The following is a 69,990-nucleotide window of genomic DNA, read 5'->3' as shown; positions in this document are numbered from 1 at the left end:
TCATTTTTCAAACGTTTTGATCGTTCAAAATGGACAGTTTTGACACCCTTTCATACTCTCAACGTATGGAATTTTTTAACTATAAATATAAGTGCATTTTACACTAAAAAATACAGAGAAACAACAAGAATTCAATCGATTTGAATCATTTACTTCTTGCTTTTCACTCCTATTCATTCAAGTATTTGTTTTCTCACTCACGTGATATTTTCACTTCAGTTTTTCACTCAAATCACTTTGAGAGATAGTGAATTCGTGAGTAGAGTGTTTCAACAACCTCAAAAGCCAATTGCATCACATTTGCATTCAAAAGGAAGGCTCATAGGTTGTATTGTAAGTTGTTATTTATTTTCTGTAAAAAGAAGGACTCCTTGGTGTAAAGGAGTTGTTTGCTTTCAGTGGGATTGTTACTGAAAGTGGGACCGGTTATGGTCTGTGTGATCTTGTAGTTTACAAGGTTGATAGTGGAAAATCTCAAGCCGGTTTTGCTTGGGGACTGGATGTAGGTCGGGTTTGACCGAACCAGGATAAAATCTCGTGTTCTTTGTGTGTTTGCTTTGAGATTTGCAAAATCATTCAATATTCCGCAGAAAGTTTTAAAAGCACTATTCACCCCCCCTCTAGTGCTCGTTGCCTCGATCCTAGTGCACTTTCATTTGGTATCAGAGCACAGGTTTGCTATTACTTTGATTTGACCATCATCTAGCATGGCAACTACAACATCTCAGCACAAAGAAGGAAGTTCCTTTGTTCGTCCTCCTCTCTTCGACGGAACAAACTATGGATACTGGAAAGTAAGAATGACAATATTCCTGCAATCCATGTATCTCGATATTTGGAGAGTTGTTTCAGAAAAGTACCAAACTCCACCAACTGATTTCAGCCGATGGACCGATGATGAAAAGAAGACTGCTTCACTTAATGCCAAGGCAATGAATGCATTATATTGTGGCGTTGACAAGGTAGAATTCAATCGCATCTCTCAATGCTCTACAGCAAATGAAATCTGGCATACTCTTCTCATGACACACGAAGGTACGTCAAAGGTAGAAGAATATAATGAAGAAGTCGTCAACATGTGTTTTGTAGCACAAGAGAATTCGGTAAGTCAATTTGACTATGATGAGTTATTTGAAGCATTTAATGATTTATATGCTAAATTTAAGAGTCTTAGTTCTAAAAATAAAGAGTTAAAAAATGAAAATTTAACTCTTGACTCTCAAAATAAAGTGTTACTTCAAGAAATAGAAGATCTCAAGAAGGAAAATTCTTGTCAAGCAATTGAGATAAAAGAAATTGGAGTTAGAACCAATCTCTTACAAAAGGAAATATCTAGTCTTAAAGAAAAGTCAAATGATCTTCTTTCTATAGTGACCAAATTCACAAATGGTCAAGAGAATCTAGAAAAACTTCTTGGTTCTCAAAGATGCTCGGTTAATAAAACCGGATTGGGATATAGCTTCTTTGATACTCAAAATAGACCAAACTATGTGGTGAAAAATCAAAGACATTATTCTCAACCTTTCGTTCATAAAACTAAATTTTCTAGTTCTAATATAAATGCATCTAGAAATGTTTATTCTAAATCCTTTTATAGAAAGAATACTTATTATCAAAGGAAACCAAAATCCAAATGGATATGGGTTCCTAAGACTAACTCTCATGGATCCGAAAATAGAAAGGGGTCAAATGCTCTGTTTTCTGATTTTGTTGTAGGTACACAACATAAGGAGCAAATGGATATTGGACAGCGGCTGTTCCAAACATATGACTGGAAGGTCGGAGTTATTTTCCACCCTCCAAAATAAGGATGGAGGAACCGTCACCTTTGGTGACAATAACAAGGGAAAAGTGATAGGTATTGGTAATATTGGTAATCCAAAATTTTCCTTGATAGAAAATGTTCTTTTAGTGGATGGTTTAATGCATAATTTAATATCTATTAGTCAATTATGTGATAAAGGTTTTCATGTTTCTTTTGAAAATGATTTATGCTTAATTTCTGATTTTCAATCTAAAAATATCATTTTTAAAGGTAAAAGAAGAAACAATGTGTATGAACTATATCTAGATGAATTATCCTCTTTTAATGAAAAATGTCTTATTGTTTCAAATGAAATTCAATGGTTATGGCACAAGAGACTTGGACATGTTAATTTTAAAATTATTTCAAAATTATCCAAGAATGATCTTGTAAGAGGCCTACCTAGAATACCATATAAAAAGGATCACTTATGTGATGCTTGTCAAAGGGGTAAACAAATCAAGAGTTCTTTTAAAGCAAAAGATATAGTTTCAACAAAACGTTCTCTTGAACTTTTACATTTAGATCTATTTGGACCATCTAGAATTCAAAGTTTGAATGGTAGCAAGTATGCTTTTGTTATAGTAGATGATTATTCTCGGTTTACATGGGTGATTTTTCTAAAAAGCAAAAATGATGCTTTTTTAGAATTTTCTAAACTTTGTAGAAGAATTACAAATGAAAAATCTACATCTATTATTAAAATTCGTAGTGATCATGGTGGTGAATTTGAAAATGAATCTTTTCTAAAGTTTTGTGATTTACATGGTATATCTCACAACTTTGCTTTTCCTAGAGCGGCTCCACAAAATGGAGTTGTTGAAAGAAAGAATAGAACCTTGCAAGAATGTGCTAGAACCATGCTTCAAGATAAAAATTTACCAAAATATTTTTGGGCTGAAGCAATTAATACAGCATGTTATGTCTTAAATCGTGTTCTTATTTTACATAAAACATGTTTTGAATTGTATTATGATCGTATACCAAAGATCTCATATTTCAAAATTTTTGGTAGTAAATGTTTCTTGTTAAATACCAAAGATAATCTTGATAAGTTTGATTCAAAATAAGATGAATCAATATTTCTTGGATATTCTTCTAGAAGTAAAGCATATCGTATTTTCAATAAAAGAACATCTTGTATTGAAGAATCTTTACATGTTGCATTTGATGAGAATTGTGAGCAGGTTATTCCTCTAAGCGAAGAAGAAGAAGCAATACTTCAAGAAGAACCCTTGATAGAGAGTACTTCTCAAGAAAATATTCCTCTTCAACCGGTTTGGAAAGAAGTTCCTAATCATCCACATGAACAAGTTATTGGTGAAATAAAGAGTGATGTCCAAACTAGAAGGCAGTTAGAAAAATATATTGCAAATGTTGCTTTCATATCTAAATTAGAACCAAAGAATATCAATGAGGCATGTGATGATGAATTTGGGCTTTTGGCCATGTCTGAAGAACTTAACCAATTTATTAGGAATGATGTTTGGGATCTAGTTGATAGACCAAAGGATCATCCAGTAATTGGAACAAGATGGGTCTTCCGAAATAAGCTGGATGAAAATGGTGAAGTCATTCGTAACAAAGCAAGGCTAGTGGCACAATGCTATAATCAAGAAGAAGGCATAGATTTTGATGAAACCTATGCACCAGTGGCTCGATTAGAGTCAATTCGTATGATGCTTGCTTTTGCTAGTTACATGAACTTCAAGTTATATCAAATTGATGTTAAGAGTGCATTCTTAAATGGACACATCAATGAAGAAGTTTATGTAGAGCAACCTCCAGGCTTTGAAAATGAAAAATATCCAGAAAAGGTCTACAAATTGAAAAGAGCTCTGTATGGACTCAAACAAGCACCAAGAGCGTGGTATGAAAGACTACAAAATTTTCTAGAACAATCTGGTTTTTCCATTGGTCGGGTAGACTCCACTTTATTTATTAAACATTTTAATTCAGATATTCTTATTGTGCAAATTTATGTTGATGACATAATATTTGGTTCTACTAATGATTCTCTTTGTAAAGAATTTGCTAAGGCTATGTAGGAAGAGTTTGAAATGAGCTTGATGGGCGAATTAAACTACTTCCTTGGACTTCAAATAAAGCAAAATGAAGAAGGAATCTTCATCAATTAGGGTAAGTATACAAAAGAACTTCTCAAGAGATTTGGGATGGACTCATCGAAATCAAGAAGGAATCCTATGAGTACAACTACTTCTCTTGATAAAGATGAAAATGGTAAGAGTGTAGATACTAAGCTCTACAGAGGTATGATCGGATCTCTATTATACTTAACTGCTAGTCGACCTGATATTATGTTTAGTGTTTGTATGTGTGCAAGATTTCAAGCTTATCCAAAGGAATCTCATTTAACTGCAGTAAAACAAATTCTTCGTTATTTGAAAGATACTTCAGATTTCGGTTTGTTTTACCCAAAATCATCTTCCTTTGATTTAGTTTCATATAGTGATGCAGATTTTGCAGGAAGTAAATCTGATCGCAAGAGTACTAGTGGAACTTGTCATTTCTTGGGAAATTCCTTAGTCTCTTGGTTTAGTAAAAAGCAAAATTCAGTATCACTCTCAACAACTGAAGCTGAATATATAGCGGCTAGTTTAGCATGTTCACAAGTACTTTGGATGAAACAGACCTTAAAAGATTTTGGTTTAAACTACTCCACAACAACTATTTATTGTGATAACACTAGTGCTATAAATCTTTCGAAAAATCCTATTCAGCACTCAAGAACTAAGCATATTGAAGTCAAACATCATTTTTTAAGAGATCATGTGTTAAAAGGAGATATTTCGTTAAATTTTATTTCCACTAAAGAACAACATGCCGATATCTTCACTAAACCTCTTAAAAATGAAGATTTTATGATAATTAGGAGAGAACTAGGTATTTGCTCATTTTTGGATTTATAAAAATGCTGATTTTTGAATAAAATCTCAAAATCGCACTATATTAGTCGACCGATAAAATTCTAGTCGACTGATGTTTTATATTTTGGAATGTATCGCATCATATTAGTCGACCGATATAGTTCTAGTCGACTGATGATATTTTTAGAATAAGTCGCACTTTTTTAGTCGACCGATAAAGTTTTAGTCGACTAAATTTTTTTTTAAAAAAAAATTTAAGTGAAGGGACCCGACACCCCTTGGATTTGTTTTAAAACCCGTTTTTTTTAAAAACAAAAGAGGCATCGTTTCACTTCGTACCTTTTCGTTTTTTTAAAAAAAACGAAACCCTTAAACCAAAAACCCCTCTTTCTCTTTTGCCTCTCTCTCTTCCGAAAAACCCTCGGAGTGTCGTTCTACTCCATCATCGCCGGGATTTTCTTACCGTAACAGGGAGACGCCGGAATCTTGTGGCCGTAATCTTCAAAAGCCGGAATCCTCTTACAGTGACTGGCGCATCTTCAAAACACGTCGAAACTCTCTTGCCGTGTTTTAAAATAGAGATACGAGTTAAAAGTCTATTTTGCTTATGCTATTTTTGCCCTTACTCTTTTTTATTCTGACAAAGGGGGAGAAAAAGATAAATATAGCATTACATTGAAATTGCAGGAGATCTTGAGAAAAAGATGATAGCAATTACATTACAGGAGATCTTGCATGAGAAAATCAAAATTAAGAGAAAAAGAAAGCTTTGAATAAATGTATTTCTAAATACATGAATACATGATGAATGGAAATGCAAACCAATCAATATGTGATATATGTGCTTTAAATATGCTAACTTTTAATGTTTTGCAGCATATTGATAGGGGGAGTAAAATCTCCATCTATGCATCTAAATGCTTCATCTTTGATTAAGTTTGTCATCATAAAAAAGGGGGAGATTGTTACGACAATGAAGCCATACATGATACTTCAAGTACAAGGTTTTGATGATGAGCAAGTGGAATCAACTGCATTTCAGCTAAGGCTATGAAGAAATTGAAGAATTCAGTGAAGAATCCTTGAAGACTAGTGTGCAAATGTTTAATTCATTAAAAGTCTTAGATTCTTGTAAGAGCCTTACTTAGAATGCATATTTAGGTTGCATTTTACCTTAAAAGTCTTTAGAAAAACTTTTCTAACAGAAACTCTTTTGAAAATCTTTTTAGAAAACTCTTTTCTTAAATTTTCATGTTTATTAGTCGACCAATAGACATATCAGTCGACTAATCCTTTCGCGCCATATTTTCTAAAAAGTCATTCTTGTCAAATTAGTCGACCGAAGGTTTTATCAGTCGACTGAACAGAATGTCTGTTTTCTGGAAAATTAGCAGGAGTCGACTAATGGTTTTATCAGTCGACTGAACAGAACATGTGTTTTCTGAAAATTTAGCAGCAGTCGACTAATGCTTTTTATCAGTCGACCGAACAAAATGTTTGTTTTTCAGAAATTTTTAGCAGCAGTTGACTAAAAGGTTTTTCAGTCTACTGATGATATTATCAGTCGACTAACTTTTCTTAAGTCGACTAAGTTTCAAAAGTTCAGATTTTCAAACGGCTCGATTAACAGATCAGTCGACCAACGATAACTGTCAGTCTACTAATAACTAACTATTAGTCGACTAACTGATGTTTCAGTCGACTAATTTTGCCGTTTTCCTGAAACTTCAAAAAGGCGTGTCTTTTCATTTTTCAAACGTTTTGATCGTTAAAAATGGACAGTTTTGACACCCTTTCATACTCTCAACGTATGGAATTTTTTAACTATAAATATGAGTGCATTTTACACTCAAAAATACAGAGAAACAACAAGAATTCAATCGATTTGAATCATTTACTTCTTGCTTTTCACTCCTATTCATTCAAGTATTTGTTTTCTCACTCACATGATATTTTCACTTCAGTTTTTCACTCAAATCACTTTGAGAGATAGTGAATTCGTGAGTAGAGTGTTTCAACAACCTCAAAAGCCAATTGCATCACATTTGCATTCAAAAGGAAGGCTCATAGGTTGTATTGTAAGTTGTTATTTATTTTCTGTAAAAAGAAGGACTCCTTGGTGTAAAGGAGTTGTTTGTTTTCAGTGGGATTGTTACTGAAAGTGGGACCGATTATGGTCTGTGTGATCTTGTAGTTTACAAGGTTGATAGTGGAAAATCTCAAGCGGGTTTTGCTTGGGGACTGGATGTAGATCGGGTTTGACCGAACCAGGATAAAATCTCGTGTTCTTTGTGTGTTTGCTTTGAGATTTGCAAAATCATTCAATATTCCGCAGAAAGTTTTAAAAACACTATTCACCCCCCCTCTAGTGCTCGTTGCCTCGATCCTAGTGCACTTTCATCAACGGCCTTGTTTACTCGGATCCTACCCGAACCAAACCCTATAGGGTTCGAGTATTGTGATAAATAAGAAGACCCGGGTCCAGACCCAAAGGTCCAATTAATATATGGGTTGGGGTCTAGTTTGTGAAATTTTATATGAGACCAAGACCCAACCCAAGTTCTGATTAAGACCCATAATTTTTCAACATAAAAATGATAAAAATATGGTTTTACATGGTTTGGTTCATGTAGTTCTTATCGGGTCTAGGTATGTTTTTTCTTATAGTGGACCCGATTAGACTTGGGTCTGAATACGATACCATACCCGAAAATCTGATCCAAGTTTGGTTCCACCTGAGTCCAAACCAAACCCGACATAGGATTGAACTTGCAACATCTCATTGCATGGTGACATTCACAAACCACTCCTACCAAAGAGAGCTCTCATGGTGGGGGAGGGGGTTAAGCTTCTTAAAATGATCGTATTGTATGGTAAAAATGATGTGTTTCTTTAAAAACCCCATAATTTGCCAAAATTCACCTCATGATCAAAACCTCAAATAGCCAACTTTGTTAGGACCTTTTTACCCTTCGCATGTGTGGCACTCACAAAGTTTGTGTGATATATTGCTTCGCTCATCGGGTATCGCAAACTTTCACTTAAAATAAGGTCCACATATTTTTTTTGTAAACCTCAAGAACTGCACAAAATATTATGTTATTTATTTGGTCTTCTCTGTTTAATCATAAAATCGCAAATACCTTGGTAAAATCATATATTTTATACCAAATTTGTGGAAAACTGTGCAAACCTCCTTTCTCCTTTTTCTAATACTCAGTCAAATGTATGGTCGTACATATTCTTTTGTGGTCTTTAAAAAGCGCACAAAAACAAATTTTGTGAACTTCCTTATAATCATAACTTCGCAAATGCCTTAGTAAAATTGCATATATCTGATACTTATAAAATGTGATTTTCATGAGAAAAAATGCTTATTTTGTGTTGTGAACATAAAAAAAATTTGGTACGTGACATATTTGTGTCTCTTCGCATAATTAGATATGTGGTCTTTTTATAAAATATGTGGATTTCTATATGAGCATAGTATAAAAGCAAATTTATGGTTTCACATAAACTGGGGTTTTTGTGTTCTTCAACCAGTGAAAAATTATATCCATTTTTTAGGGCTAAGCATCAGTGGTGAGATCAGTGGCACTTCATCGACAATGAGTTTTTCGATAAGCGCATTTTATGGTATGGGTGGGATAGAAAATGAAAAGTCCATAAGTTGTTTGTGAGTGTTTCATTTGATAATCTAATAACTCGTTCTTATCATAGAAAATGTGAATGATGATGATGTAAAATCAATGGAATACTGTATTTTCTCTCTATCAATACAAAGTTGATGTATCTCACAATCAGTTTTCGATCACATGATATAGGTGTGATAAGAAAAAACAAGAGAACAACACATAGTGTAGAATCAATGTTGGCATATTGTGTTTTCTCTTCATTAAAGATGCGGTGATATGCAGCATTCTTGAAGCACAAGAGATGGAGGTACCTCTACACATACTTGATTTTCTCTCCATCAAAGAGGCAGTGAAAAACAACATTCTTGTGAAATAATGAAATGAATGCAATATATGAACGACTTCATTTCGTGAAATAATAAAATGAATGCAATGTATTATCATTAATTCATTTTGTGAAGGAATAACATAAATACAATATATGAGCAATTTCATTTTATGAAAGAATGAAATGAATGCAATCTATGAGCAACTTCATTTTATGAAAGAATAGAATTATTCAAAAAAATGAATTTTCTCATACATTATATTCGTTTAAAAAAATAAACATTCTCATACATTGCATCCATTCAATTTATTCAAAAAAATAAATTACTCATACATTGCATTCATTTCATTTATTAAAAAAAACAAACTTGCTCATAAATTGCATTCATTTCATTCATTCAAAAAATAATCATGCTCATACATTGCATTCATTATATTCATTCAAAAAAATGAATCTGCTCATAAATTGCATTCATTTTATTTATTAAAAAAAATAAACATGCTCATACATTGCATTCATTTTATTCATTTAAAAAAATAAACTTTCAGATATATTGTACTTGTTGAAAAAAATGAATATGCTCATACATTGCATTCATTCAAAAAAATAAACTTGCTTATATATTGCATTTATTTCATTCACTCAAAAAATGAATATACGCATACATTGCATTCGTTCAAAAAAATGAGTTTACCCATACATTGCATTCATTTTATTCATTCAAAAAAATGAACATGCTCGTACATTAAATTCATTCAAAAAAACAAACATGCTCATACATTGTATTCATTCCATCATTTAGGAATTTTGCTTTATAGTTATTTCTGATCACATGATCTTTCAAAAACTTATGACAATGCTAGAGATCATTAAACCTTTGGACAAAAATAATTTATCGATCATTTGAGTCTGTTGTTAGCTACTGGAATTGTTCACAATCATTAAGTTATTTCTTATAGAAGTGGTCATACAAACAAGATGCCTCTATTATGTGCAGGCAATGAAGAATGAACAATTGATGCAATAAATAATCAAAAGATCATTGCAGAGGATGCAAACAAGTGTTAGCGATCTTTATCGTAATAATTTGAATGACATCCAACCTTCAAAAGCAAATGACAAAGCTAAGTACAAGTTGCTGGACTTTGTAATTTACGGTTGTAATTTATTATGGATGTGAAGTTTTTAATGTTAATCATGAATGCTGAAAATGTAAGAATGTTGAATGCATGTAAGCAACAGAAGCAAGGGATACAATGAATTTTGATTTAGTTGGTGCAATTAAACAATCAATTAGTGATAGCAGTTATCACATCCATAATGGGGAATCAAATGATATCAATGATAACTATACCAAGTTAGTGGGAGAGGAGAAAGACAGTAATGATATAGGATAAATGGCATTTGAAAAGTTGAACTCTTGGTATGTTATATATCCTATATAAACATTTGTTGGACAATATAATTATTTTATGTTATATCTCTAATCGGTTCAAGCAATTGCATGCCCTTAGTGTGGCTGAGCTAAATGTTTGAAACGTTAATTTTGTTCAATGTTTGAGATAGTTGAATGATTTCCAAAGGATCGAGTTAGATAGATGGTGCCTTGGATAGATCGAGGCACATTTTTCACTTTTTCTTTAGCTTTGTGAGCAACTAAATTCAGGTCATCATGAAATAACATTGATTCTATATTATTATTGTCCAACACATTCATTCATATATGTAATGCCCCAAAAATTTCAAACTTATAAACCTTTTCAAAAGGGTCAAAAGACTAGATTTTTTTTTCTTTTTAGAGTTTTTAACAAATCAGCGAAAACGTTTTTCTTTGAATAAAAGAGGCAAGTTGACAACCTTGAGCGCGTTAGTGTAAAAATCTACATTCACCAAACAGAAATAACTTGCAACCATTTTAATAAGCCATTTATATTAGAAATACTTTAAGTTGTGCAAAATTAAGATTTCCTGAGGAAACCATTGCCCAAAAACTCAAAAGCTCAGAACACGAGTTGCTAACAGAAACAGTGAGTGTAACGCCCTAAAATTTGAACCTAAATTTTCAGGATTTTTTTTTTATAATAGCGGAAACAACTAATACTATGAGGTTAAGCAATCCGAAACATTACAGTAAAGAGCAACTAAAACGTTTATTACATTTCACTATCAATGAATAATAACATCAGAGTCTTAATAAAATAAAAATGAACTCAAACTATCCTGAGAACATTAAATCTAAAATCTCGATCAAAGCCTCATCCCGCAGCCGCTCATAAACTCTACTCTTCACTTGAAAAGTGATAAATTTATAGAAATTAGATTACAGTCAGTCTAAGTAGGAAATACTGTAATTTTTTTTACCGATATATCATGTGTCAATTATGTAATGTGGGTGTCGTATGTGATCTTTAGCATATACAAGAACAAGTAAAGAATCTACACTATGACAACAACGGTTTATGAACAATACTAACTAATAGGTAACATCATTAGCAGAATTTAAACATCTCATAACCACATATTCTATTGCATGCTAAAAGTAAATGCCCACATGTCAAAAATAATTGTTTATGTGCACAATGGTAAATCTGTCACTACCTACTCAAATGTGATACCTAAACTGATCTAATTCAAATGTTTATCTTTAATTATCTTGCGGGTATATATGGTCCAAAGCAACTGTAACAGAAGAGAACATTCGAGGGTTTATTATTCATTAGTATTTTATTAACCTGAATATTCTAACTGAAACTGTAAATCCTAAGAGAGCGGCCAATGACCGAGAGAACCTTCCAAAGGCCCAAAACTAAAACATGATGCATTCCTAACTTCTTTAGAAGAACAAAGAGCTACCACCTATGACACATTGGTAGTCCGGGTCCCCCAACTCTGAGGACTGGGAACCAATGAACCATTGTCGCTTGAAACAATAAATACATGTTTTTGAAATTTTGTACCAACTACCCTCTCCTAGGTAAGCGCAAAAACTGAGTATGATGATCATTTCATTTAATTAAATTTCCCCATGTACAAGGGCATTTCTTCAAAATTTACTACCATAGTAGTAGATCCTCACCCTTTGTGATCTTACAAGGGTATATAAATCAATTTTGTTCTATTTCTTTGCACATACCCACTTAGAGTGCTCTGATACCTTTAAACCAGTCAGGCTCACAAAATTTAAATTTAAGTTTCTCATTAGTGTTATTGACATTGAGTGCAAGCTCATCAACCCAAGTACCCGCATAAGGTACCCAACCCATATTGCCCATTAGGCATGATTTCCCAAACCACTCACTCACGGGATATGATATAATGGCTAACTTGCTCATTTACCTTTTTAGGGTACCATAGCAGATTATTTTTTTGCAATTATGTTCATCACAGACCTTTCAATATCAAGCAACATGGACATATGCAGATTCAGAACTGATTAAAATTTTACAACCATGAGCAAGACTAAAGCACATTTCATGGAATACATTCTGTCTTTTGATATCAAGATAGTGAATAAAAATGAACATTTCCATTCTGCATCAAGATGGAAAATTAGTATGTAGTCACATAACCGAAATTAATAAAATGCAGGCATCTATGCTTGAGGTTCAGTATAACATAGTATGAACACTAAATATGAATTAACCATTTGTAGACTGATTTCGTGTTTGACAGGCCATATTGGATATTCAGGATGAAAGCAAATACCCTACCCACACCTATGTTCTTACACAGGTTGATTACCCAAGTACTAACTACATATTCAGAATGAAAGTGGAATACACTACACACACCTATGCACAAATCATAGGAACATGAGGGTTGCTATATGCTAACACCATGAATCTCAAATTTCACAGAATCTCACAAGGATCACTTGAATATAAGTGGAATATGGCAAAGAGCTCCCAACCAAAAAATACATTAAACTGTTGTTACAAGCCAACCACTAATCCAATCCTATTGTGACTGTATGTAGTTTTTTTTTCTAAGTGCAGATATCCAATTAATAGTCCACGACATCACCTAGAGATAAAAATAAACATGTCTATGAGGTTTCAGTCTACCATGGATGTAGATTTTAACAGTCAGTCTTCAATCATTGCATAAAAATAAAAAATAAGCATCTCTACAGGGTTCATTTTAAACTATCTGTCAACGGTCTCATCTAAAGATGTAGAATCAACTCTAATACTCGAAGTCTGACTATGCGAAACACTGAAAATTCTGTATTACATGCTTGAACAGATTCCATAAAAAATGATAAGATCCTATCAAAAGAAATAAAAAGAACAAAAGGAATCTCAGCAAGAAGGGTTCAAGAGTGCACGCAAACATAAAGGAACCCCTCCCCTGTTAACCGGAATCCGAAACCCCTTTAATCTGAAAACAAAAGTCCATGCATAATAAAAATCTGAAACCACGCTCCAATCATAACACAAAATCCGAAACTTCCCGTAACCCGAAACCAAAACCCTTTTTCTTCTTTTTTTTTTATTCTTGGCACTCAGAATCCCAGAATCGAGCGATTTGGGGTTTTCGACAGCCCTCGCAATACTCCCCTAGTGAACAATAATTTGAAAAAAAAAACAGTCCCTCCCTCTTATTTTTGTTTCAATTTGGGGTTCCCTTCACAACAACCGAAATCCTCAAATTGATTGATTTGTGGTTTTCGGACAACCCACACCATAGGCTCAACCCGTGATGTACCCAACAAGGAGAACACAGAAAATTCTTACCTCTTCCGGCGCTTTTTCGGTGATCGAAGACTATTGTCGCAAGAGGGTCGGCCAACATTGATTGCTCCGTTGTCGAGCTCGGGTCGAGAGGGACAGGGAGACAGAGCGGGAGAGGAGAGGAGAGTGGGAGGAAGAGACTCGGGGACCCCCTTTTGTAGGAGGGTGATCGAAAAGGGAGAAGTCTCCTCCCAGCGGCTGCGCACGCACACCCCCTCTCTGCATCGCTATCGACTCCCACTAGGGTTCTGAAAGAACCCTAGCGGGCTTTATCGTGCAGCCCTCTTATCAGGCTTCCCTTTGTTTTGTTTTGTTTTTCTTGATACATAACATGGGGCGCGGCCCGGGTCCAGGTCTGAGACCCACGAACCTGCCGCAGTTTGGATCAGCGTATCCTCTGTGGTTCCTGGATCCAAAATGCGAATCCCATACCCAATTTAGAAAAAAGAAAAAAAATACCTATTATTTTTTGATAAATTTAAGCAATTAAATAGAAAAATCAAGGTTATTACAGTGAGATCCTGAGATCATCTTGCAATCACACCATCGCATGTCTCACAACTTATTCATTATCTGTGTCCATAAAATGGGTCAGTTTCACAAATAATTGGTAGATGCACAAGTGAGATAACAGGAAACTGAATTAAGTATATTTGATTCAGCATGTTAAGCAGTTTAAAGCAGATAAGCAATGTAACTGTCAAATACATCCTAACGATTCATTCAATCGTAAGTTGTGAACTACCAAGCAACTACCAAGTCTTATGACCCATCAACTAATGTGAACAAACTTATGTTTCAATATTAATTGACCAGCGGGTACGCGCAGATGCGAATCGTAGAAACAACTGAGACTAGTTTGGGTGTCTGTTTTTTTATGTATTTTCAATAACCAGAATAGCTAGTTGAGTCCGCTCTTAAGAGAATGACTTTTGGCCAAGAGAGGATTCTCCAAAGGCAGCTACTTGACAATAGATGCATCCAACTTTTGCAGAAGTCCATGGGATCTACCACCTATGATAATGTATGGTACTCTCATCCCCTAACTCCAATGACTGGGGATGTCAGATCTTTGTCCATGGGGGTGGTTGTTAACAACCTGTTCATTGGCGTTTTTGTACTGATCCATCCTCTCCCTTGACAGAAATAAAAGGCGAATGGGTGCATCAGGCATTGCTTAACTGATGACCTATTCTACATGCTTTGGTCTTTCAACCATTCAAGCATCTTACCTGTGAAGGCGATCAATCATCATTTTGTGTGATTATAATATTGTGCATTTAACACTTGTTCGAGGTCACATGATTGTCTCATTCGATCATTGTAGTACTAATGAGCATTGCATGTCTATAAGTACTCTATGATAAAAGGGATATAATTCCTTAACAGGAGCCTCAACAGAAGTGTTTTGCATAGCTGTAATGTTTCTCAAACTTTACTTTTGACATTCTTTATTTTTCGAAACAGTCAACAACTCGTGCCAACATATGACATGAATTTTTCTAGAGTCTTGAAACGTTATAATAGTATCTGCATGTCTCACATGGCCCGATACTGGCCTTAATGAATGGGATACAGGTTTTCAACAGAATCCCTGCCAAGAAGTTGGTTCGAGCCTCAATTCGGGGTTACCCAAGATGTGTGGGATGCACGAACTAAAATATACAAACACCCCATTTCCAAATATGTAGATTTGGGTAGTCTTTGATATTTTAGCGTAACTCCAAAAAATCCTCAAGTCTACTTTGTAGGACTGCTCACTCAAAAAGCCAGGATCCTTGCTAGGGATCTCTCTCCTTAGTCGAGGATGTATCGTTTAAGCCCCCGACTCATCTCATATTATAAGAGGGAGAGTGGTAAATACATGTGTACTCCACGAGGATGTATCTAATAATACATGCGATAAGCAAAAACTTGAGCGTCATGTGCAATGACAAGGCGATAATGAAACATTTGAAAAAGCAGGAGCCTAGGAGTAAAGCACAACGACAAAGTAAAGACTGAAAGTAGGAGTGCAAACATAAAGCCCATGCGCAAAGTATGATGGCAAAGGAAAGACTAAAAGCAGAAATGTATAAGCAAAGCCTAGGCGCAATGCGCGGTGGTAAAGGAAAGACTGAAAGCAGGAGTGCATAAGCAAAGCCTAGGCGCAAAGCATGATGGCAAAGTAAAGACTGAAAGCAGGCATGCGTAAGCAAAGCCTAGGCGCAAAGCGCGATGACAAAGGAAAGACCCAAAGTAGAAATGCGTAAGCAAAGCTAAGGCACAAAGTGTGACAGCAAAAAAAAGACATGACAGAAAGTAAAGAACAAGGATCGTGAAATCACGTTCTTAAGTTAAATGTGTACTCATATAAATATCTATATCTATCTATATATATATTTTAATTATTTTGTTAATTAATTGAACTTAATTCAATTGTCCAAGTCCTCCATGCAATCTTCCCCTACCTTGGGGAGTTGCGAGCTTGTAGTCGTCGGCGGGCGTATGTGATCGACGGTTCAGGCCACGAGGTGCGAGCAGGATCCGTTGCGCAACTGTGAAAGCGACACTTGTTAGCATGCTATCTAAAACAGAAAAGAGCAGGCTGACTATAAAAGAAGCAGAGGCAGTATGGCCCTACCGACCTGCTGTTGGCAAAAAGGGGAGAGAGAAGGGGCCCTGCCCCCATTTGTCAGAAAACTCAGAGGCAATGGCACAGCCCCTGCCTATCGAGGGGGAGGCAGTGGGCTTCGCCCCTGCCTGCCAAATAAGTAAACAGGTAGAGGTGAAGCCCTGCCTGACACCACAAAGGAGGGAGGCAGAGGTCTTTGCCCCTGTCTGCCGAAAAAACAAACAGGCAGGGCAAGACCCCTGCTACGTACTTGAGAACAGAGAGGTAGGGAGCTTCTCCTCTGTCTGTCGGATACTAGCGAAGGCAGGGGCGATGCCCCTGCCTAAAAGGAAGAGGGCGCACTGAGGAGGCTCAACCCCTCACTGCATGTGTTTTTGGTAGGGGAGGGGTTAAGCCCCTCTATGCACCCTCTAGCAACAAAGGGCGATGCCCCTCCCTCATATACACAGTAGCAGGGAGGAGGCTCGACCTCTCTCTTGAAATCAGAGAGAGTAGGGAGGGTCGAGCCCCTCCCCTTTCAAATAAAAGGGAGCAGAGAGGAGGTTGGGCCCCTCCCCTGCTAATAGTGGTGTAGGGAGGAGGTTTGACCCCTCCCTTGGCCAAAGGGAGCGAAGGGAGGGCTCGGCCTCTTCCATGCAAAAAAAGGTGCACAGGGAGGGAGCTTGACCCCTCTTCGGCACGAAGGAAGCATTGAGAGGGAGGGGGAAAGCACAACAGGGGCCCATCGACCTCCTATCGGCTCTCCGTCGCACACAGAGGAAAAGGGGGGAGAAGAGGAAGACCACAGAAGGGAAAAAAAAGAAAAAGATAAAGGTGAAGAGGAGGCGACACGTACCTGGAGGGGGTCACTTATGCTGATATGCACAACAGGATAGAGTCGGGAAAGATGTAGGGAGGAAACGGGAAGGAGGCAATGGCTAGGGTCACCGGGATGGCCTTCGGCGAGCATAAGAGAGAGGGTCGGGGGAGAGAGAGAGGAGTGAGAGAGCGAGAGCGGAAGGGTTTTGAATGTGTAACCCCTCCCCTCCTCGCTGCCTTAAATAGGCACGAGGAAGGGTGGCCTGGGTATGGATTTGGATCCAACCCGGGTCCGACTATTCTTTTTTTTTTTGCATTGGATTTTACATCCTACCCTTCTTAAAATAATTTTATCAGCAAAATTTCTATTAGATTCATTGATCAAGGTACAAGTCAGAGTATTTTTCCTTGATATCGAACTCCGGCTCCCAAGTACAATCCTCTATTTTATGGTGCTACCAACGCACCTTTACAAGAGAAATTGTTTTTTATCTGAGCACTTGGTCTCGATGATTGCCACTAGTCTTTCTTTGAATGTCAAGTCCTTTTAAATGTCCACATCATCGTAATGAATGATATACGATGGGTCATGAACGTATCTTCTCAACATAGATATATAAAAAACGTTGTGGATCTGAGCATACTGAGGAGGCATCGCTACACGGTAAACTGCCTCACCTATCTGATATAAGATCTTGAAAAGTCCGACAAATTTGGGACTTAGCTTTCCCTTTTTCCTAAACTTAAAGACGCTCTTAGTTGGAGATACTTTTACAGAAACCATATCTTCTGTCGAGAAAGTAAGTTCTCGATGACGTTGATTAGTGTAACACTTCTGCCGACTCTGAGTAGAACAAAGACATTCCCTAATCATCTGTACTTGCTAAGTATAGTGCTGTAGCACTATCGGCGAATCCAACTTTCATTTACCAACCTCATCCCAATAGACTGGTGGTCGACAAGGTCTCTCATACAAGGCCTCGTAAGGGGTCATCCCAATGCTAGCATAATAACTGTTATTGTACGCGAATTCTGCAAGGCTGGTATAAGAATCTCATTCTCCTTTCTAATCCATTATGCAAGCTCGCAGCATGTTCTCCAAAGTCTGAATCATGCATTCAGATTGTCTGTCGATCTGAGGGTGGAAGGCAATGATAAATTTTAACTTCGTGCCTAAGGCCAACTGCCTGCTCCCAAAACCTTGAGGTGAACCTTGGGTCGCGATCAAAGATGATTGACACTGGAACACTATAAAATCTCACAATCTCTCAAACATAAAGGTCCACCAAACTGTCCAATGATTGACTGAGGCAAATAGGGAGAAAATGCACCGATTTGGTGAGTCGTTCTACGATCATTCAAATCACATTGTGTTTCCTTTGTATCCTCGACAACCTGACGATGAAGTTCATTGTGATGTCCTCCTATTTCCATTATAGAATCTTGATCTGCTGCATCACTCTGCCTGATTGCTGGTGCTCGATCTTAATCTTTTGGCAAGTCAAGCACTTTAAGACGTACTCGGCTATGTCTTGCTTCATCCCTCTCCACCAATATTTATGTTGCAAGTCCTTGAACATCTTTATGTTGCCTGGGTGAATCGTGTATCTTGACTTGTGAGCCTCTACGAGTATTTCCTCTCTCAAAACTGAATCGTTTGGAACCTAAAGGTGATCTTTTAGCCATACGCTTTCTTCCTCTTTCAAAGGAAATTGGGTATCGACCAGTTGTGCTAGAGCCTTCAACTTCTCATAATACGGATCAATCTTCTGCCCGACAAAGATCTAGGCCAATAGCTCAGGTTGAGCTACCATGCTTGATAGACTAATCGAATTTTGAGTGACCGCAAACGGTTCCCACGATACCAAATCTTTGATCAACTTCTAACCAGTGAATAACAAATTAATAGAAACACTAGGAGTCTTGCGGTTGAAACCGTCAGCCACAACGTTCGCCTTTCCTGGGTGGTAGGACAAGGTAAAGTAATCTTTGAAGAATTCCAGCCAACGCCGTTGTCTTATATTTAACTCCCTCAGTGAGAACAAGTACTTGAGGCTTTTGTGATCTGTAAATGCCTCGAACTATTCTTCGTACAAGTAGTGTCGTCATATCTTCAACATGAAGACCACTACTGCTAACTCCAAATCATAATTCGAATAATTCTTCTCATGAATTTTAAGTTGGCGCGATGTATAGACGATCACTCTATCATTCTGCATCAGGACACAACCTAAGCTTGTCCCGAAAGCATCAGTGTAGATCATAAAGCCACCTTGACCCGAAGGTAAGGTCAGAATAAGAGCAGTCGTAAGATGCTACTTCAATATCTGGAAACTGCTTTCGCACTTATCGTCCCACACAAACTTAGCCTCTTTCTTTAGGAGCTTTGTCATGGGTAAAGAGATCTTAAAAAAGTCCAGGATAAACCTTCAGTAATACTTAGTTAATCCAAGAAAACTCTTGATATCACGAACGTTCCTTGACTACTGCCAGCTTAGTACAACCTCCACCTTCATCGGATCCATGGACACTCCTTTCTTGGAGATGACATGTCCCAAAAACATAATCTCCTCAAGCCAGAACTCATACTAAGAGTACTTAGCGAACAAGCGCTCCTTTCGCAAAGTTTCTAAAATAATGCTTAAGTGCTCACGATGTTGCTCCCGGCTTTCAGAATAAACCAAGATGTCATTGATGAATACTATCATAAAGGTGTCCAAAAAGGGTTTGAACACTCTGTTCATGAGATCCATGAAGGCTGCAGGTGTGTTAGTGAGTTCGAAGGGTATGATCGTAAACTTGTAATGCTTGTATCTGGTCTGGAAGGCCATCTTGGAGATATCATCTCCCTTAATTCTGAGTTGATGGAACCCAGATCTAAGGTCGATCTTTGAAAAGATCTTGGCTTTCTGCAGCTAATCAAACAGATCTTTGATGCGCGTCAACATGTACTTATTCTTTATTGTGGCCTGGTTGAGCATCCGGTAGTCGATGCACAATCGTAACGATCTATCCTTCTTTTTTACGAATAAAATAGGGGCTCCTCAAGGTGAAACGCTAGGGAGAATGAATCCCTAATCCATTAACTCCTACAACTGCTTCTTAAGCTCCTCGAGCTTGGCTGATGCCATCCAGTAGAGTGCCTTGGAAATCAGTGTGATATTTGGTAGCAATTCAATGTTGTATTCTACCTCTCAGGACGGGGAAAGTCCTAACAACTCCTCCGGAAAAACATTTGAAAACTCATGAACCACGTCCAGATCTCTAATAGAGACTCGCACCAATTCAGACTAGATGACACTAACCAAGAAGGCAGTGCATCCCTTTCTTAAGTAGTTTTGTGCCTCTGCTCGGTCCACTTCTCGCACCGTCGGAAGAGTCCATATGGTTAGGCATAAAACTTCAATAAAACATGCAAGGTTCATTTAGCCTAATGATGTAATCAAATTACAACCATGAAAAAGTGTTTACTTACAATGCGATGTGGATGCTAGATGGTCAAGAACCATTGTTTTTTCAACCTGGCTCTGATACCAAGTTGTAACACCCCAAAATTTTAAACTTATAAACATTTTCAAAAGGGTCAAAAGACTAGAAAATTCTCTTTTCTTTTCAGAGTTTTTAACAAATCAGCAGAAATGTTTTTCTTTGAATAAAAGAGGTAAGTTGACAACCTTGGGCTTGTTAGTGTAAAAATTTACATTCACCAAACAGAAATAACTTGCAACCATTTTAATAAGCCATTTGTATTAGAAATACTTTAAGTTGTACAAAATTAGGATTTTCTGAGGAAACACTTGCCCCAAAACCCAAAAGTCCAGAATGCAAGCTGCTAACAGAAACAGTGGGATCCTGAGATCATCTTGCAATCATGTCATCACCTATCTCGCAACCTATTCATCACCTGTGCCCATAAAATGAGTCAGTTTTGCAAAAAACTGGTAGGTGCACAAGTGAGATGTCAGAAAACTGAATTAAGTATATTTGAGTCAACATGTTAAGCAGTTTAAAACAAATAAGCAGTTAAAGTAGATAAGCAGTGTAACTGTCAAATACATCATAACGATTCATTCAATTGTAAGTTGTGAACTACCAAGCAACTAGCAAGTCTTATGACCCATCAACTAGTGTGAACAAACTTATGTTTCGATATTAACTGACATGTCGGTATGCGCATACGCAAATTGTAGAAACAACTGAGACTAGTTCGGAAGTCTGTTATTCTATGTATTTTCAATAACCCGAATAGCTAGTTGAGTTCGCTCCTAAGGGGATGACTTTTGGCCAAAAGAGAATTCCCCAAAGGCAGTTACTTGGCAACGGATGCATCCAACTTCTACAAAAATCTATGAGATCTACCACCTAAGATAATGTCTGTTAATCCTATCCCCTTACTCCAATGACTAAGGAGGCTAGATCTTTGCTCGTGGGGTGGTTGTTAACAACCTGTCCATTGAAGTTTTTGTACCGATCAATCATCTCCCTTGACAGAAACAAAAGGCGAATGGGTGCATCAGGCGTTGCTTAACTGACGACCTACTCTACATACTTTGGTCTTTCAACCGTTCGAGCATCTTGCCTGTGAAAGCGATCAATCACCATTTTGTGTGATTACAACATTGCGCATTTAGCACTTGTATGAGGTCACATGACCGTCTCATCTGATCATCGTAGTACTAACGAGCAATGCACGTCTACAAGTACTCTATGATGAAAGATATATAGTTTCTTAACAGGAGCCTCAACAGAAGTGTTTCACAAAGATGTAATGTTTCTCAAACTTTACTTTTGACATTCTTTATCTTCCAAAATAGTCAACAACTCATGCCAACATATGGCATGCGATTTTCTAGAATCTCTCATCTGTTATCATAGTATTTGTATGCCTCACATGGCTTGATACTGGCCTTGATGAACGAGATACGAGTTTCTCAACAGAACCCCCGCCAAGAAGTTCGCTCGAGCTCCAATTCGGGGTTACCCGAGATGTGTCAGATGCATGAACTAAAATAGACAAACGCCCCCTTTCAAAATACGTAGATTTGGGTAGTCTTTGATGTTTAAGCATAACTCCCAAAAATCCTCAAGTCTACTTTGCATAACTGCTCACTCAAAAAGCCAGAATCCTTGCTAGAGACCCATCTCCTTAGTCGAGGATGTATCATTTAAGCCTTCGACTCATCTCTTATCGTAAGAGGGAGAGTGGTAAATGCATGTGCATATTCTACAAGGATGTATCTAATAATAATGTGATTAACGAAAATATGAGCGTCATGTGCAATGGCAAAGCAGTAACAAAACATTTGCAAAAGCAGAAGCCTAAGCATAAAGCGTGACGACAAAGTAAAGACTGAAAGCAGGAGTGCAAACACAAAGCCTATGCGCAAAACGCGATGACAAAGAAAAGACTGAAAGCAGGAGTGCGTAAGTAAAGCCTAGGAGCAATGCACGGTGGCAAAGGAAAGACTAAAAGTAGAAGTATGTAAGCAAAGCCTAGGTGCAAAGCGCGACGGTAAAGTAAAGACTGGAAGAAAGAATGCGTAAGCAAAGCCTAGGCGCAAAGCGCGACGACAAAAGAAAGACTGAAAGCAGGAATACGTAAGCAAAGTCTAGACGCAAAGCGCGATGACAAAAAAAAGACATGACATAAAGTAAATGACAAGGATCACGCAACTGCATCCTTGAGCTAAATGTGTACTCATATAAATATATATATATATATATATATATACATATATATATATATATAATTATCTTGCTAATTAATTAAACTTAATTCAATTGTCCAAGTCCTCCATGCAATCTTTCCTTACCTTGAGGAGTTGCGAGCTTGCAGTCATTGACGGGCGTATGTTATCGACAGTTCAAGCCTGGGGCACGAGCAAGATCCATTACGCAACTGCGAAAGTGACACTTGTTAGCATGCTATCCAAAACAAAAAAGAGCAGGTTGGCTGTGAAAGAAGCAGAGGCAGAGGCAGAGGCAGTATGCCCCTGGCGACTTGCTGTCAGCAAAAAAGGGGAGGGAGCAGGGGCCCTGCCCCTGTTTGTCAGAAAACTCAGAGGTAGGGGCGCAACCCCTATTTGTCGAGGGGGAGGCAGGGGTCTTCGCCCCTGCCTGCCAAATAAGTAATCAAGCAGAGGTGAAGCCTCTGTCTGACACCACAAAGGAGGGAGGTAGGGGGCTTCGCCCCTGCCTGCCAGAAAAACAACCAGGCAGGGGGCAAGGCCCCTGCCTTTTACTTGAGAACAGGGAGGCAGGGAGCTTCTCCCCTGCCCGCTGGATACTAGAGAAGGCAGAGGCGATGCCCTTGCCTAAAAGGAAGAGGGCGCAGGGAAGAAGCTCAGCCCCTCCCCTGCCCAAACCAAGAATGGAAAGGGGTCTCAACCCCTTCCCTGTTGCTAGAGGGTGCAGGGAAGGGACTCAACCCCTCCCCTGCCAAAAACACACGCAGGGAGGGGCTCAACCCCTCCCTCACATACAAAGTAGCAGTAAGGGGGCTCGACCCCTCCCCTGGAAACAGACGGAGCAGGGAGGGTCGAGCCCCTCCCCTTTTAAATAAAAGGGAGCAGGGAGGAGGCTGGGTCCCTCCCCTGCTAATAGTGGCATAGGGAGGGCTCTACCCCTTCCTTGCAAAAAAAGGTGCATTGAGAGGGGTCTTAACCCTTCCCCGACATGAAGAAAGCACCGAGAGGGAGGGGGAAAGCACGATAGGTGGCCATCAACCTTCTGTCGGCTCTCCAGTGCACCCAGAGGAAAAAAGGTGAAGAGGAAGACCACTGAAGGGAAAAAAGAAAAAGACGAAGACAAAGGTGAAGAGGAGACGACATGTACCTAGAGTGGGTCGCCTGCGCTGATCTCGACAGCAGGAGAGAGCCGAGAGAGATGTAGGGAGTAAACAGGAAGGAGGCGGTGGTGAGGGTCACCAGAGTGGCCTCTGGCGAGCAGAAGAGAGAGGGTCGGGGAGAGAGAGAAGGTGGGGGACTGAGAGAGGAACGAGAGAGCGAGAGGTGAAAGGTTTCGAATATGAAACCCCTCCCCTCCTCACTGCCTTAAATAGGCACGAGGAAGGGTGGCTCAGGTATGGATTTGGGTTGGGTTCAGATCCGACCCGGGTCCGACTATTCTTTTTTTTTTGCATTGGATTTTACAATATATGTTGACTATCTAGGTTTAGAAAAGAATTGTATCGAAAGATCATTGACTCTTTCACATATCTAGTTTTACGAAATATCAAAGCCATAAATTCCTTACAGGTACTATTTTAGGAGATGAATATAGATCTCCAAGTAAGGTGATAAGTGTTACGATAGTGTACTCTAAATATTTCAGAGTCCATCGCTAACTGCCTACACCAACCCGAGATTTAGTTGCGCCAACAAAACTCTTTTTTTTCTGTAGTGTGGTGGGCTTTGTAAGGGCTTGGGTGTAGGTGATCCCACCTGAGGTTTACCTTGTAGGAGGCAGGTACATTAAGTGACCCGGCCCTTCACAAGGGTTCCTCATCATAAACAACAAAAAGCAAAAAGCAAAAAGCAAAAAACAAACTTTAAGATATTATATAAAAGGCTCGATGGTTTACACTAGAATAAATAGTGTAATTTTCAAGTGACTGCCAAACTTTAGTCTTGATTAACGTATCCACAAATAAAAATCACTCCATTAACATGGGTTAAGCAAATAACCCCATGAGGTAAGTGCCATTAAACTTGTATATTGAAATGACCAATGTTCCCTGTTTTTAAGAATATGACTGATAGTTTCATTCTTTTTACACATCCTTCTCTTGGCTTCTTTGTCTCTAGGCAGGCCTTCTCTTGCTTTGGTACTCTTCAATGTTCGACAATAATGAATATTTGATATGTCCAAAGGATAGAAAAGCATTCAAGAATCATGGGGTTTATACTTGGGTATAAAATGTATGGTGCCAAGCCATTCAACCTTATATATCTTTGATGTGTACTAATGTGCGTATGAGAGAGAGAGCATAGTCAACATCAATAAACTAAATCCTAAGCAAAAACAACGAAAGGCAACACAATACAATACATAATCAGAAACTTTGTATGCACTGATCCCATCAAATTCCTCAATCAGATTCACAAAAAATTGCAAGTTGAACAATTAACATCTTAACTATCAAGGTACAAGTACACATCCCTAAGGCCATAACTTGATCATCAACATAACCAGCTCACTTGATTTCTCATATACCCAGCTCTTGCTAGCGCTGCCCAGTTGCCATTGGCCGGAGTTATAACATCCCTAGCCCGTAAAACCATCATGGCACATACAACACATTGTCATGCATCATGGCCAGTAGAAAGATGCCATAGTATTGGTTCCTTTCATGCCCATGGCCCACATGTAAGGTCAGAGGGTTTGGATGATTTATGAGTGACCTATGGTGCTCCTCTCAAGTGCTGAAGAATTTCACAGAGCTCTCCAGTAGCTGCTGGTTTGCTCCAGCAATGCCTTTCACTTTGTTGCCATCCTTGTATATCTTGAATGCTGGCAATGTCTCTGAGCTAACACATTCCCACTTTGCTAGGAGTTGAGCGTCCTCAATGTCCACCTAGAGAAAAAAAACAATACCAATCTTATGATGAAGCTTGGTCTGTGTATCTGTTTGTCATGTCTTTAGTACTATATTAGCTGTCTAGTGGGACCCAAATAATAGGTATAAGTCTTTCTTTTTTTATTTGATCCCTTACATACATTCAGCATGGTCCATTAGGTACAACTCTTTTATTGATTTGACCCCCTAGATACATTCAGCATGGTCCATTTAGTAGGAACAAACTTTGGATCGTATCTTTTCCATCTAAAACACCATTTTTTTATGAAGTGCATTTGGAGCTATGCCGCAAAGACAAACATACTGGGACTCGATACGAGTATGAGATGAAAATATATATTTTAAATTTATTAAAAATTATAAAATAATACCCATATGTGTCATAATGTGTCATATGTCATGTCCCAGCCTAGACACAGGACCGTAAATGCCATGTCCCTTGACGAAGATTGTAAGCTATTAATGTTTGGAGCTCATGAAAATCCTATCTAAACAAACCTGACCTAATTCAAGTTGGGCTTGGTTCTCTCTGGGGCCTAATGGACCAGACACTTGTGCTCGAGTGGGGTCAGGCTGGCCCAATAACTAACCCTGTATGGAAGAAGGGATTTTAGTGAGCTCCTTGTGAGGTGATATTAATGCATAATCTATTGCTCCTATTTGAGGCTGGTTTGTGCAAAGAAGCAAGAGAAAGAAAATAAGATTACTAGCATCTACGTACCTTGAGAAAATGAACGGATGGATTCCTCTTGGAAAGTTCTTGCTCACATCTCGAGGTCACTTTTACCCCTGCTCTAACACCAATTGTAATGTCTCTAAAAAATCTGACATTTTTAAACTTTTTTTCAAAACCTGACTCCCGAGAGTAATGTTTTACATGACTCCCGAGAGTAATATGTCAATGAGTTCTTCTATGGATATGTTCCAACCGTTCTAAATACTGGACGACCTGCCTGAGCACAAGTGCAAGCATATATTAACTTTCCAATATTAGATACAGTACAAAACCAACCTTAGACACAACCCGATTGAGGTTATTACTCTAGAAAAAAGCATATATAAAAATGCGAAAGATGAAATTGTATTTAAAGATTAAACAGTTGAGGAGATATGTAAAAGTTGAGATTTACAATGATATCTTAATTATTGCATAAAAGAAATGACAATATCCACGAGTCTTTCTCATTCCAAAATATTTACAAGTCATTAAAATAGAAATAATCCAGAACAAAAATTAATGTTTACAAGTCTGAAAAAAAATCAAGTCTGGATCCCCAAGGGATTGTAGTGAGTAAGAGAGTCCCTCGGAGTGCGCAACAACCTGTCTTTCGCTCTAATCTTTCAAGATGATATTTGTAATATGGTGGAGCATTAATAACATACCCGTAAAAAATCCAAAACCAAACTTGAAGAATACAAATCAAGTTTGTAATTGTACAATCAAAGTGTAATTCCTATTATTTATAGAAAGAGGTTCAAGGGAATCCACATCAACATTCATTTATTAACATCCATGGCATTCATTCATTCATTGATTCACATCTATGACTTTCATTCACTTATTCATATTCATGGCAGTAATTTACATAAATGAATAAGCAATCAAGCAACTCCACGTATAATTGCATATAGTACATAGATCAAATCCTATTCACCATATCCAACATGAAATAGAAACACATGCTTTTCAAATAATTCAGGACATAAGAGTCTCTCTCAAACATAACATATGCATTTATAAAGGCGCATATGATAAACATGTCAAAATTCTATTTGACCATTTCAGCATACTTTATACACATATGATTTACAAGTAAATAAAACACACAAGTCAATGAAAAATGAAGGCATTCACATTCTTTTTTTCAAACAAGCATAAACATATTCATCTCATGACTATGACGTGCATTCTTATATTTATGTAATCATTAGGTCTGTTCTTAGGACCATTTATGCACTTTTGCATTTTAATCATATGAAAAATAGGTCATTTCTCTCGACCTTTCCCGTGTGTCTCATGCACACATGCACCTCACGTGCATTCTATCAAGTCTGTGACTTGAATCATTAGGTCAATCACATGACCTATACATATCTTTTTCATTCAAATACACACACACACACATATATATATATATTCATATGTAATGATATATGTAAACATTAAAAAATTCTATATGTCTACTTCTATATATTTATGCACATGATAAAAGTGATTTTATGAATCTAATGCATTATTTCTCTTGATTATTTTAAACCCATCTAGTATAATAAAGGGTATAGCCGCCCAGAAACAATAATATGAGTATTTATTATTCTATGTATTTTATTTTTCTCTCTTATGCCTTAATTGAGTCTATTCTTGATAGTCAATTCTGCAATATAATAATTGAAAGATAGACACAGAGTCCTTGTACCGGCCTATGACCGCGTACGCTGCCCGAGCTAAAAACAAAAATGAATGTCTTCCCTTACTTTGTAGAGTTTTTGGTTGTACCATGTGAATCCCTGAGTAGGCCTTCTCCATAACCTTCGTGGGGTGAGAACAAGGCACACATAGTCCTCTAACATCATAATAGCCCATGAGGTTTGTACCGCCTATCTCTCTCCAAGGAAGACATGAGATCGGGACAGACCTACACATGTTTGAGAGCCCGATTTCACCGGTGCCTTATTTGGATTCGTGGTCTCATGGTTATGTTTTATTAAAGTCATAGGTCACATTCTAGTGTCATTATCTTACAATTTAACCCTTTCATGCCTTTATGCATGATTCATGTCATATTTAATTCATGCCCTCATGCATGATACATGACTTATTCAAATATATCTTGATGCATGATACATGATTTATTTAAATATATCTTGATGTATGATACATGTCATGATTCATTCATGCCCCTACACATGAATCATTAATTCAAAATTATATGCATGATACATTCATTGCATACATGACACGCTTCACATGCAAATATTTGCACAATCATTCAATTCAGCCATGCATTCATATCAATCACACAATATTTAATTCAATCGTACATATGTACCTACAAAAGTACTTCGTATTCTGCTATCTAAAATCATGCTAAGCATGATCTCCTGAACTATGACAAAAGAACACTTATAATCTCATACATTCAAATCATGCTTTACATGATCTTTGAACTACATTTCAAGCTTTGCACAATGCTTTTGCATTACACATACTCACCACAGGTAGTTTACCCAATTTTCATAAATATTGCATTCATTTTTTTTAATGTGCATTGGTTAATGGCCATTTTGCGATACTTAATATTAAGTATCATTTTATTTGCGATACCTGCATGACAATTCATATATTTGCAAGGTGCATACATTTAAGCATTCATATAAATTGACACGTGCCTCTATGCACTTTTAATTGCGAATATAAACAATGCATGAGCACGTGCACAAAGCTGCATTGGCGGTGTGCATGTTAACATAGTTAACTACACACATTTGTGTTTGCTCACATGCATTTTTATGATATATTTCATACATAATTGTAACCATGACACAATTATGTATAAAACCTCTTCACAATTGAGTTTTAAATACACATGATTTATATTTTAAAACTGATTTTAAATCTCGTTTAAAACCATTTCAAAATTTAAAAATTTTGCTCTCTCAAGCATTTTACCGAACACTCAGTGTGCGACACAATTCACAAGGCGTAAACTAAATTTCCAAAATTATAAACATGTATTACAAAATTAAATAAACTAATTTAATCATTATAATTACATGCTTACTATACTAAACAATTAGATTATAGCATAATCACTTAATTAGACATCTAAAAAAAACCTAATTCACTAACATGATATTATGCTACACGAATCAATCAACATAATGCTAAAACACACTAGATTGTGACCAAACAACCTAATTAAGCATTCAACAAGTTTAATTTAGGGATCTTACCCTCGTAGATCCGGAATATAAGTATGGCAAAACCCGAAAAACCAAGGGTTTCGCGAAATCTACAATGAATTGCCTCTTTGGTAATTAACTAAACGCTTGGTGTGCACATGCAACACCAAAGAGAAACAACAATATGCATTCAGCTAAGGTGCTCCTCCATTGTCAGAGGGTGTTGCAGGGCTTCACGCAAAATGAGAAGGTGCCAAAAAGTATATTCACACCAAAATCAACCCGCAATGAGATCAAGTATGGTGATTTCTCAAGAAGTTGAGCCAAACAAAACCAATAGTAGCAAGGATTGGGCAAGATGTCTGGTTCTACCTAGCTAGATTACCTCCATAGTCTGCATGCATCCCAAGATGTCTTCGGCTCAACACGGATTCCAAGGAGCTTGATTCCCAAGGTAGAATCTAGTTCTTTTAGAGAAAATTGGTTTAAAAGAGGTGGGAATCGAACAAAGAGATGGAGACAAAATCCAAGCTACTGCTGCTAACGAAGATGGAGCCAATTTGTTGGGACATGGTTCCCAAGGCTGAAAATGACATGTATTCCAAGAACAACCGATTTAGGTGAAATCGATTAGAAGAAAACCCAAAAAAAGAAAGGAAAAGGGTGAAGAAGATGGAAATGGGAAAGAAGAGACCCACCTTTGAGTCAATGGCAATGTGAATGGCACAAATCCCAAGAAGAAATGGTGGCATAGATCCCAATGTGAGGGTTGGCTAGGGTGAGAGAAGAAGAAGATGACTTTCTCTCAAAAACCCAAAAGATAAAAGGGTAAAAAGAGGGTGTCGATTTTGTGGGAATGAAAAGAAAAGAGGATAAAGGGATTGGGGTGTCCTAGTGGGCCCCACATGACCACGTTTAAGTCCCCCTTGTGCGCATATTCCAAACTGGGTCCAATTCATATCCGGCTTGGATCCAATTTGACTCAAAATTCTAAATCAGTTTATGAGTTTAATCCAAAAAATAAAAATAAAATTTTTATATCTTACGTATTTCATTTCTAGATTAAAAATAGAATGATATAATTCTCTTTAATTATTAAAAACACAAATTTTGGGTCAACCCGTTGAGTATAAACCCATATGAACTTCGCATCCATTTAAAAAAAAATCTATTTCTTTTCTAAAACAAAATCTTACTGTTTGCTAAAACAAAATAAACTATTCTAACTCTAGATAGTCTATTGTTTTAGTACTTTTTAAATTAATAAGTATATTGATTAAAATATTCTACTTAAATTATTTATGGCCAAAATACCCTTTTGATCAAAATCCTTTTGCAAGCTTGCAAAATACGTCTAGTTAAGCTTAAAACACTTTGAAAACATCATGAAAAGTCATAACTCACTGAAGTATATGGTTTTAATTATAAATTGAATATTTTAAATAGTGAATTATTTGAAATAATTCTAAAAATACCAATTATGCTCTTATTGGCTAAAAATGAGCAATTGAACATGTAAAATACCAATAAATGAAATTTAAAAGACAGAAACACATTCCTAACTTGAGGATAAAGATGATTTCTTTATTTATTGAAACCCTTTTTAATGTTCCTCATATTCTCTCCCTGCTTTGAATGGTTTTTGGATATCAATGCTAAATTAGCTATTCTGGTGGATTGGGACCCAAGGCCAAATCAGGGTTAGGTTCAATCCATGAATGTATTTGGGTACTCTCCTATAGCCCGCTCAAGATTGTCTAACCCAAATGCAAAAGAAAGATTTTTGCTGCCTATATTACTTATATTTTTTAAAAAAATGGTCTTAAATTTTTGAGTTATAAATTTATTTAACTAAATGGGTTGAAAGTCTTGGGGCATTACAGTGAGAGACCCATAGTGGATATAAGTCAAATTAGACCGAACCACTCTTGCTCGTGTTTTCCTTTTGTGTGTGTGTGTGTGTGTGAAAATCCCAAGCATTCATGTTTTATAATGTTTTACAGAGCTAAGGGATGATCACCTAAAGGGCACCACACACTTGGCTGGGCAGGTCTGCTTAAGGTTCTCATATTGAAGGATGTCAAGAGTTTGATACTCATGGTGTTCTTTCCTTGCAGCAAAGCCAAAGCTATATCCCGTGGCAGGGAGAAATACTCGTGGAGTAATACATCGTGAACATCAAACATGGTCACGGTCAACACTACACCACATCCAAACCATAACAATGGTTCAAATTCGAGAACCCTTGTTTATGATAGTGTAACCTAGCCATCTAGCTACTTCATTCAACTTTATTCAAGAACCCTTGTTTATGATAGTGTAACCTAGCCGTCTAGCTACTTCATTCAACTTTATTCAAATATACTTCTTGAGTTCAGAAAGAATTGTTAAGGGGCTAGACCTGACTGAAACTAGATCGGGCATTGATAAGCTAGATCCAATCGGACTTGACAAGACATACTTGGATCCATATTTAGAGTCTGGGTTTAATCAAGATTGAATTTGACTTGTTCAAAGCATGTTCGAGGTCAACTTGTTAAGCTAAGAGTACAAGTTAATTTTAAGTTAAAAAAAATCAAACCAAACTCAAGCAATGGTAAGTTTGACTTAATTCCATAAGTCTCTTAAACACCCACCCACCTGCTCTCTCTCCCTCTCATTGATTTATCATCTTTACTTCATTAAGATACCATTTAGATGACAACACCCAATTTAAACCTGAACCAATATCTGACTAAATGAAAAAAAGGCCACCCCTCTCCCCGAGGTTTTCAACTTGGTTTATCTAAAGGGAAGGCTTCTCCAACCCAGTGTGACAAATATAGCGAGAAATTGCCTGAAAGTTAAAAGCTGTAATTTCTCATGAGATTTTCAAAATAACACGAGATTTATGAAAAAACATAAATACCGTGATTCAAACACGATATTTACATTTTAAACGGCTATTTATCACGAAAAAATCCTATATTTTTATTTTTAAATAAATTTTATTAATATTTCCTTATAAAAATAATTTTTATATTTTTTAATTACTTTTTTATCGCAAAGATTTTGCCAAAAAACACACATGAGATTTATGGATTTTTTTTAATTTCTCGTGAGTTTTTGAAAAACGAGAAATTGCCGATAACAGTACCCGTTTGGCCATTTTCATCTGCTTGCCGGCTAGATATTTTTTTTTTCAATCCATGATTATCAAGTCATTTTCTGGTTAGCCACCGATCACTTGCATAGGGTGACACCATCTCAACGATTTTTCGGTTGGTGGCTCATCAGAAAAGGGCCGATGATTTTTTATATTTTTATTTTAGGTTGTTCGGCCTTTTTTCGGCGACCAATCAGCCGGGAAACTGCCGAACTTCTTTTTTTCTTTTTCTTTTAGTTTTTGATATTTCGTTCATTTTCTAGCTAGCCACCAGTCCCAAAATGACTGCCCTTGTTTGGCGACACCATCTTGGCCATTTTTCGGTTGGCGGATGGTGAGAAAATGGTAAGTCTTGAAATTTATGTTTTTAGTTCACCCAAACAAGTTAAAACCAGCTTTTATCAAAACCAAGTTTTGCCCCTATCATCCAATCAGGGTTTAAAAATAAGTGATATTAAATGACAATAAAAGGGTAAATATGTGATACCAGGCATAGAATTGTTAAGTGAAAATCACTTTTTTTTTTCTGATTTTTTTTGAATCTAATCCTCTACATAGTTTCTTTAGTAGGGAATGAATTTTGAATCATGTAATTAAAACATGTAAGCAAGTTTCTTAATAACTAAAAAAATCAATGGTTTATATCGTATCAAAACCACAGTTAGCAAGAAAAAATGGATGGGAGAAGCGATTGTAAAGCCATTATGCAAGCACATTAAAAGAATACATAGAAAACAATATGAAGCAAAACTGTATAACATGAATGAACAAGGTTATAAAATGATATAAAACCAACATGCAAGCTTGTTACAATGTAAAAAAAATATTACTTTTTAATATAAGAAACATATAAAGTGAAAGAGAAACTAGTGAAAAATAACAAGAAACCAGAGGAAAACATTAAGCAAGCAAAAGAGAATCCATTTGAGAAACGAGAAGGAAACGAATTTCTCACTAAAGGGAATAAAGTTTCTCAAAGCTTTTCCAACTTTTAGAGAAGCAAAAGTTTCTCACTTTAGAAGCGAGCTTCTAAGAAAGTGAGTTTCTTCATTTAGCAAGAAACTTTGGGTAACTATAATCAAAACTTCACGACTCAACAAATCATGTTCTAATGTGAGGAAAAAATACGATCCAAAGTCTGATGCTGCGCACAATTATGAGACCAATTGAGTCAATACAATTTGGACAGCGCTATTTTGGGCCCAGTAGTTTCGTACCCTCGTTAGTACCAAATATTTACCACAATAAGGAGGACGAATTTGTCGAAGAGGTGAGCCTGAAATTTTGTTAGTTAACCAAGCCTGAGCAATTTATTGACTAGAGTTTACTACGGTACTTAACTTTGAGTTTAGCAGTTTACTCTTGCGTCAAAAGTTAAAACCTCTCTCTCTCTCTATATATATACCCACCGTCCCGGCAATTAACAACTCATCAGTCGGTGAAACATAGCTTTTCATCTCTCTCTCGCGCGCGCCTTTCATAAGGGGGCGGAGGGCAATCATCTTCGTCCTTCTTCCGTACTTTTGCGCTAAGAGGAAAGGAGGCAATCCGCGAGATCTGACGAGCCCTTTTCTCGCTACAGGTAGATCTCATCTCCTTCTGCACGAACTCGGGTTCTTTTAGACGGATCTTTGGCAGAGAGATCGATTTCGATGGGTTTATGCCGTGACGCTTTGGATTTCTCCTTTTTCTATTCTCTTTTGTTTTTGTTGAAAATTAGGGCTTTGAGTTTTCTGTTCTTCTCCTGAGGATCGGCGATTGATCGTGCTTCTCCGCCGATGCGGGTGATATGTTTTTGAGAAGGATAGTTAGGATTTCCGGTTTGTTGGATCAATATTTTTTTCGGGGTTTTTTGGACGAGTTTCTTCGTTTTCTTCATTAATGTGGTCAGATTTTAGGTGTTCTCTCTACCAGGATTCTGATTCGAATTTTCTGTACGGAAGATTGATCTCCGACGTCTTAGTTTGCTAACGCTCTAAACTTCGAAAATTTTCGATGATCTTGGTAATCGCGTTTCTGTTTTTGCAAAAATTTGGTTTTTAATCCATGTTTAAGGGTTTTTGATTTAGCATTTCGTTTTAGTTAATCGATTCCAGTTGTGTTCATCACCATGCGATAATTTTCAAGTTTTTCCGGATAGCTCGCGTCGTCGCGTTTCATCAGATCCATGAGAGCCTCGTCTTCTCTAATATTTAAAATTTAGTTTCTTTTTCTGTGAATTAGAGTTTTGATGTTGAATTCTTGTGATATAAAGGCCAACTTATGTCTTTTTTCTTTGTTAAAGCGGTTAATTTTGAGTTCCTTGCTAATTTAGGCTTTCGTCTTCTCGATAATGTGGATACGAGTAACTTTCTGATTATGTAATTTCTGTTTTAACTACCTACAGTTATCGACGTGGAGACCAATCTATTTCTAAGAAACATTTCAGATAGCATCTGCTTTACCCCCCTATTTTTTATGATTAGGATGTTCTTCTTATGGAATACGAACTTAGATGATATCATACAGAATTTGATTCTTTTGGGTCCCTTTTTAAATAGATGGTGGAATGCGTGATATCTTCAGATTGGGATTTATGGAATCATTTATAAGTTATATTTTGAGGGACTCATGTTTGTTTCTTTATTATTCAAATTGCTTGCTAAATGTAAATCTAAATGATCTTTCTGGTCTTTCGGTTGGATACTTTCTTTTTTTTGTCTTTGAATGGTTCCAAAAATTTGGCGGAGGTGTACCTCTATCTCATTTCCTTTTATCTGGACTTGTTGCTGATTAGGTGATTCTTTCAGATTATTGGAGAATATCTCTCGGCCAAAGGGGAGGAGGAGGAAGTGGCAGTCGTAGACAGGAATAGGACTGCCTGGAAAAAAGTTTGTTAAAGGGAGAGAAGATAGTTCCTTGGTGCAGGGTAAACTTGTGGATCTAACGTTTGGAATATAACTTTTTTTCTTTTGTCTCTTATAGGTCTCTGCCAATGTCTTCTGTCTGTGTATTCTTTGCTTTCTTCTATTTTCTGAGGGTTTTATGATCTTTCCCTGAATTCTTTGCTTTGACCATGCAAGGCGCTTATGGGTTTTTATTTTTAACACCATGGTTTGGTCAATTTGTTGAACCAACATGCGAGTCATTTTTTTCTTATTGTCAAGGTGGCAGCTTTTGTAATTGTTTCTTCATCGTGATACCTGTGTTACCAATAATAGCTTTCATGACTTCTGAATGACGGTTGTTGGTACAAATATTTTTTTCATATCGAGTCTAGGGCATTGATTGCACTATTGCAGTGTACAGGAGTAAGTTCCTTTTCAAAATTGAAAATGTTAGGTCACTTTAGCAAATGAATTTTTTCCGGGTGAAAGGGCTTATCTATCAATATCTGCTCTGTTTCATTTTGTATCTTTCATTAAAGTCCATCTTCTCAGTCATAATTTGGTTGAAATATTGAAAAGTTCCTGGTTTCCGCTATGCCAATGGCCCTTTAATAGTGTGCTTCACCAATTCATCCAGGTTTTATATCGCGGTTTTATTTTCCATAGTTCTATGGTGGACTGATAAGATTTGGATGAACTGTTTTAGGAGCTGAAATTCTTGCTTCTATTTCTCTGTATCTTCGGTGTTTCATTTCCAACCAACTCCCTAATAAGGACCACATAGTTCAGCTGCTGTTTTTGCCTTGATGGCTTGGTAAAAGTATGTTTGTAACAATTGAAAACAATTCGCCACTACTGTAAGCCAATTTATTTGATATCTTAATGGAGTTGGTTGAGATATTGTGCTGCTATCTACTATAGTTATTTAAAGAGTCTTATCAAGCCCTGCACATTATTTGTTTTTAAAACAATTATAAGCCCTGTCCATGTCAATGTTATTCAGGTACAAATTTATCTAAACAAAATCATCTTTGATATTAAATTAATATTACAACATTCATATTCAGTCTGGAGGGCCTTGATTAATGATGTTCAATGGAGTTCTTGTTCCTGAGTGTCTCCTCTGGCATAGCTGCCCACCTGTGCAGTCATAACTTTGAATTACTTCATTCTTTAAATTGATATATGTCCACTTCATGACATGTTGAAATTTAATACACTGATGACAAAAGTATGTCTCTCATTGAGCTAGGATTTTACTTTTTGGCTTCTGATTTTCTGATAACATTCACTATATCATGAGTTCTGATCTTTTATTGAAGATAGGATGCTTATTGAGCAATTTTGGAACAATATATCTTCTTCCAAATGGATATTTGTTCCTTTTTTGGGTCTTCAAACTTTGTAGTATGGTTTTTCTCTTTGGACTTGTGAAATTAGTGAATTTTCATGACATGCCTCTTTAAACTGAAGAAATCCAGTTTAAATGCTGACAGTATTAATCTTCAAATTCTTGATGTTCTTTAGCTAGTTCTCTATGGCCTTGCATGTCTGCATTCGTGCTTGCGTGTGCGTATGTGTCTAACTTATAAGCGCTTTGTATTAATTTTAGGAGTTTTCAATTAACATAATTGCCTAACTTGCCCCAAGGTGATGACATTTTTGAAATATACATCATAGTTGTTGGGCTTGACCTAAACAATTCCTCATTGACTGAAATCTTCAGAAAATTGTGATTAATTAAAATTAAAGAAATTGGCCAAACTCGGTCAGATGACTCCAAATGCTTTGGAATTGATAAATCGGGATTAATCGACCAATTCACAATTCACATTTTTTGGCAATTTGAAGTTGCTAAAAATTAAGAATAAATAAACTAATTTATGATTGCTCTTAAAATTGGAGGTGTGTTAGGATCTCAATTGTGCAACAAAATTGTTGGGATATTAGTATTTTCAACTTTTCCACATTTGCAATGCATGTCAATAAGAGCAATTGTATCAGAAAATTCCAAAATAAGAGACACGACAGAAGTATATAAGGCAAAATTTTCCATTTGCATACGGAAAATTCCTTTTGGAGATGGGTTCTAAATAGAAATTATCATCTTGAACAAAATTGACAATCTTTTTGAAATCTTGCCATTTCCAGTTTCCATTATTATCTATTAATCACGATTTGGTAAGGTACTATTGAGTGCAGAGCTGAGGGACTGATTTCTACGAAACATCTCAGTTCCTCAACTCCTTGGTCAATTTGGATTAATCAGCAATTTTTCTTATTAATTGATGAGGACAGCTAGAATGATGTGCGATATTACTTTCAAAGGTAGTCTAGGTCCTTCTTTTGCAGGAAAAGTTAAAGGACCTACAAGCCTACAAGGGTAGTCTGGATTTGAATATTTGTTTTTCAGAAATATATATATATATATATATATATATATATATATATATTAAAATGAAGAAATGAAAATGAGATGCGGGGTGGGTATGTCTGGTTTTGGGTTGTGGTCAATAGTTCATTAATAGCATTATATCTATGTCACAGGGACCCGGCTAACAGGGTGCCGCACCTGCATTGACACGATGCAGGTGCAGGTGCGGCACCCAGTGCAGTCAACATAACCTTGGGTGCGGTCAACCACACTCAGGGTTATATTTGTCCTATCTGGACTCGATCAACTCTAACCAGTCCATTTTGGACCTAAAAAAAATTAAGAAGGGGGGGGGGGGTGTAGGGCACAAAACCATCTCCCTCCTCCCCGACCCCTCCTCTCCTCCTCTTCCGATGGCGGCGACGGCCACAACCCGCAAAGGTACCTCTCTCTCTCTCTCTTATTCTTCTTCTTATTTCTCCTCCTCTTCCGATGGCGGCGACGGCCACAACCCGCAAAGGTACCTCTCTCTCTCTCTCTTATTCTTCTTCTTATTTCTCCTCCTCCCTTCCGCATCTGGGTTTGAAGGAACCCCGATGGCCTGGGCTGGGGCTCAATTGAACTCACCCAGGTTGGATGGGTCTCTCTCTCGTTTTGTTACTAAAGCCTGGCTCTGTAGGGCCAGGTGCCTCTTTGGTTTGACTTAATAGAAACACTTGGCTCTGCAGGGCCAAGTGCCGGTCTGATTCATGTCTCTTGCTTAATGAAACGAGACCTAGGTTTGAACCCAAGTCTCATTCAATGATCTGGATTTGGGTTCAGGTCTGATTCGATTAAATCAGAGCTCAATCTGGGTTCAGGTTCAGGTCTGATTCGATTAAATCAGATCTAGATCTGGGCTCAGATATGATTCCAAGTCCTAAACTATTAATATATATATATATATATATATATATATATATATATATATATATAGAGAGAGAGAGAGAGAGAGAGAGAGAGAGAGAGAGAGAGAGAGAGAGAGAGAGAGAGAGAGAGAGAGAGAGAGAGAGAGAGGTGTCTGACGCTTTTTGTGCCTACCGAGCTTGGATAGGGATTTTCAGGTTGTTAAAAACCTGACCCTACAAATGTGTTATGTATGATCGATTTACTAGGAAATCACACTTGGATCATGTTTTTTTGAGAAAAAATTGATTTTTAAGCATTGAATATTTTTTAAAATTGTAGACCGTTGATTTTTGAATCTTATAAAAACCTAACTTGGTGCTGGAATCGGACGAACCAAAAGTCAAATCAAGCATGTAGATCACATCTGTATGGTCAGATTTTAGAAAAAATAGAAACAATCTTTCCAAAGCTCGGTAGGTACGTGGTAGACACAAAAAAGCGTCAGGCATCTACCTTGTACTCTCTCTCTCTCTCTCTCTATATATATATATATACCCTCCTACACCCTGCACCCTAGTTTTTTTAAAGTGCCGCATCGCTGCACCCACACCTATGTGACATAGCATTAGATTAGGTTAGCTTGACCATACTTCTGCCACTTATAAGTTACAGACCAGATGTATTAACAAACCAAAGATCCAGGCTGCTTATTTGTGAATAGTATGGTGGATGAGTAGTGTAGGTATCTTTCCAGTTAGGGAAGATGAGAAAGAGCGACACATATCCTCAAAAAAAAGGTCCATTCCATGTGAAACTTCTCATGGCCATTAATGTAAAAACTAAAAAGTTCAGATGCAACTTGGGCATGCTTGATATGATATGGATTTTGTAAAACTGAGACATGGGGACATGGTGTGTGTGTGTGCGCTCTTGTGCATGAGTGTGTGCGTGCATGTGTGTTTGTTCGTTTCCTGGCTAGAGAAGTGACTGCATGACATTGACAATGTAAAGCAATAAGGCATGCACATCATCTTAAAAGTGCAAATTTTGGAACAACAATTGTAAGACATTATCTAATAAATATTGACTATTGGGTCCAAGTTGAAAATTAAAAGGTACATAATCAATGAGAAATTGAAAAGAAAAAAAACTGTAAAATGGTGGAACAAGGTCATAAAAACTTATAGATGAAGTTAAAAGCATGGTTTATTGTGGTGCCTCTAATGGCGTGTTCAAATCATTGTTTTATCATGCTGACACAAGAAGTGGATTTAAAGTGAAGCATCCATTTGACATTGCATCTATGTCACATGGGTGCGGGTGCGGGGGTGTGGCAGGGGCAAAAATGTAATATATATATATATATATATATATATATATATATATAGAGAGAGAGAGAGAGAGAGAGAGAGAGAGAGAGAGAGAGAGAGAGAGAGAGGGTCCAGGGGTTCCCCCCGGAGCGGGTCCCGCATCCATGATTGCTCATTAGTGATATACCAAACATATTTATAAATGTTGGTATTTGACTACCTATCATATGGGTCCCGCGCCAGTAGGATCGATCGCTGCTTCGTTAATGACCATTGGATGTTCAGATCATCCAAACTCTTCCACCTTATGACAAACCACAATACGTAGCGTAAACAGATGAACTGACTTTAGAGGGAAGACGAATCCTATGTGGTGGGAAGAGGGTATTTTTTGAGAGGCCTCAAATTATTTCTTCAAGTTATTTGTAAGGGGCTACATCAATCGTAACCCTTTTAAAGGTTGTCCAGATCCATGGGGTTGGAAGAGGAGGTGGTTAAGGTGGTCTTTATTCTTGATGGAGATAGCGCCCCAAGCTTAGATGGGTACCCAGATAGCTTCTTTACTTCATTCTGGTCTATTGTATCTAAAGACATTTCTGAGGCGGTCAGAGATTTCTTTCTCAAAGAGAAGATCATGCCCATGATGAGTTGTGGAGCCTGATTCATAGTTTTTGCCCTTGCAGGAAGGGGGTCCGAGGGCTCCCCCCGGCGCGGTCAGCGGGCGGGGGTCCAGGGGGGCACCCCCCCCCCCAGTTTTTTTTTTAAATTCCGCAGCCCATTTCATAGGGCAAATTTAAAAAAAAATCCAAAAAATGGACCGAAATGACCCTGGGTGCGGTCAACGCACCCAGGGTCAAGTTGACCGCACCCGGTGCCGCACCCTGCTAGCCAAATCCCTGTGACTTAGCATTGCATGTGGCAATTGTAAATTTCTGACAATATATATATATATAGGGAATGGGGACCGTCCAATCAAAGGAAGGTCCAAAATCTACAACCGATGATAATCAACAATGTTCCTTCTCTAACGATCGAGTTTTTTATTGATCGGAGTTTACATATTAGATTTTTATCATTCATTTAGTGAGCGATATGTTTTGGATTATGAATTTTTTATGTTTAGATGCATTTTTTAAAATGCTAAAAATCAACGGCCCACAATACTTTGTATTGTAAAGTTTTAAATGCATTGTGAGCCATCGATTTCTCATGATTTAAAAAACATCCCTGTATGTCGTAAAGTCTGTGTAAAGCATATTTCTTACTAATTAAATTATAACGAACAAATATATGAGATCCGATCAATGAGATGCTCAAGCATTGGAGAAGGGGAGTCGTCTGATCGGTGTTGATTGTTGATTTTGGACCTTCCTTTGGTTGGATGGTCCTCCTTCCATATATATATATATCAACACCTGCATATATGAAAGATTAAAAAAAAAGAGCCTTCATATCCATTTACAATGTGACTTTGTACAATGTTGATGCCTTCCTATCTTTGATACCTTCCTTTGGTTGGATATCTCAACACCTGCATATCTGAAAGATTAAAAAAAAAAGAACCTTCATATCCATTTACAATGTGACTTTGTACAATGTTGATGCCTTCCTATCTTTGATATTGATGAGCTAAGAGAAATACTTTTAAGCTGTGTTTTTCAATCCCTTTTACTTCGGTGTCATGTTTACTTTGCCATTTAATGGAACTACATCAATTTTGCTTCTGGAATGAGTATGCAATTGTACTATTGTTGGAAATTTTGTGCCTGTTTGTTTGTCAGGTGCTTATCTCTGACAAAGAAGAAATATGGCTCCAAGCACCATCAGGCAGGCGCTAGGAGCTGTGAAAGATCAGACCAGCATCAGTCTAGCTAAAGTTTCGAGCAATGTAGCTCCTGATTTAGATGTTGCGATCATTAAGGCCACAAGTCATGATGATGATCCAGCAGAGGAGAAATATATTCGGGAGATCCTCAATCTTACTTCATATTCAAGGCAACATGTCAATGCTTGTGTATCAACTGTCTCAAAGAGGCTGGGAAAGACTCGAGATTGGATTGTTGCTCTCAAGGGTCTTATGCTTGTTCACAGGCTTTTGGCTGATGGTGATCCTAGTTTCCAGCAGGAATTCTTGTATGCAACAAGGAGAGGAACTCGCCTTCTGAACATGTCGGATTTCAGGGATGAGGCCCATTCCCATTCTTGGGACCTTTCGGCTTTTGTCCGCACCTATGCGCTCTATCTGGACCAACGACTGGAGTGGTTGGTGTATGAGAACAAGCAAAGCAATTCTGGCAACAACCAAAGGGAAAGGAGATCAGATTATTATGGAGAAGACAACGAGAATGGTTCTTCATATAATGATAGGGATAGGCGAGAGAGGAATGAGGAGAGAAAGGTGACAACTCCTGTGAGGGAGATGAACGTGGAGAGGGTTTTTGGCAGGATGCATCATCTGCAGCAAGTTCTGGACCGCTTCTTAGCCTGTCGTCCTACTGGTGCAGCTAAGAACAGCAGGATGGGCCTAATTGCACTCTACCCAGTAGTAAGGGAGAGCTTTCAACTCTATGCTGACATTTGTGAGATTTTGGCTGTCCTACTTGATCGTTTCTTTGATATGGAATATCCAGACTGTGTGAAAGCTTTTGAAGCTCATAGCAGTGCTGCCAAACAGATTGATGAGCTTGCTGCTTTCTACAGTTGGTGCAAGGACATAGGGGTTGCAAGATCATCCGAATATCCTCAGGTACAGAAGATCACTGAAAAACTTTTGGAGACTCTTGAGGAATTTATGAGAGACCGATCCTGCAGGCCCAAGAGTCCAGAGAGGCCACGTGAGCCAGCACGACCTCCGGTGCTGGAACCACCTCCTCAAGAGGAGCAACATGTTGAACAGGATATGAGCAACATAAAGGCACTCCCTGCACCTGCTGATTTTAAACCACAACCAGAGGAACCTCCTAAGAAACAGGAAACAAGGGACTTGCTGAATCTATCAGAAGACGTGCCATCTGCTGATGCTCAGGCTGATAAATTTGCTTTGGCTTTATTCTCAGGACCACCTGCCAAAAAGGATGCATGGGAAGCATTTCCTGCTAATTCAGGAGAGGAAGTCACTTCGGCATGGCAGACTCCTCTTGCAGAGAGTGGGAAGGCTGATTGGGAACTGGCTTTGGTGGAGTCAGCAAGCAACCTTTCCAAGCAGAAGGCTACTCTTGCGGGTGGTTTTGATTCGTTGCTCTTGGATGGAATGTATGATCAAGGGGCAAGCAGACAGGTCATGAGTGCCCATCTGAACACTGGCGGGAGCTCAAGCAGTGTGGCATTGCCTAACCCAGACAAGCTCAAGACAGGGCTACTAGCATTGCCTGCTCCAACGGGCACCCCAGTTGCCGAGGGCTTGCAAGATCCCTTTGCAGCTTCCTTGAGTGTGCCACCTCCGTCTTACGTGCAGATGGCTGATGTTGAGAAGAAGCAGCAACTGCTGGTTCAGGAGCAGATGCTGTGGCAACAGTATGCGAGGGATGGCATGCAAGGCCAACTTGGGTTGGCCAAGATTGCTGCACTAGGTCCATCGCCACATGTGCCTTATGGGATGCCCCCTGCAAACGGTTATGGATATGGGCCTGGGTCTTACAACTATGCTACCACACCTTATTGAGATATGGGATTGTGTTGGCCACCACCTACAACATCCATATTTTTCATGTACATAAGTTGGTTTTATCAAATTTTGATCATGGGTGCTGTTTTCTCCCCATCATCACAGCTTGCTCTTGTTACTATTGCTAGGGAGAATTGTTGGTGATGATGGCGGTTGGAGAGAGAGAGAGAGAGAGAGAGAGAGAGAGAGAGAGAGAGAGAGAGAGACTGCTTTCTGATTAGATCACCTTTCTTTGGATAATGCTATCGATTGTGATGAACTTGATCTGGTGTTTTGATGTGCCCCTTTAATGTAAGATTGGTTCTTGCTACGACGTATAGATGAGCTGAACAAACCGAACAGGCCATGTTCGGGCTCAGCTAGTTTACCAGTTTATTGTTATTATTATTTGGGCGGATTTTGTAATATTACAGAACAGGTTTACTATGCTTGATGATGGCGGTATCTTATACTTTAGCATTTGTTGATTAACTTTATTTTAAGAATTCAGAAATGCTCTCCTCCTCACCTTGACCGAGAGAACATCGGTTCGCCAAGTGAAAGCCTCGTTGTTTTAGCTGTACTTTCGTAGTCACCTTACCAAGGAGAATCTGTCATCCCACGAGAGAACCTCTATTAGGGAGACCCCCACCCTACAACGCCTTGTTAGGGAGCCACTGCATCGAGTCTCATCCCTCCGATGCTTGATAAAATAGTGATACCGTAAAGTCAAATCCTACTAGCATTCATATGCTGCCATCTTCTCGCTGCACAAGTGATTGATGTGCTAATTCACTTGTTAGGGCTGACCATTACTGAAAAAACAAGTGTGGTTGGATCTTATCGCAACATGATATCCCAAGTACTATGTTGTTCCGACCATACCTGCTGGATCCTAGAAAACTTACCTCTCATTGCTTGGTAAAGAGAGGGGTAGGCATTGCGGAGCCTACAATCCTGCCAAAAAAAGATAGAGCCTCTGTCACAAAAGTCCTCCAGAACCATTACCCACCCCTTCTAAACTCCCGAACCCCTCTTCCATCTATAAGATTCCTATTAGTTCTTAGGCCAACCAACCAAATTGTATTTTTATGCAAAAATAACATAAATCATACCCTCTTTTTTATAAATTCTTCATAACCATTTGGGAAGCAATGCCTTATTGAATAAATGAAGATTTTGAATCCCAAACCCCCACAATCAAGAGGTTGAGCGATAATAAACCAACATACCAAAGAATTAAAGAATTTGGCTTGCCGTCCGCCTTACCTGACCAAATTAAACATTGGAAAATGACAATCAAGCATTTTTCAACTTTTTTTGGCAACTTGAAAATCTGCAAAAATTGTAGCACAAGTTATGATATTAAATTTGACTAGGCTAATATGACCTGACCTCGATAACATACAAACCACACAAGCCTGTACTTTCTCCCTAATCTGATCCTCCACCTTGCTCCAATGTAACTCCCTTGACACACTCAAATGTAAAGGCAACCACAAATACTTCATAGGTAGAGACCCCGCCTGACAGTTAAAGATATTTGAGGCTGTCCTTTGCAACTAGCCAGATGGATCGTGACTTGCCTTAATTTATGTGTAATAAAGGTGCCCAGCCCTGATTCCATATGAAATAGATTTTTATCCATTTTTGTAGCCCAGCCCTGACTGCAACAAATAGTTTGATTCGTCCATATGAAATAGATTTTTATTAATAATTATAGCCATTTTTTATTTTGTCTCAAAAAAAAAAATTGGTCGACCCCACCAATTAGATGTGTCTAAACCTGTCAATATCCGTAGCAAGAGGGTCTTTGAGAATGAGGATGAGCATCGACTTGGCCAAGGCCCGAGACACCTTTGCATTGGAGTGAAAATCAGTCATTAATTTAACAAAATCCCAAGATTCTTTGAAAAACTTGATCGGGAAGCCATCTAAGGCTCGAGGTCTTACCATTCGGCAAGCCCCACACCACTGCCCTGACCTCCTCTAATGAGAAAGCCTAAATGTTGGCCAACCAAGTGTCCTTATTTATAGAATTGAAAGCTATAGCCGACACGTTATATTCAATGCGTGCACATCTAAAGAATCGAATCAATCGATGGATAAAGAAAGCATAGGCAATCGATAAGATTTGCGAACCTCAAAATAATTGTCCATTAATGTTCATGGATGCAATGGCGTTAGCTCTTCTCCTCTTGAGGCTCTCATGTGAAAATATTTTGCTTCAATTTTAACCAATGGGTCTTAGCACGTTGTCACCATATAATGAATTCTCTTCCTCTTCATTCACTTATGTTAAGGACCAACTGTTGGCACTCCTTCAAATTAACGGCCTCAAGAACATCATTTACACTCATCTTTGTATTGTAGCACCCTTAATTCAGATTCCCACATCTCGATATCCTTAAACTTAGCCAAACATTTATTCTTACTCCATTCTATTAGCTCCCCCCTCACAAAAGTCAATTTAGAATAGAGTCTTAGTGTAACCCACCTACCCAAGCAAGGAGCGGCAAGCCACCATTCACACAAAGGTCTAAAATACCTGGCTCCCTAAACCACCAAAGCTCTAGACAAATTTTTATGTGTGCCCCCCCCCCCCCCCCCATGTTAACCAATACAAGTTGTGATTATAATTGTCAGCTGTGATTGTTTCTTCCTTGAATCTTGTGAAAGCTTGTGGCCAACAATCACACTAACAATCACAACTTCTACATTCTCGATTGTTTATCCTTACTTGTGACCAAAGAAAACATGCCGTTAAAGAAAAAGTTTTCACATGACTATTTTGCATCTATTACATTTGGGTAGTAATGGATTTGTGTAAAATCTGACATTTTTGCCCATTTTGTATTATCTAGATAATAATAAAAATTTTATGCATTTTTTTTATGAATTCTTTGTGTATGATGGTGTCTCACTTATTTTTTTGAGAATAACAATCTTTATCTCATAAAAAACAGAGTTGAAACAAGCTCAACAAGTTAAAGAGGGGGGCATTGTTAGCATTTCAAGATTATTTTAGAGACTTTTTGGTCACCAAATTCATGATTGTCTGACCCGGATACACCCTTATTTTAAGAGAAGAGAGTGAGGGGAACACGCCCCCCTATTCTTCTCTCTTCTCTTTCCTTTACCCTAGCTAACCCCTACATCTCCCTTCACCCTCTTTATTTTCAGGTATTCAGGTATGTGTACTTTTGATGAAAAAAGAAACTCAACATGGGCTTAAGTAGCCCTCTTAAATGACTTTGTGAGTGTGATACAATTTCGGAGCTTTCGCAGGGTTGAGGTTCAGTGGGTCTAGGTTTGGTAGGCAAAGACTATGGATCTAGAATTGGGTCAAGTGAGCTGAGTGGGCTTAGATAGACTGTAGGCACCTAGGTTAGGATGGGTCGTTAGTGCAGAGCAGGATTCCCCTGATCTGGTTCTACATACTGAAATAGTGGGGGTAGTATCCTATACCACACTCATCTCGAGAAATACTGATGGCTGTCAGCATGCAGCGGCAGCTGCATGTAATGGGAACACTAAAAATATGAGTTCAAATTGTAAAAAGCTACTCAAAATTTGCTGTCTGTATAACTTAAATGTGGCTACCCAGAGACCACTGGCTTTTAGCAGGACTATTTTTTGGCACGACTATGTTTTGATAGAAGCACTACATTTTTTTAAAAAGAAATTAGCTTTTTAAGGTCAGAATTCTTTTAACTTAAAAAAAAAAATGCCTACGTTTTGATGATAGCTGTAAGAAATTTTTGAAGAGATTAGGCTAATTTTGAAGCCGATGTTTCTCTTGTTAAGCCCCACTTGCAAATCCCATAGGAGTTCCAAATATCAGAGCCGGCTGGCTGACCTATTTGATATTTGAGACCACTGCCTAGGGCCTCAAATGAAAAAATATATATAACACTTATATTTCACATGCTGAGGGCTTCCAATGAAACACTGCACATGCATGTGTCTCATGCTGAGGGCCTCTGAAAAAAAAAAATTTATGGAAAAATATGGGACTCCATCATGAAGTCATAGGCCAAACTTTTAAAATGCAAAAAGTATTTTCATTTCTTTCTTTTTTTTTTGAAAGAAAATCTGGGGTTTAGGCAGACCCCACCGATTGAACCTGCAACTTCCCACCACAAGAAGATGTGCACTGACAGCTTCTACCAACCATTTGGACCCCCGTTGGTAAAGAAATTTTATTTCTAATTGAGCACAATCAAGGGAATCTTCTCTGTCACACAAAACCACAGTTGGATAGAAAAGGAAGAAAGAGAAAAGTTAAACTGGGAATTCCCAAATACCACATATTATAAGTTATAACTCAGCAAGTCCAGTTGAATTGTATATCTTAATGGCATTTTTTCTGCTACAGTTTTACAAGAAAATTGGCATGACATCAACAGGTACAACCAGATCCATACACTTATATAAAATTTGATCAATTGGCTGAGGGCACATCTGACTGGGGCGTCACGCTATGCGTCGCTATTCTCTCTCTCTCTCTCTCAAAAAAAAAAAAAAAGTTGGTTGAGCTGTTGACAAAACTTTCAGATTTGGCCTCCCACCTTCGGACCACAGCCCACATGAATCATAACTGGCTCTAGTCTCAACCAACCTCAAACGGTGTTGAACAAGCCGGCCATTATTTCCAAAGACAATGCTGATGTGACGACTCTAGTTGCAGAGCAATATCATCAGAGTTGGATGATGTGCACTAGTGTGGAAAGTATGCATCTGCATCAACCATCATTAGTGTGTGAAAAGAATGCATGTGTCCCTCTGGACCGCCATCTTTATTATGGTATGTATCACACACCTAGTGGTGCAAATGGGCCGGACCCACAAACCCAACTGCCCCACTGCCAGCCACATATTCCACTATTGTTGTCTTTTAAATATTTAATGCCATACCAGAAGCAAGTTTCTCTCCATAAGGTTGCTTTGCTTGTCTGGTTGTGTTGTGGAGAATTGATCACGTTCAAATCTTTCAAGTCACAGAAATCATATAACATGCATAGATATTGGACTCAAAGCACACCTGACTTCAGCAGAGTGATTCCAATCCATCCATCATAGTACTTCCTTTTACCATTTTCACAGGCCTCATAATATTTGATTATGTAAGCGAAGATGGTTTTGTCCAGACGATTTTCTTTTATCCTTGTTGAATGCTTGGTAGGTGTGAAAACGAGCTGGAACTGGAAGATCATGGATGGACCACTTTTGGGTACACCTTTTAGGTGAAACTGATCCAGGTCCAGATAAACAATCAAAGGTCGACCAGTATCTGGTTCGGATAAGGAACTAGCATTTTCACTGGAAAAAACAGAAAGAAATCTGACATGAGGTCTGGTCCAGTCAGAGCTATGGCCCCAATTTCATTCCCTTTATCCTATATACTAAATGGCATTCAGCTGTATGGATCATTATAAGTTCCAGAACGGAGGTAATAGACTTGAAAAAAAAAGAAAGGTAAAGCGCTAATGGAAATACCCCAAGCAATCCATTTACCTTTTTTCATAACCGTGGTAAGCATAACTGGTGGTAAGGAGCATCGTGTTTCTTTTTCCTACCATACCTAGGGGTGTAACCAGGACGGGTTAGGGTCTGGTCTTATCAGACCCAATTCTGAATCAGGTCTAAAAGTAAGACCCAATCTAATTCGGGTTCTAGTACTGTGGACCCATATGGGTTAACAGTCTGGGTATACATCGGGTCGGGTCTTTAGTAGACTCGTTTTGATTCAGGTCGGGTTTGGGTCTGGGTATAGCTGAAAAAGTAAACCTATATAGGTTAACAGGTTCGGGTATTGAAGGTTCGAATTTCAGCTCAGGTCTTGATATGATTGGTATTCTAGATCTAATTACCCACCAATAAAAATATATGTAAATTAATAAAAGCAATTGTTTATTAATAAGATTATATGCTAACAAAATGGAAGCTTAATTACTATTCTAAATAATGTCAAAATTAATAGAATCAACTGTACAGATTTTGACATTATTTAGAATAGTAATTAAGCTTCCATTTTGTTAGCATATAATCTTCTTAATAAATAATTTATCCCATTAATTTACATATTGCTTATTGGCAGGTAATTAGATCTAGAGTACCGATCATATCAAGACCCGAGCTGAAAGCTGAACCCGTTAACCTATACAGGTCCACTTTTTTCAGCTAAACCCAGACCTGAACCCGACCTGATTATACTCGAACCCACCCGTTAACCAATATTTTTATGGGTCAGGTATAATCAGTTTGGGATGACAGGTTGGGCCAGGTATACCCAACCCAGTTACACCCCTAACCATATCAACATCATGCTTAAACCAGCTTCCAATGAATTTAAAAATCAAGCCAGAATAGCTTAGCTGCCACGTGTACAAACTGAGTTTTGGGTAATAAGGTAAAAGAGATTTTAACATTTTCACGTGGTATCAGGCCATCAAAGGATCATGTTTTCGAACACAACAGGGAAGTTGACAGTCTTTTTCCTATTGTTTAAAGAAAAGAAAATACAAGACAAGGGAAAAACGAGTTCTTTTGACCCCCCCTTCAATACACACATTTAAGAAACAACAACAACAATGTTTTAATGCATGCTTGCCTACTGTTTTAGTCATGAACGCATCCCATGCATTTGAATTCCATTAAACGGGAAACACAATGTTTTAAGAACAAGGACCACGCTAATAATTGCCTTGTATAAATAGTCAGTTTTTCTCCAAGATGTCTCGCAGACTCACACCATCCTTTATTTTATTATTCCAAAAGAGACGCCGACCCAGTTTTGAGTAGCCTATACCTAGATGCAATGAAATGCACAACAAACTACTCAATTTAGACATTATGCTTCACTACCTAAGCTTCTTTAATCAACTTGACCAAACGTACATCAGGTTTAGGGCAAGGTTTTAGTGTATGCCTTCATTGTTGGTACCTGTTTCTGCATAAAAAATGGCAACTACAATTACCAGGGAACTCGTCAGATTGAAAGAATGAGGTTTCCCCTCTGCATTAAGCAAACAATAGGAGCATGCATAAAAAGGAATCTACCCTGTTTGGAATCTAGGAACTGGGATAGGAGTTAATGAGGCAAAAAGTTGGTAAAACTCCCACCTGTTGGTTGGGATGGGAGTTAATGCATTTGGGATGGGAAGTGACATTGCATTCAACTGGCAAGTTTGATTTTTTTTTTGGAAAAATAGGACACGAGGACACAACAAATTTTTTATTTTTTTAATCAACAAAAAAAAACTAACTTTTTGACAATTTAATGTCAAAAATGCATTTTTTATTAAAATAAAATCTTAAAACATTAAAAATAATAAAATAATATTTACATATTGTTCATATGTGTCGGCATCCGTGTCCACGTATCGTATCACGTCCAAGAGTGTCCTTTGATAGACATTAAGTAGTCCCTCGAAACAACCAATCACTCAATACCTTTCAACTTATGAAATCTATATTCATTTTTTATCTCACTGTTACAAAGAATATATTGAATAAATCATACCCCAAACTGCCTTAGTTTCTCTTGAACCACACTGATATTATATTATTAAAAGGAAAAATATTACATACATGGGTTGCCACGTCAGCCAAGTGAAATCAACACTCGCGTGTGCAGAAAAATGGGTTGCCTTCTTTCAAAAAAAATATGGAGAGAGAGAGAGAGAGACTATACTACTTTCACTCCGCTAGGCCGTTTACCCTCCATCGCATCCTTCTTGATCCGGCAGTCCCCACAGAGGAAGGGGCCCTCCCACGGCTTTGAACTCATTGAGAAAATGGTACCGGCATGGACAGAGATACCCTCACTAGGAGCAAGATCAACTTGGCAGATAGCGCAAGTAAACAACCCAGAAGTTGTTTGGGATGTTGAGTCATTCCCCAACCTGAAGATGAATATGAAGTCAAAAAACCAGTAAACCAACAAGAAGAAAATAAATGAAAAATATACGAGAAGAGTAGGGGGAAATAAGGGAAAAACCACATCATAAATGAGAGGCAACACGTATTTAGTTGAAGCAGCAACCTAAACAGTCAAGATACTATACAACATGACATTTCTACAGAGAGTATGCATCTATAACATTGTAGTTGGACCCAGTTCCCATACATGTTAGGGCCCAATGACAGACTAAAGCATCTCTACAGCATAACAATACTCGAGGACGTTTCCAGAGCAAGAGGGTACAAAAAATGCATGGCAGATAAATTTCCAACTAATAAAGTTTCTTCCATTACAACTTGAGCAGGCACATCAAAAACAATTAAACGGTAAAATAACCAACCACCCTTAAATAACCTTCCATCAGCCTATCACCCATGTGGTGAACAGCAATAGACAACAAAAATGTACACTGCTCTAGAATAAGCAAGCTCCAGAGAAGCTTACAGTAAGTGAATCTCCAAGGGACAAACAAAGAAAGCAAGAGAGAGAGAGAGAGAGAGAGAGAGAGAGAGAGAGAGAGAGAGAGAGAAGCTAGTCATAGTTACAGGAAGCTTCTTGCTACATGGGAAAGCTCCCTTCAGAAGCCGATAACTCTTCGCTTCACCGAAAGGGGGGGGGGGGGGGACGCACTTCCGAAATATGAAAAACTCAATTCCCTTTAGTGGGAAGCTCACTTTCTCCTCGTTTTCGAAATTGATTTCCTTTCACTTAACGTTTTCATCACTTGTCATTTCCTACTTACTTTCCCACACTTTCCATGGTTTTCATATTAAAAATAATAATTTTTGTATAACTAGCATACATGTTGGTTTTATATCATTTTATACTTGTGTTCATGTCATTTCTTATTTGATTCCGCCCGCACTTCATATTGCTTTTTATGTGTTTCCTTTTCCTTTTTCATGTACTTGCGTAATCGCTTCACAACTGTATCTCGCTTCCCAGTCCATACTACTTTTCAACACTCACTTCCCTGCTTTTGCTTCTCATATCCATTTTGTTTCCTGGTAATATGTAGCTAGATGAAATTCTGAATTCCTAGTCCTGCATCAGAATAAGCCAGTAAAACATGGCAAGTAGTTGGATTGTTCTACTGGCAGAGGAGAATCTCCTCACCAACATGAGGAGAAGGAAGAGAAAGAAGCCAGAACAAAGATTTGAGCAGAATTTTCTCGTATTGAATTAAGGAAAGAAGAGAAACATTTTCCGGCGACATGAATTGCTAAATTCGTTGTGTGAATCATTGAGAAGATTGCTCTTGAGCAGTGAATCAGATCAAGAAAATAAAATAAGATGGAGATAAGGGGTTTCCAGGAATTAGTAGAACTATCATACAAAACTGGGATTTTCGAAATAAGGAACTAGAAGGTTTAACAATCTCGGTTTGGTATGTATTCCATGTTCAATGAATGTAACTTGTGGAAGAGGAGAAGACAGTAATCTGCATCTGAGCAATAATTCCACAAAAGACAACATGAAACAATCTACCAGTGTAGCCATTCCACAAAAGTCGATAGTTTTTTTTTTCTTAAATAAAAAGCAAACCTTCGCATATTTTAAAAATCCCAGGAACCGTGATTAGATATTATTGCTTCTTTTCTTTTCTCTCTTGTTTTTTGGGTAGTCAAGCTGGGGATAGCCCCTGCAGGTTTTGCACCCTGAGAGCCCACCCTTGCCGTAGTGCAACCTAGCCATCTCTTTCTGTCCTAATGAATACAGTTAACAATGAAATGACTATTAAAAAGAAAAAGTTAACAATGAAAAAGTATAGCAGCCTGCAGGCAACGTTGGAAGACTGGGTATTGTCATCTAACAACCTGACTTCTGATAGGCAATTTCATGAACTCTGATTGACAGGATTACAGTAGGGAATCTAAACTGAAGAAAGTGAAGGCTAAGGATGACAAAAGCCATCCAATTTTGCTGTCCCATATGAAATTTCTTTGTCAATCAAGGAAACCAGCAAGGAAAAGGGTACACGAGGAAGACAGCAAGTTCAAAGATGAGAGAACCACGAACCTAGCCAGAGGCTGCAAACACAATTTCATAGGGCAGTAGCAATAAAAGGTTATGGAGAATGAACATAAAAAGTTGCTGATGATATTTCCCAGAGAAGGTAATGAGGGATCAGAGGTGCATGCAAATCACTAAAGGGGTAATGCAGTCAGATGGTTTGTGGCAGCCAAAACAATTGCCTGTGCCAAATGTTGGAACAGATACACACCACTATGATGATCTAGCAGATGATGCAATGCTTTGATGAACATAGAGTCATCAAGAGAGTGCAGTGCTCTGTGGATACAGAGGACCTCAAGTAGTTAACAAAAACTCTGATTTTCTTCTTTCTAGAACTGCTTAACCTACTGAGCTTTCAGTTCATATTAATCAGATATTTGAAGCAGCTTTTCAGGTTTCTGTTGATTTTCTTACAGTTGCTAAGCGTGCAACCAGATCCCCTTTTTGCTGATGATTGGTTGGCAGAGATCGACAAATCTGAGAAGGCCAACTAGATCAGTCTTCAACTATTCTGGAGCTTGGCAAGATGGTGCTCCTTTTTGGGTTTCCTTTTTCTTTTTTTAGGAAATGGGATTGAGTCATCATACAACCTCTAGTTAACTATAGAAGCAAAGGCATCTAGGATTTCAAAAAATTTCAAAAGACAAAGTTAAAAAAAAATCAATTGTAGGAAATAGGAATGAACAGAAATAGAACCAGATTAGGGTAATAATTACACCAGAAGAACATCATTCTGTATCCGTTCACATTATGATAGCATCGGGAACCTAGAACAGAATGATTCACAGAAGACAGTAAATTACAGATCTCTTCATACAATCGCACCACTATAATTAACAAAATATATCATTCGAAGGGGACTCCTTATCCATCAAGGGAAGAAACATTTGGCACAAAACAAATAAGGGCAGTACAGAGTCACTTAATGCCACGTTTTACAAATGGAAAACTTAGACTTATTTTCCAGGACAATATTGATGAGGCCGAGACGGCCAATGGTAACAGCAGAAACTTCTTGAAACTCATTGTGGATTCAGAAAACTTAGGATATATGGATGGGAAGCAAGTAGGAGTCTGACAAAATTTCAGACAAGGTGAAGTGCCAGAGAAGCAAAGGCCTAGAGGAGATACTCATCAACAAGACTAACAGTAAGATTTTGAAACAAGGTTCATGTAGAGATGAGATCTGATTCAGACAAAACCCATTTTGGTGCACGTGAATCTGACCTGATAACCTATGTTGGTTGTAGGTTTAGGTTCAGCCATTCAGGTTATGTCCAGTGGGAAAAAAGGCAGCTCAAACCCAATAATTTAGACAGGATTTAGAATAGTGTATTTTATATAAAATACTCAAGTAGGGCAGATATCTGACAAGTCACAGCTCAAACCTGGCTTGAATAACATTTGGGCTGGACTCAAGTTGACTTGAATATTATTCAGGTCTTTATTTTAATGCCTGTATCCAGCTGTTTGGATTTAGCTCAGATACCCAACAAAGATTATACCTGTTGACAACCCCAAGTTTGGAGCTGATTTGTCCATCAAGCATCAAGAAATATAATCCACAAGATAACAATCATGTAAAGCAAATATCAAACAGATCTATCCTTTTGTTTAACCAGAAAAAGTGAAAAAAAAAATCTTTCTTTTCTTAGAATATGAAACGAAAAAAATTCAAACTGAATATCAGAATGTGGCAAACTCGGTCATATAAGAAATAGAAAATCAAGAAGTGAACATCGGTACTAAACTATTCAAGTGGGGAATAACAAGCTCATACAAGATTTAGGAAAAACTTCACATATCATGAAATGGAATGTCAAATAACATTGCCATATGCCAAATATATATATCTACCGACAAGTTAAAATTTCTTGGCAAAAGTTCAAAGTGCCATTCAAACGTTTAGTTTTGGAAATGACATTTACAAGTTCAAACCCTTAGGAAAGTAGATAAGATAAATGTTCTGAATGGAATTCTTTGGTTATACCAGATAGCAACATTATTGCTTTCATATTATAACAAAGATTTCTAAAATTTCAAACATGCTCAGGGTTAAACCACATAAATTCTTGTTTTCTATGCAACAAGCCCCCTGCATCTTGGAAATCACAACTTCAAAGGAAAATACAAAGGATGATCATGTCAAAGAGCATAATGAAAACAGAGCAATACAGAATGCTCCTAACTTCAATTGTAGAACTATTCATGAAAAGGCAGTAAAACCAGATATTGCAGAGCAGAAAAGTATTTCCCCATCACATCATGGAAACATGTTCAATTTTCCTCTCGAAGCCATTAAAAACTAATTACACCAAGCCCAAGAGGTACCAACCTTTCTGCAAGCATTGCTGAGCCCTCTTCGAAAAGCTCTTCAACAATCCCCACAGCAGATAGCTTCTTGGATAGTTTATTCACAGAATCATGTGACTTCTTTCTGAAGATGAGAGATTTCAACTTGTTTTGCTTTTTTGTAGGTGACGAGGGTGGAACAGCATGATCAGGTGGAATTATGTCTACAACAATGCAGGTCGTGTCATCTTTCAGACCCCTCGACCGCAGAGCTTCCTGTAAAAAGTGATCAACATAACAAGGGTCAGAAGGAAACTTAGACAATCTGTTCTGCATCCATTTACAGAAAAATAATCAGAAAACAGAAAAAGGAAATTTTTTATTTGGACAGTGTCTTTCTACGTAAAGTTTACATCCTGAGAAAAAATAAGCATAATAAAATAAAGATAGGACACATCGTTATGGCACACTAAGGATAACAAGCATCACCTTGACAACTTGCCTAGCAGCCAGCTCAGCAGGCAACCCGCGGCAGGCCTTTGCAGCCAACTCAGAAGATAAAGCATCCCAAATGCCATCAGATGCTATTATGAGCCGTCCACCAGCATTTGATAGCTGGTAAACCAGATGATGATATTAAGATTCTTAGCATTCCTAGACCACAAATCAAGTAATCCCAAAGAACTGCATGCAGTAAATGTGAAATGGAAATTCGACAACAGAAATTTTGAAGAGGAAGGATAATGAAGAGTCAGCAAACAATGATGCCCAAAGGCTTCAGTATGGTTAAAACTAGAGAAAATAGTCAAGAGAACAAAACGCAGTACCTTTACTTGTTTAACATATGGAATTGGGACGATAAACTCTCCAACATCCATGTCACCTATTGATCTCGAAAGACATAAACCTCCAGGCCAGCAACGAAGAGGACCAACCTGTGAAGGACATTAAAAGTTGCAGAATTTCCATTACCTAATATCAAGCAGTAAAACATTACAAAAAGAAATACTTCACTGTGTAAAATGTCAAACAAGGTCTTCTACTCTCAGTTATCAGATTAAAGTAAACATTGACAATAAAAGTGCCTCCCACCTCGGAACCACCAAAAAAGCTAAGCCTTCCTACTTCACCACCACTTGCAGTTACTCGTTCCCTCCTGCAGTTAAATGGCCAACAAGTATAGATACCCAAAATGGTTAGCATACAATAGGAGCTAAAATATTTTTGATGCACAATATATGAAAAAAAACACCCACTCTTCTGCATTTTCTTCTAGCCTATGATCAACAGTCAGGAGTGAAACGCCACCACCCTGAGAGTCTAAAATGCAGCGGGAGTCTCCAACTGATGCAACCGTCACCGTCCATCCATCAATTATTACAAATGTCACTGTAGTTCCTGAAGTCTCCCCTGGTAAACCCAATTTGGCCAGAGTCAGCGTTATCCCAGATACAAATAAGTTCGTAACCTTGTCTACCCACATAAACATAAAATGGAACTGGAGCACGACTACCCATCTAATTCATATTTTCAAATCAAGGAAGATGTGAAACACAAGATTGGCCTTCACGCAGTCACCAGCACTGCATGTAGTTTTTCTTGGAGAAGGAAACAAGGAAATGGAATGATAATATCAAAAATAGAGGGCTAAGCAGCACTAGGGTTCTTGCCTCTACTTTGGAACTCTTTGTCCGTCTTCACAAACCCTGCAACCAATGCACGGGGTAAAGCTTGAAGCCACTCTTCCCTTCCAAGCCCTCGAGGAATTGCACCCAAAACATGATTTAATAAATTCTCCCGAGTAAATACAGCTGCAGCAGTCCCATTGTGCCCATCAAAGATCTGAAAACCAATTAACCAAATCAACCTGTGTGACATCTTTCTTATAAACATAGACATAACTTCAAATGGAATCATCAAGACAGTCTAGGATCCTCTTCTCCAAACCACCAAAATAAAAGACGAGGGGATGAGTAAAACGAAAAACCACATAACAGACAACTAAGGGCGAAGCATGAGTGACATACGGCGAAAACGGAAAAGTTGGTGGAAGCATTTCCTCGAATTCGTTGGCAATCAGTCTTCACCAGGAAATAGTCCTCCCCCTTTTTAGATTGAGCAGCACAACCGTACCGAACATAAGGCTTCTCCATCTTCTCATTCCTCAACTCCCTGCCGATCAAAGAAGCAAGAGGCACCAGCTGCGTCCGTCTTCCGTCCCTCATCGCTGTCTCCCCTCTCTGTTTCAAGCCCAATATCTCCGAGTCACCCATAATTCTAGACGCCAATACACAGTTTTACCTTTCATATCTGTTTATCAAAATCAAGATAAAACCTCAGGGTTTCGACCGCTTCGTCTATGTAATATACTGCATCAAACATCAAGCATGCTAATTTAAATGACAGAAAAAGAAGGAAAAGACTATTTCCATCCCCATTGTATGTTCTCTATCGTTAGAATGCCTCGAAGTTCTAATTTTCTCCAATGACTAAAAAAAGTCTGACATTTCACATTTAAACTCTCCGATCATTGAGAACACCAACTTCTATTTTTTGACATGAACGACAAACCAAAATCCATGGCCCTTGAACAAACATAAGAAATTTCATCATAGCGGATCCATTTCTTTTTCATTGTTCACAAAAAAAAGGGACGACAAACCCACATATTCCCTCTCAAAATGAATTTTTTTCTCTACATCTAGATCTCCATCATTCAACAAACTACCATGCATGCCGATCATGTGAAGTTGAAAAAAGAAAAAAAATCGTAAACAGTCAAAAAATAAAATGCATGAACTCACACGCATTGCACTCCTCACCTCCCCAAGAAAAACCTTAATCCTTCCTTTCCCCTACACAAAACAAAGGACTCGCCACCTCCGATCTACATCCAACGAAACCAGAAAAGAAGAAGAAATACCGAATCACCTAACCAAATCCATCTCTAAAAAATAGCCGAAAAAGAAAACTCCAACACCAGAGATTTCACCAAAGTCACCACCAAAACAAAACAAAAAAAAATGCCGATAAAAAAAAGAAAGCAGCAGCAACCAAAACCCTAATCATCTCACCAGAATAACAGAGAATATACCGTATTACAGAGCAATTGGGGAGGCGCATTGCACCCATCGATCCCTCAGCCCGAAGAAGAAGAAGAAGAAGAAGAAGGGAACTGTAGGAGGATTGGATCAGAAGTGGGGGAGGAATGAAACCCTAGATCTCACTGGGAAGGGGAAAAGGGGAAGACCTGAGGGTCATGAACACCTGTACTCAATCTTCCTCAACATCATCACCATCATCATCGACAACCATCTTCCTCACCATCTTAAATATTTTATTGATTTTGGCTTGGGAAAAGATTTAAGAGGTAATAATAAAAAATAAAATAGAAACTCTTCTCATTATACGTCGCCACGTGTATGTACATGTCAATTTTTTCCAATAAGTGCGAGTTTGTAAGGCCCTGTGAATACTAAATTTTCTCAAGATTCTAATCATGCAAATCCCAATCGCGACGCTTTCTCAAGTTTTTTACAAACACCATCAAATGTAAAATTGTGATTGTGATCCTTGCTTCACCAAACCGTGTTTGTCTATTGTTCCTAATACGCGTTTATAAGGCCTTGTCAAAATCAGGTTTGCTTGTGATTTTGTGGATGCAAATCACAATCACAACACTTTTTTCCAAGTTTTTACAAGCATGAGAGAGTACAAATTGTGATTGTGATCCTTGACAAAATTGAGAACGTTCTTCCTTTGGAATTTGAGAAAGTTTATCACAAGATTGACCTCGTGACCAACCTTCTCGAGTGTGATGCTACCTTTCAATGTGATATTCAATTTGAAGTGAGCCAAATCCATTTAGGTTAGTCAATAAATCTAGAATGATTGTTTAGTTGGATCGGTTTTCGGAGTAATATAATGGTCTGACTAATAATAGTTTAACAGTGCATTTAAGAAAATTCCTATAATATCAACTTGCAAAAGTAGTGGTTCCACTTGTGTGGTAGGAGCAGTGAGTGCACATCGTCTTGTATCGGGAAGTTACAAGTTCAAATCCCAATGGTATGGTTGTTTAATTGGTGGGTCTGCCTAACCCCAGCTTGCCTATCCAAAACAACAAAAAAAAAATGTGTTTTGCATATTTGGATTTAGTTGCTTGTGTGAAACAATAGCCATCTTCCAACTTTAAATAACAATAAATATAACATATCATTGTTTAAATAAAAAACTATAAATGAATTTGGATTTCAATCTAATGTATAGCCAAATCCAAATTGGTGAAGTTTGCAATGGATTCCCTTACTAAATTTAAAATAAAAACTTTAATCAGAGTTGCATTCAGTTAAGTGACATTTTATTGAACTTCAAGCCGAATACCAACTTGGATTATAAGATATTCAATTAAGTCAAATTTGATAGTACCTAAATCTGAAACCAATTCCACCCGTTTACATCCCTAATGAAATACCCCAAGTCTTTATTCTTAATCCCCTCATTGCCCCTTACCGTACACATTCGCTTATATCGCAGAATGTTCTGTCTTGACCATTTCCCACATTCCAAGGATGGTGCAATCTCTGGTCGTTTCTTCATGTCCAAAATGTTTGATCCAGAAAGCATGCGATTCAAATAAATACATTTGAAAAATAAGTTCTTGATCACCGTGATGCCACGTGGAATGGCAAGACCATAAGTAAGCTGTTACTTACAGCTGCCCCAAGTTGGTTGGCTTAGTGAGGTGGGGGCCGTGGCTGTAAAAATGATAAAAAATATTATTTTATTGGGTATGGTTCGGGTTGGTTTATGTAGTTCTTATCAGGTTCAGATATGGTTTCTCTTATAGTAGACCCGATTAGGTCTAGGTCCAGATGTGATACCATACCCAAAAATCTGGTCTAAGTCTGGTTCCACTTGATCTGAACTAAACCCGACCCGTTGACACCCCTAGCACAAGCCATCGCCTAACATAAGTCCTGGGGCAGGAGTCCTAGCCTTCGAGTTTTACGCTATCGGCATGACTACCAAAGGTATGGCAGGCTGAGCCAGCAAGAACAAGTCTTCGTGTGGGGGTGCAGTTTCTTCGGGTTATAAATCCAAATAAAAAAAACTGTCACTTACAACTGGCTAAAGAAAATACGGCACCTTGATTTTTATGTCTTAATAGTTGTCCTTTTCATATAATGTTTTCCATTTTAATAAAAAAATACCTCTAAGTCGGTCAATAATTTTTTGGTGGATATTTCTTTTGAAAATTAGTCCAATTTATCCGTTGCTTGTCTTAAAGTCGAGCAAAAAGGAAAAAAGAAAAAGAAATGTCAGTGAAAAAGACACGAGAAGGAAATTTTTTTTTTTTTAATTTAAGTAAGCTGCTACTTATTTGAGTCGCGTAGTTGCTTTACCGCCAGTCATTGAAACTCAGGGTTACAGGAAACTCTACTTGTGGGAAACTCGTTTCCTGATTTAAACCATTTTTTAAAACCAGAAACCAAGCATTTTTTAAACTTATGGTAAACTTTTAAAAATGCATGAGAAACTCGTTTGACATCACAAGGAAAACCTAGTCACTTTATATGAGAAAACTCGTTTTCCTTATTAGAGAAACATGTTTTCTGTATGTTTCTTAAACATAACTCTTAATAAGAAATTTGTTTTTTTAATAAAAGTTTTGATACACATGTTATTCAAAATTTTAATTGCTTATTTAAAATAGTATATATGTATATATTATGAAGAATTTAAAGTATTGAATGAAATTGAGATATTTCAAAATTTAATGTAACTACATTATTTTTTTTCTATTTCTTGATTCTATTTAAACCTATGTTGCATTTAAATATTTTATTTAAGATATTCAATATTTTGTCAAAAGCTCACTATGCACTCATTTATATAAAATATAACGAACTTTATAATAGATTTATAGTTGTAGTCAATGTAACCATATTTTTTTATTAAAAAACAAATTTATTAATTCTTGCTAATTATTATAATATCAATAAAGGAATAAAGTTTGTGTAAATTTATAATATTCTCGACACATATTGTCAATATAGCTTACAAATAGTTGTTTGTTAGTAGTTTCATTGATTTTTATGAAATCGTAATTTGAGCAAATTGAGTCTCTTTTGAGTTTTTTTGTAAAGTTAATTAAGTTTTTAAAAACTATTTTTTAAATTCTTAAAAAATCCTTGAACTCTTTTTTAAATTTTTTTTGAAAACCTAATTAGATTTAACCACTAACTATAAATACCAGTTTTTGAGAAGATGAAAATGTTTTTCCCTCTTGGAATTTGCCCCCCCCCCCCACTCTCTCTTCTCTTTATCTCTTCTTCCTCTTCTTTTTTCTATTTTCTCTTCTTAATCCGGTTTTTTTCCTCATTCTTCCTTCTTCTTCTTTCTTCTAAATCTCATCGTCGTCGATTCTTCTTGCCCCATCATCGGAGAGACTAAAAGTTCGTATGATTGCAATGAAAAAGCCACTTCTTCTCAACCTGTCCGTCGGAGGTAAACTGTAAGGTAAACTTCTTCTCCCCCATCTTCGTAGTTATTTTTAGATTCATTGCATGCATGGTAGTTTATTCATCATCATCACATATAGCATAATCTGATTTTTATTTGTTTTGTTCTCGCATCTTAGAGTAGTCATATGCATCGTAAAAATTAGTTTTGTTTTATTTTGTTTCTTGCTTGATCTTCAAGATAGCATAGATTAAAAATATAATTTCTCTAGCAATAGTTAATGCGTAAAACATTATCTGTTTAGTTGCTTTTCAGTGGTTGTCTGAATTTTTTTTCTTTACTGAGTTTCACGCTGGGTCTGTGACCAACGTCAATCACGGCATGCTACACAGCGTGTTCGGCTGACTGAAATCGGCAGCAATGCAACCTTGATCAGTGTCGTCTGATCGACTAGAAACAGTGTGAAATCGTTGTTGACTTTTCTTTAAACCACCAATGTCAATCACGCGGTTCAGCATGACTAACGATGTTTGGTATCCACTGTTTGTAGTTGATACTCATTGGAAAAGCTGGCTTACTCCACAACAATACCTCGATAAGATCAACATTTTCTTTAGGTCGATCTTGAATCAGACCTTGGTATTGCTGATCACGTTCCAGCATGATCCTTCAGTATCCGGCGTGATTGATGCTGGTTTGAGTGTTGGAGTCAAGTTGTCCAGTATGTGATTGTGTGCACTTTAGTTTAGAAATCAATTTTAGTTTAGTTTATATTCTGGTTTTGTTATTTTAGTTATTAACCAATAGGTTAATTCAGCACGTAGGTTTTAGTAATGAGTAATGTTTAATAGATTATTTGATTCAGCATGTTCTTTTACTAGATTGTTTTGAACTTTCTTTTAGTTATATAGTTAATTAGTTCTTGGTTCAGGCCATGCTTTCTCTTCTTAGTGAGTTAAATCTAAATTTACCATGCCTTATAGCAATTCTAGACTTCATGTTTTCTTGACCTCAAATACTTACTCATTGTGTTAAAAGTGTTTCATAGATTATAAGCAATTTAGTTAGTCGTTGGTTTGGTATTCCATTTGTTATTTAGTTAGTTTATTGATTATCTTCAGTTTGTTACAATTTAGTTCTTGTTTGTTAACAGTTAGTTTTACTATTTTGACTTTTAGTGTAGCTCTTATTTCATGTTAGTTCATTGTATATTTTTTTGTGATTTTTCTTCATACTAACCTATGATTTTCTCGTAGTTTTCTTTCATGTTTTGTGTTTTATGTTTTTCTTTTTATAGGAGAGCGTTTAGACGTGCGATGAGCCTCAAAATGAGCCCCCAAAGAGTCCTCTGAGTTTCCAAAAATGTCCCCTCAAGGAGCCCTAAAGAAATAAGAAAACCCAAAAAGACAATCAAAGGACAAGAGTCTCTAAGCACTGAAGAACTTTTCTTTTCTTTTTAGAGTATGATTTATTTTATTTAATTAATTGGGTCTGTAATAAAATTATTAATTATTTTTTGTAAGCCCTCCGTAGAGGGCAACACTCTTTTATTCATTTAGTTAATTAATTTTTATTTTCAAGGCAACAAAAGTAGTTATATGTGGGGTACAAAAGTACTTATCCTATTCCCTAAGTTTGACCCAGACTTCACTACTAGTGTGAACCGATTTTTATGATTTGATGCATGATTTGCCCAAACATTTTTTACCGAAAATATATCTCAAAAATACTCTATTGAAAAAGATGCATCAGTAAGCATTATCTTAGGGACTTAAAAAACATAAGTTTTTCAAATGTTAAGCACTCAAATAAATTATCGATATAAATATGCTAGAAATTAAAAGAGCATTTGAAGACTTTTGTTCAAGCATCTTTAATTGAGAGCTGATATGATCACTAGGAATGATGGGTAAAGATCAAGATAAAGCATCATGGTTTAGAGGTAGCAAAATAAAACCAAGGAAAATTTTAATTTAAGGGCCAACTGTTTGCCTATAATTCTTAAAATGGGTCACACTTTACTAAATTTTCAGTTATGGGCCAAACTTTTTCTGAAAACAGTCAAGTAGGAACCTCAGGTCAACATCTATCATCTTAGAAAATATGTTTTTTTTTGTTTCTTATATTGTTATTGAAAAATTACAAAGTACTCATTGATCCTCATAATAATAAAAAAGAAAGATTAAACAGTTTGAACTCCTAGCGATGAAAGTCACTATTATAATTTGAGATGTGATTTAACTTAAGATAAAGGCAATAATAAAGCAGGCCCTTGTTTGTTAGTTTTTAGGAAAAAGAAGACTCATATTTAGAGTTTTAGAAACATGAGGCTTATATTTGAAATTAGGTGCAAAAGGTTGACCCCTAAATAGAATGTTCTCTAAAACCAAAGTGGCTTTTGAACGAAGATACAAAGCTTTTATTAGGTGCACCTCATAAGGTTTTACATTCCTAGCTAAGGGCAACTGTGGTTTGTCACTAACAAAAAAAAAACTTTCTATTACATTAATAAGCACTACAAGAAAAATGTTAATTAGCGACAAAAATTTGCAACGGAAATAATTCATCGCAAATTTGTGATTAAAATAATCCGTCACAAATTTGTGATTGATTAGCTAGAGAAAATGAGTCATCCTTAAAATTGGAATTAGGGACGGACTTAGCGACATAATAATTTTGTCTCAAAATCTGTCGCTAATTAGCAACAAAATTTTTTTGTCTCAAACTCCGTCTTAGCTTTGAGACTGATGAGCGACAAAAAATTTTTGTCGTGACTTAGTCGCTAATCGGCGACGGATTTTGAGACAGAATTTTTTCGTCGCTAATTTTCCTCATGAAACCCTAATGTGAGCCCCTTTCTTTTCCTTTTCATTTCATCCACCGAGCGTCGTGTGCATCCGTCGACCATCACCGCCTGTCGCCCACCACCTGCCGCCCATCGCTCGTCACTTGCCACCCGTTATCCGTTGTCTGTCGTCCGTCACAGTGTGCCATCACCGCCAACTGACCTCCTCTTCTTCTGCCCCTACCACCGCGTTGGTCGCCATCTCCACCCCCGCTCTCCGGCGACCCACCGACGATGCCCTCCAGAGACCTCGTCCCCCGCATTCGGCCCACCCTCCCTGCCTCGTCGACAACCCCACCTCCCTCTCTGCCCTCGTCCCTCTTCGCCCTCTCTCCTCTTCTGTCTGACCTCCAGCCTCCGACCGGATACTGTGGGAGTCCTCCCCCCACTTGCGACCCTCCCTCGCTGACCTCCTCTTCTTCCTCCCCCTCTCATCTTCCTCCCTCTCTGGCAGCCTCGTTGTGCACTTAATAAGCCACAGAGGGCCGAACCTGCCTTCCTCCTCTCTCTCCCCGACTGCGCCTCCCCTCCCACCGCCGCCCTCGTCCCTCTTCGCCCTTTATCCTCTCCCGTCTGACCTCCAACCTCTGGCCGACAGCCGTCGGAGTCCCCCCCCCGCCCCACCACCACCACCACCACCTGCGACCCTCCCTCATCGACCTCTTCTTCTTCCTCTCCCTTTCATCTTCCTCCCTCTTCGATAGCCTCGATCACTCTCTTCTCCCTTAACCCACATCAGTGACCTTGTCGCCAGTCGTCCTCATGTTTTGATAGCCTCGCTCTGCAGTCGACCCATGGTCGGATACCTTTCGTTGGTGAATCTGCAGGTATACCGCCTCTCTCTCTTTGCCAGGCGGTGGCGGAGCGCTGCCCCTGCTGTATATAAATGTGCATTGCATGTATGTAGCTGAGCTAATTGTGCGATACTTAGTGCTAAGCATCGCATGCGGCTAAAAATACAATGCAAAAAGAAATAAGAAAAAAATGCAAAGGCAAAAGCAATGCAAATCGGGTAAATACCCGTGGTAAGTGCTGCAAGCACATCACATGTTATTTACTTTCTTGGATGCAATACTTTCTTGTTCATACACTCACTTAGTTGTGGATATCTAGGACTGCTTTGTTGGAGTTCGTAGATCATACTGAGCATGATTTGAATGTATGGAAATAGAAGTGCTCTTATTTTTGTAGTTCAAAGTCCATACTAGTCATGGTAGTAGTTAGTGGGATATTGGAGTGTGTTTGTTGCATGTACATGTGTGACATTATTGTAATATGAATGATTAAATATATTGTAATGTTTGACATGACTGTATCCATGCTTGCATAAAGTTATTTTCAAATTAATTATGCCCTCCATGTGAAATTCTATTATGAAAACATGCTTAAATTGAATGTATCATGTTTATAAATGTGATTTCATCTTTCTAACTAACTATATATATATATATATATATATATATATATATATATATATATATATATATATATATATATATATATAATTATATCCACCAACAATGCATGATAAATTTGATATTTTTTTATCGATGCATTATTATGATTATCTTTTAACTAGTGAAGATAATATCCGTAACATTATAGGATAAAATGACTGCAAATCATGAATGAATGTACCGTAGGATAGTTGCTAATGAAGCGTCACTTGAATATATGGATGGTGTTGACAGTTTTATTGAATTTACAATGGCAAGTGTCAGTACAATAGATCTCATCGGTCGAATCAGGTGCCCCTGCACGATGTGTAAGAATAATCAATTTGTAAAACCTCATAGTGTTAGACATCACCTATACAAGAAAGGTTTGTGAGTGATTATCAGAATTGGATGCTTCATGGTGAAGAATTTTGAGACAATTTTGTTGTACGGGTGAATGTGGTGCACGATAATTCATATGTGGATTTTATATTTGATGTTGTATGACCAAAACTGGGTTGTGCTATGAGTCCTAATGATGTACTAACTAGGATAGAGGAAGATGCAACAAACGATGCAGCTAGTAGATTTTATGACTTACTTAGAGATGCTGATGAGCCACTATGAAATGATTGCGAGAGTCACACTATCTTGTCTTCAATTCTTCAACTACTGAATTTGAAGTTAGAGTATAATTTAAGTCAATCATGTTTTGATCGTTTGAGCTCTATTGTAAAGACTGTTGCTCAAAGATGAGAAATTGACATAAAATTTTTATCGTACGAAGATTATGGTCAACGCTCTAAGTATGAGATATCAAAAGATAGACGTTTGTCCAAATCACTGCATGTTGTATTTCAAAGATCAAGAAAATAACAGTTCATGTCCATCATGTGGGCATCCTCGGTTCAAGCCAAAGACAAGAGGCAATGCCAACACGAGGTCAAAAGAAGTGTCATACAAGTCAGTCCGCTACTTCTCTCTCACCCCTAGATTGTAACGATTGTATATATCTTCGATGACTGCTAAACACATGAGATGACATGAAAATAAAGTTTGACATGTTGAAGACAAGATCATGCATCATGTTGACGCGAAAGCTTGAAAGCACTTTGATTGTACTCATCAGACATTCACAATGAAAGTGAGAAATATTAGGTTAGGTTTATGTACAGATGAATTTATTCCATTTTGGGGTAGATCAACCCCATACTCGTGTTGGCTAGTATTTGTCACCCCATACAATCTTCCTACAAGCTTATGTATGAAGCGTCAAAATCTTTTCTTGTTTCTATTGACCCCTGGTCTGACCTCTCTGGGCGAAAATCTTGATGTATATTTAAAGTCATTGATTGATGAACTAAAAATACTGTGGGATGACGGTGTTCTAATGCACGATGCCCCAAAAAAATAAAACTTTAATATGAAGGTTGTTGTTCTATAGACAATCAGTGACTTTCCTGCGTATGGTATGTTATCTGGTTGGAGCATGCATGGGATGTTGGCATGTCCGTACTGCATGGAGAATACAAAATCTTTTAGAATGACGTATGAAATAAAGCCGTGTTGGTTTGATTATCATCATCAATTTCTACCCAGCGACCATCCGTTCTGACGACAAAGGAATGTGTTCCGAGCAGGCACAACTGAAATAAAAGGTACACCTACACAATTGTCTGACATAGAGATTTTAAGACATTTGCGATACTTTTCATATGAACTGCCAGATGCCCGTAGTCCGACGCACTTCTTTGGATTTAGAGATGATCATAATTGGACAAAAAAATCTATATTTTAGAAACTATCATATTGGCTGACCTTATTGATAGGACATAATTTAGATGCCTTGCATGTAGAGAAAAATGTGTTTAATAATGTGTTCAATACGGTAATGAATATAAAAAAAAAATGAAGGATAATCCGAAGGCTCATATAGATTTAAAAGTAATATGTAAAAGACCAAAATTGGAACTCCAAGAGTACAATGGCAAAGTTCTGAAACCAAAGGCAATGTACGTGCTTGGACCAGATTAAGTAAAGCAGGTATGTTAGTGGTTGAGACAATTGAGATTTTCAGATGGATATGTCTCTAACATTGCTCGAGTTGTGAAGATAGACGGGCGACAATTATATGGGTTGAAGAGCCATGATTGTCATGTCATTATGCAACAATTGATTCTCCTAGCATTCCATGATATGTTAGACAAATCTATATGAGGGGTATTATTCGAGATGAGTAGATTTTTTAGAACATTGTGTGCATCAAAAGTTGTAGTAACTGAGGTAAAGAATCTCGAGGATTCTATCGTCACTACTATTTGTCAGCTAGAGAAGATATTTCTGCCAGCATTTTTTGATGTTATAGAACAAGTGATCATATATTTACCATATGAACTTAGGGTTGGTGGTCCTGTGCAATATCAGTGGGTGTACCCATTTGAAAGGTATATTTTTATTTATACTTTTCTCTTTAATTCTATTAAAAATTTATTGTATTACAAGATGTATATTGTTGATAGATGCATGTTTAATCTAAAAAAAAGGTTTAAAACAAAGCAAGAGTAGAGAGTTCAATTTGTGAGGCATACACATTAGAAGATATTTCAAATTTCTCATCTATGTACTTTGAATCTCACATTCCAACACGTTACACTTGCCCACCTCATAATGATGATGGAGAACAATTTATTGTAGCTGATATACTATTGATATTTAAACCACTTGAGCATGCCTTTGGCAGTTGTCGGTCAAGACTCTTAAAAGATCAAGAGCAAGACGCAGTATAAATCTATATCATTTTTAATTGCTCAGTGATCGACCCCTACATCAAGTAAGTATACTTAATATGTAACACTAAGTTCTATACATGCATACATGGTATGATAATATAAATATTTGTTAAGTGCAGACGATTTGATCTAGAGTTGTGAAGAGAACCTCCACATCTCACTGATTTAGAAGTACAGAAAGAACGTGAAAACAAGTGTGGGTCATGATTCAAAGAGTTTGTAAGGACGATGACATGCATTCTTTTTGTGTAAACAACAATATCTTACTTAATTGGTCCTAATTACAATCATTTTTTATGCTTGTAGGTCCGCCATGGTGATGTTTATGATAAAGGAATATGTGATTTACAAAATGGTCCAACCAAAATTGTGCAATGTTATAACGGGTACATCATAAACGGTTATCGATTCTATACAAAAGACTATGGTGTAAACAAGTCAACGATGAATAGTGGCGTGTGTGTAAGGGTAGCAATCATGGTGAAAATGAACTTGACTACTACGGTGTTATTGAAGAAATAATGAAGTTAACTTATGTAGGCATAAATAACACAATAACTTTATTCAAGTGTCATTGGTTTGATCCCACAACAACAAGAGTTGACAAAGCCTCAGACATTGTGGAAGTGAATCATAAATCAAGGTTTGAAATATATGAACCATTCATATTAGC

At 37.6% G+C, this 69,990-nt stretch overlaps 2 protein-coding genes across 3 annotated transcripts; one reads left to right on the top strand and one right to left on the bottom strand.

Annotated features, from left to right (window-relative positions):
- The first annotated feature begins 33,870 nt into the window (after nucleotides 1-33,870).
- On the top strand, nucleotides 33,871-43,982 carry LOC149831445 (putative clathrin assembly protein At2g25430). 2 transcript variants are annotated; one of them, XM_090013901.1, is made up of 3 exons: nucleotides 33,871-34,008; nucleotides 35,216-35,334; nucleotides 41,647-43,982. In XM_090013901.1, exon 3 carries the CDS (start codon nucleotides 41,673-41,675, stop codon nucleotides 43,524-43,526), a length of 1,854 nt encoding a protein of 617 aa, XP_089870027.1. In that variant the 5' UTR covers nucleotides 33,871-34,008; nucleotides 35,216-35,334; nucleotides 41,647-41,672; the 3' UTR covers nucleotides 43,527-43,982. The 2 variants fall into 2 exon arrangements, with proteins under 2 accessions (XP_089870027.1, XP_089870028.1); XM_090013902.1 differs by having other exon boundaries at nucleotides 33,875-34,008; nucleotides 35,203-35,334.
- Nucleotides 43,983-50,969: 6,987 nt separating this feature from the next.
- LOC149831444 (putative protein phosphatase 2C 15) lies at nucleotides 50,970-59,095 on the bottom strand. The gene is made up of 9 exons (XM_090013900.1): nucleotides 58,877-59,095; nucleotides 57,810-58,092; nucleotides 57,453-57,624; nucleotides 57,039-57,192; nucleotides 56,875-56,938; nucleotides 56,610-56,717; nucleotides 56,272-56,397; nucleotides 55,826-56,058; nucleotides 50,970-51,415 (listed from the first exon to the last, which is right to left on the bottom strand). Exons 2-9 carry the CDS (start codon nucleotides 58,053-58,055, stop codon nucleotides 51,199-51,201), a joined length of 1,320 nt encoding a protein of 439 aa, XP_089870026.1. The 5' UTR covers nucleotides 58,056-58,092; nucleotides 58,877-59,095; the 3' UTR covers nucleotides 50,970-51,198.
- Between the last annotated feature and the right edge of the window lie 10,895 nt (nucleotides 59,096-69,990).

Source organism: Nuphar pumila, chromosome 7, assembly GCF_984573655.1.
Source record: "Nuphar pumila chromosome 7, dmNupPumi1.hap1.1, whole genome shotgun sequence".
Taxonomy (NCBI): Eukaryota; Viridiplantae; Streptophyta; class Magnoliopsida; order Nymphaeales; family Nymphaeaceae; genus Nuphar; species Nuphar pumila.
This window is presented reverse-complemented; position numbering and strand designations above follow the sequence as displayed.

What these genes read in the sequence shown, in the direction of transcription:
- LOC149831445 (XM_090013901.1), top strand. Translation starts at nt 41,673, where the DNA reads ATGGCTCCAAGCACCATCAGGCAGGCGCTAGGAGCTGTGAAAGATCAG.
- LOC149831444 (XM_090013900.1), bottom strand. Translation starts at nt 58,055, where the DNA reads ATGGGTGACTCGGAGATATTGGGCTTGAAACAGAGAGGGGAGACAGCG. An exon ending in CCAACTTTTCCGTTTTCGCC is followed by an intron (nt 57,625 to 57,809) that starts GTATGTCACTCA and finishes ATTGGTTTTCAG; the next exon opens with ATCTTTGATGGGCACAATGG. An exon ending in CTAGAAGAAAATGCAGAAGA is followed by an intron (nt 56,939 to 57,038) that starts GTGGGTGTTTTT and finishes ATTTAACTGCAG; the next exon opens with GAGGGAACGAGTAACTGCAA.